The sequence below is a fragment of the Sabethes cyaneus genome, chromosome 1 (genome assembly GCF_943734655.1).
Source record: "Sabethes cyaneus chromosome 1, idSabCyanKW18_F2, whole genome shotgun sequence".
NCBI lineage: Eukaryota > Metazoa > Arthropoda > Insecta > Diptera > Culicidae > Sabethes > Sabethes cyaneus.
In genome coordinates this window covers 118,294,419-118,366,507 of record NC_071353.1, presented here as the reverse complement: position 1 = coordinate 118,366,507, position 72,089 = coordinate 118,294,419, and the positions used below count along the sequence as shown (strand labels likewise).

Here is a 72,089-nt window from a genome sequence, read left to right as displayed (position 1 = left end):
TCTATAAGAACTTTCACATTTAAACAAAACTTAACGTTTCTTCACTCATGCGACCTTTGGTCATATGATGACGACTTTCCAGGTGAAATCTAAGCCATGGCAAAAATAATATTCCGTAGTGATAATATCACGCTTCCAAATTTTTTCGCCGTGGCACGGAAACTAATCAAACTTAAGTCAAGTTTTTTTTTTAAATAGACGCTTTAGTTGTCTTCGCAATTGCGTGTGACTGTCAAAGAGTGAACGTTTTTGTGTTAATCTCAATTGTTTCTAAATCAAATAAATTCAATTATGACGTTAAATTTTTGAAAATTTAAATAATTGCAAGACATTTTACAAGCTTCAGCCTATTTTCTCAAATTTGTAATGCATATTGTAATATTGTGAAATTGCAGTGCGTTGGTTTTTAGGTTTGGTGCACCTTTTAATATTTAGTGTGCTTTTTGAGACACCTATTATGCTTACTTAACTCAACATTAAAAGTGGAGTTACGACGTTTCCTTCACGTTATTGCAGTAACCTATAGCAAAAATAATATTCCGTAGTGATAATATCACGATTCAAAAGTTTTGTTTGTATATTTTTACTGCCCATCGTATACTACGATGCCCATCGACACCATCTAGGAGAAGCTGCATTCAAAAAAACAATCTCACATCCAACGCATCAGGTTAGATAGTTAAAACCAATTCATATTTGCTATTACGTTCTGGCATAAAGAAACTATTAGGGACATAGGATGTTAACGATACAATAGTTATATACTAAGAATGTAGAGCAACATTTTTGGCAATATAAAAACGCTACCAGAATGAACGGTCAATCTGACCTGTCCGTCTAATCAAAGAAGTCTATTATTAGATACTTCTGTTGCTAAAGAATTCTTTAGGTGTCTGAGATTCGACTCTCGAATGAGAGTATTGAACATCGCAGTCTGATCGTGTCTAAATTTCACCTAGTGACAAATAAACATATAGCGACTGTTTCGCAAAAAAATTGAAATAGAATTTGAAAGAAATTACAGTTTGTTGGACTCTGGAATCATTTTCTTTTTGCAAAAAACGAATTTCTAAAACATATCCGAAATTAAAATGGCTGTTCTTTATGTTTCTATCGCTGGCCTAGCATTAAATGAAACTATATAAAAAGTGTTACGTAGAAGAGATTCAAAATCTAAGATTCAGTATTAGCAGCCAGATGAAGTTACGTTGATTCATTTTCTTCAAATCAATTAATACAGGAAAGATACAGTAAGCTCGCTGTTTACTGTCAAAAAACGAATTTCTAAAACATATCCGAAATTTCAGTGATTAGTGTCTTTTGTACGTTCGTCATACGAAGATATTTTTAAGATATTTTGTACGTTCGTCATACGAATTGTAAATAGAAATATATAGAGAAATTACAGTGATTCACTGTAAACTCTGAATATCGGTGGCACGCCGGGCGTAGGAGAATAGAGACGCAAAAGCGACGCTCACCGTTCTACTACGCAAGAAAGAGTATTATAATGTAGTATGTACAATGCAGAAAGAGGTGTACTATATGTACTCCACCCGAAATCAAGCGTCAATTGAAACAAATAAAATAATGAGTCAACTAACATCAATAAATACAACTACACAAAATGCCTAAAGTTGATATTAAACTCGGGACAAGCCTCATGAATCTTCATGGTGGCAGCCCAGACAATTTAAATGGCATCGAAAAACGCATACGAACGTTGCACTATCCAATGACACAGATAACGAGTATATAGAAGCAACCACCGCACAAAAGGAGGTGGCAGAACAAACTGTATTAAAATTCATTGAGACAAGGCTAACAGACACCGCCCGACAAGCCATAGCAGGGGCTCAGACCCAAATTTTAATGCAGCTGAGGATCCAGTGCGTCTCAAAATTAAACTCCGATAATATAATAGCCAAATCTGTGGTGACATCTGCGAGCATGTATAAAAACTGACGCTACAATTCGCAGCAACTTATATAAATGAAGAAATCCCTACGCAAGAAGCCAACCAGATGGCAAACAAATGCAACCAAACACAAGCGCGAGTGTTTGTTGTCAGAGGAGCCCACCCACAACGTGGTTATGGACAGGGCAAATTGGACGGCAACCGCGGAAGCTACAACAACCGCGGGTATGATAATCCGCCACCTAATAGTGATCGTGGAAATCATTGACAATAGCTATGTATCGACTTAAAATATCGATTTGTGACTTTCTAGAATATCTCAACTTTAAGCTTCTCATCCCAACTTTAAGCTAGATAGTATATTCGCTGTGACCCGCTAGGTCATTAGACTCAACGACTGTCGCTTGATAACAAATCCTTACTCGCAAGTGTCATTTAGAATTTCTCTCGTCAAACAATGTAATTGGGTTACTATTTTTGCTTTCGTAAATATTCTAAAACGACCTAGTTTTGAAGACATCAGCAAACTCATTCTTCTTGCATGAGCTATAAACTCAATGTGCAACTACCGTGGAATGCAGTTGGTCACGTATCTGTTTAATAAACATCTACCCTCATAGGATAGGATAGGGAACATAGGATCTTATTAGGTTCAGAAACCAAGTTCTATGCGTAACCCAAAGTCGTAGTAGGAAAAGTGTCCAACCACTATCACTACATCTCCCATTAGACATCGATTTGTTACTATACTTATGAGAGTTTTTATTATCCAAAGGGAATGCTTCTTTCATCCCCCCCCCTTCATACGAATAGGAAATAGAAAATATTGAGAAATTTCAGTAGTGGATTTCATAGATACTCTAATCTTGTGCTAACACAAGTTTTAGCCTTTTATACGAATAGGAAATAGAAAATATTGAGAAATTTCAGTGGTTGCTTAAAAAACTATTGGTTAGAACAGCACTTTAGTTTTTTATACGAATAGGAAATAGAAAATATTGAGAAATTTCAGCAGTTAGTACCAAACTTTCGTGAATGCAGTATCGAACTCACTGATATGTAAAAATAATAGAAATAGAACTTAAAAAGAACTTACGGTGGTTGTATACAATTTATCTATGTATAAGATGTGTATAAGGTGATTTTTGATCTGCTAAGAGATAATTTCACCATTTTTAGAAGCAGAAATAATTCTACAAAACGTTGAAAACTCTGCAATACTGTGCTTTCCATACGAATTGTAAATAGAAATATATAGAGAAATCACAGTGGTTTGACGCAAATAGGAATGCCTCTCACTAGTTAACTTTAAAAACCTGATTATTCATTTAAGAGACTGCACCTGCACTTAGTTTGAATACTAGTAATAAGAGATTTAAATCTCTTATATAAAGAGCTGATCAATCAACCGTACTTTGAATCTTCAAAGAAAATATCATTTAAGTATAATGTCTCGTTTCGAAATACGTTTGCTGTTATATGAAAAAATAGTTTAATGAAATATTTTCTCATTTTTGATTGGTCGTCACACCACAAGAAAGTCTACTTGTTGCAACTGCAACATTTGAACTCTTGATAGATGAGTAATTTTCATTGATTTTTTTTAACTATAAAGACTAAGATAGACAGAATCAAGTAACTTCCACACATTCCATAGTTGAAAAATATCATGAAAACATTTTAAAGGAGTGCAAAAAACCAAACCTCTCAATCTCATGCCATCACGCCCAACACGTGCTTTTTTAAAATTAATACCTCTTGAACGCGGCAGATTTGCTCGTTGCTCGAACACATCACATGATGCCGTGACCAGGATATACGAATAGGAAATAGAAAATATTGAGAAACTTCAGCGGTTGATGTACAAATTAACATTGCAATCGGCATGCGTACATAGCTCGCGGCGCTATTCGCCATTTTGTTTTCTTTTTCGCAATTGCGTGTGACTGTCAAAGAGTGAACGTATTTGTGTTATGCCTATATGCGACTACTACTAGGTTATACTATCGTTTTGATAATCTCACGATACGTATCTAGCTCAAACTAGGATAAACTATAGAATTTCTTCGAAATTTCAGTGATTGGTTCTCATTAACGTAGTTTCTAAATTTCGTAATTTTCTAAACAAAAGGCCAACTGGCAAATATTCTAAAACGACCTAGAGAGAAGCAAACTGATGCTCTCATTCGTGGATACGAATTGTAAATAGAAATATATAGAGAAATTACAGTGGTCGTAAAAATAATAGAAATAGAACTTAAAAAGAACTTACAATGGTAGTATCTCAAACTAACCGCATAGCTTTGATGAGTTAAGTGACCGCAAGCTTGTTGACGGCTGGTTAAGTCGGTTGACTGGTAACCCTGCTTTTACCATTTTTGACGCTGGGTTAAGACACTATGAAAACCGGGATCCTCCTGTATGCCTGATGAGATTGGTGACAAACGCATACCAGCTTGGCACGCTTTACGTGTCTGGTAGCAGAAGGCAGTTTTCCACGATATTATTTGCCAAAACTGATCAATACATCGACGCCTCGTTCTCGGATGCATTACGAGATGCAGAAAATTCCATTCCATGTGTATAGAATATAGATATTCAACTAATAACTTTAAATCTGTAAAAAGAGATTAATAAATGAATTAGAATATTGGTAGAATTGGAATTTTCATGTTTTTGATATTTGAAATAAAACATTCCGATAAAAACTCAATGGCTTGAGATGAAGCTGTACTTACCATTGATTTTTTCTCCATTTTTCGCTACCGCATTGCGGATTGGCCGGCCGCCATCTTATTTTTTCAAGATGGCTTCCGTGGGTGATAGTAACCGTTGAACTAGAACGCCATTTTTTCCACATTTGGAAATTATATTTCCACTTTTGCGGCGAAACTTTTGAGCAAACTCACGTTTTATTCGGCACTTGCAACTGAGCACAATATTGATTACTTTCAACCATTGTATGGTTGATTGAACTTCGATTGAAAATCACATTTTCACTTTCAACAATTTTCTCTGCTCTTCTGGAACACTCGACTTGAACTTACGTGTGATCTACTTCACTGCTTGGGACCGAATGATGCTGAGTACGACCGGCACATCAACTATATAGGACAGTAGGTAGTAACACTATGCTCACTACCACATTGAAATAGCAACGGACTGGTACACAGCGCTGCCATCATTTCCTTCTGGTTTTAGCTGGAATTTTCGAACTTTGGAAAATGCCAATAGGCAAACCGTACTAGCTCTTTATAGTTCAGCTACGCTTTCAAAGATTTTATCAAACAGTTAGATATATTTCTCTCTAATTTTTTAGCCCAGATATTGAAAAACGATACCGTACCGGCGTGTCACATTGAATTCAAAGTGCGCTGGCAACGTTGAAGTGCCAGCAAGCGCAGTTGCAGGGTAGGCTAAACGAAGCTACATTCGATGAAATACAGGTAGGAGCCACTTTAACTAAGTTAGAAAAAAGCTTTTTTTGTACTTTGTTCGTTAATTTATTACCTCCAGAACATAAAATTGCCTAGCGAACAAAATCGCCATATCTCTATCGTATGCAGGATTTGTATGTAGTCGTGAAGCTTGCTATTCAGCAAACTTAACGAAATTTACCAACATTGTTGTTTCTCCAGACGTTAGCGGTAAGTTAAGACGTCATCTGCCATCTGGATGTGATATTTTGTGAATGTACAGGAAGACACGTTAGGCGCTGGAAATGGATACCACTTAGATTGAACACAATGTTTGTTTGAATCTGAGAGAGAACAGCGAAGAGGAAAAAATCTAATGTCAAATGCAGCCAGTACGATCTGTCAAATGCAGCCAGACGTTATTGTTGGAAAAATATTGATAATTCACATAAGTTTCTTGCTGGTGTTTATTTGAAAAACACATATTTAGTAGAGCTGAATGGCCCTTGTTTTTTTGAATTGTAAATTAATGTTCAGGCTAAAACTGAGCTAACCGTGGGTCAATCAGCACATACTAATGTCTTTATAAAATGCACACTTTACATGTCAAATGAGGAGTTCAAGCACAAGTTTGATTTATTTGCACGAAAATGAAAGCAAACTTAATAATAAGAAGAAGAACAGCCAAAGCATGAGAGAAAGAAGATCGTTTTCGCGACTTTCTCTCAGGTTTGAATATGTTGTTCTAAAATTTTACAAATTTCAAATATAATTAATTATTCTGTTTAAACAGTAAACCAATGAGAACTTATGATTGAGCTTAATAAACCAAAACAAACCATTTACAGATTGAAACAGCCATCAGTTCTTTAAAGTAGACAAATTTAGATTCTGAGTAAATTTTCATTCCAAATCATAGTTGTAAATTGATGTTTTTGATTTTCTCTTATATCGGCGAAGGTTCAAAAGTATAAAAGTTTCTAAACTTCATTATGATTCCAAAACTGTTTTAACCAATTTATAAGCCAAAAAACTTTAAGTTTAAGTTTTGTAGAACATTGTTTTGCTCTATCTCTTACTGCTTGAAAAATAAATTTTCTATCTTACTTTTAGGGGGGTTAATCAAAGAATCGTTCATACCATAAGAAAGAGCTTCTTACGCTGTGAAATTTCTCTGAACATAGTTAACCAGTATAATTAACCATTTCGGCGCAATTAAAAAACGCGTGTTTTCATACCTTTGGGAGTGCTGTGAAAAGGTGACAAATGTCCACAGAGAGGTAGAAGGAAGTGCGATATGTCCTAAAAGTGATCAGAATGAAGTATATGTAGTTCGTTCTAAGTTATCTGCAAAAAAATAAAAAATTGAAAAAATACCCGATTTAGTCACTGCTCCGTTTTTGTCACTCCTAAATTCATCATGGGGGTGACAAAATCGGGTCATTACTGTAGTAACAATAGTAACCAGAGACCATTTTAAAGTTAGCATAAGACAACTAACTTAGGTAACAAGCTTCCAGTCTGTACGGTTTTAACTGAGGACGTAGTAAATAACAGAGATTTTATTTAAAAAAAGTTTTTCTTCGCACATATGTCCGTTTTGGACAGCTAAATGGAGGAGTCCCATGGGTTTCAATAGTTTTGCGTTTATTCACCAATAGATCATTGGATACCTGGATACGTTACTCCTCGATTTTGAAAAGTACGTCATCAGATCTATCTGCTGGCGAGTGGTTTTACTAAACGTGAATAAACTATCATATAGTTTTTGTTGAGCCACTTTACTGACGATTGAATGTACACAGAGCGACATGCCTATATTCTTTCATAATCTGAAATAAGTTGCTGCATTATTTACCCCCGTAGCGCCGCCTTCATGTTAGATACAGCGTCTATTCGTCAATTTCGAAGATGTATGCGTCTGTGTAAGTTTTGCCCGATACCTTCGTTAATTCTGCTGACTAAATTTCTTTTGCTATCACTAACACTATAATCACACCGTTGTGCCAAAAAATGCATTGATTTTTTTTGGTTTTGTGCTAATTATAAATATGCATATTCAAAAAAAATTTACCGATATGTAGAAATTTCGTTATTAAAATTATCAAAACTAAATTATCGCAATGGAATCGATAACAGTTCAGTAGGTGGTTATGTGTGTGCGTGTGTAAATTCTTATACAAAATCGATTTCTCAAGCCGGTAGACGTTTATGATGCGGTTTGTGGAGCTGAATTCAGCAGATCATCATTTCTTTTGTATAAGTAAGAACTTATGCCGGTATGAGGGTCAGCTGAAATTCGGTAACGCATTCCGATACTCGTACGGAAGTTGTATGTATTTAACACAAAACCATGAGTTATAACGGCAATGTTCTGGAATAATACATTTTTCTACCTAGGCAAAGCGAGCATAAAAAATGTAAATAAAAATTTGCTAACCCAAGCAATAAAAAATGGACGATTGTGTACTGAGCTTATTATGTTTATTGGTATTTTGCAAAAAAAAAACAAAAAATATAAAACTTGTCAGTGTTAAACATTGGCAAAACCAGCGCTAGTTTCCAGGGGGGCTGTAGCCCGTAGGACTATGTTTTTATTTACTGTACTGGATAGCACTTTGTGGAAAAGATAACGAAACTATAATGTTTGTATGAAAGATTTCAAGTATAAATAACTTTTTTTTTATTTCTGCATGGAATTTCACCCTTAATACGTCGTTGAACCTAGACAAAGTGGATGTCCTGATAGTAACGCGTATCAAACAACTGCACAACCATCCCCCTCTCCATCAATCGGATACTAAAATCTGATCAAATTGAAGTATCATACGAAAACGTAGGTAAAAGAATGTTGTATTATTTCAAATTTCAACGCAGTTATTCTTAAAAGGAAATATGTACTCTTTTATTTTTGAATCCGGCATTTATTCGTGCCAGTTAGATGCTTGTGATTCTTTACCCATTTTCATTCATATCGCGTCTGATAACTATTGTCCAGAGGTGGGCACCGCTAACCGAAATTTTAGCTTCGCTAACAGTTAAACCGCTAATTCAAAACGTTAGTTTCGATAACCGCTAACCGCTAAATTAACCAAAAATTTTAACCGCTAACCTCTAAATTTGTTAGCAGCGCAAATTTAGCTATACTTTTTTAAACACCAATTTTGGAAAAAAGAAAATGTTCGTTGCGAAGGTATAAGAAAAAATATACACTGAAAAAACATGAAATAATTTCGTAAAAAAATTGCAGGCATTCACAAAAAAAAAACGTTTTAAAAAACATTACCATATTTAAACGGGTGAAATCGAATTATTTCCATGAGACAGGACATACTTGTTTTATTTTTCTTTGGAGTTTTCCATCACTGTGGAAAATTTTGTAAGAGATTTTTCCAAATAATATTTTTTCTGTATTGCCAACAAAATTTACATACATTTTCATTTGAAAATATTTGCTTGCTCTGCTACACACTTTGGTCCGGACATATAAATTGTTAAAGGGGTACACGATTGCCCCGAATAAGGCGATATGTTTTTGCATATTGTTAGAGCCCGTTATAGACTTGTTAACTACCAAATAAACTGACTAAAATGAAACTCTTCTCACCGCCTTATTAGGGGGACTCCTGTTTATGAACATTTTAGGAATTCGACTCTTTTGGTCATTACTCAGAAATAAAAAATAACACTATCGTGAAATTTTCATCCCTATCAAGCACACATTGGCCAGTTTGTCAAATAAAAACCTGATTTAATCCACCTATTGGTGAAAGGAACCTTTGTTATACGGTCTTACTTGCTATTTGAGATAGAAATCGACACGTCTTCGGAACATAATTCATCTATTAGTTAACGTTGCATTGTGCGTTGGTTTACATAAAAATTTTGGAAATTGAATAAGCTTACAAAATTTGAACAAAATAGTAGCACTTACAAATTTTGATAGTTCTTTTTCTTATGAAATTGCTGAGTAAGTTGTTACTAATGTGGGTAAGTGCAAGTAAAAGTAAGTTGTAAGAAGAAATATTATTCTTTAACATATACATTGCGTAGTAAAGGTCTAGTTTATAGGTTTTTGAACTATGCATAACTATGCATCAATAAGGTTTTCTTGAAAAAATTTCATCAATTTTTATTAACCTTCGGTTACTCACGCTGTTGTATACTGAATAACATGTGTAGGTTTTTGAATGCCATATTTACCAATCGGAGTTTAACTAACGTATATTCTTCAAAAAAATGTTCAGCAAAATGTCTGAATTATTCAATGCAATAATACTTTAAATTGTTAGGAAAATAGATCAGCATAAACCGAGAGCACAGAAACGAAGCAAGCAGCATGTGAGGTGTACCCAAGGTTGCCACCTGGTTTTCCCAAAAATCTGGCGAACACGAATAAAAGTGTCTGGCAAAAATCTGGTTTTAAATTAGTCCGATGGGGAGGCGTTTTCCTGAAAAAATCTTGCTCGTTTTGCTCACCGTAGATGCAAAATTTTGTCCAAAATTAGAAGTGATGACCTTTTTGCAAGACGGATAATCGAAAATCTGGCACAGTGCCAAATATCTGGAAGGTTTTAAGCTTTGTCTGTTGGTCTGGCGCGCAATCAAAAATATGGCAAAATCCAGATTTATCTGGCATACTGGCAACCGTGGGTGTACCGCTATTGGCCCCAAACTGGAATTTTTTCACGTTACTTCATATGGAAAAATGATGTCTGTATGTAGCAAAACTATCAGCAAATGTAAAATGTTTAAAATGTATCCGTCAGTTGGTAGTCGAGTAATTCGGGGTTAAAATCAGGGTATTTTTATAATCAAACTTCTACAGTTCCTAAACAAGCAAACATAGAGGTATACTATTTTCAGCAAAGTTGTGTATTTTTACTATTTGTATAACTTTGTAACACATGAAAAAGTCATACAACAATTACAAAAAGAGCTAAAATAGAAAAACTGATTTTACAAATACAGAAACAATAAATAAGATTTCTCTGTCTTCGCTTCTATCTCAGGTTACAGTCTTCAGCAAAATTTCTTGTAATAATAGGCTCTAAAACTTTGCAGAACTTATGAATGTGTTATATTAAAACTAAAAAAAATTTTTTTTTTTCACTTTTAGGGGGATTAATCCAAATTTAAATTGCACCAGATGATAGAGCATTCAATTTCAAGAAACTCTTCCAAAGGTTCGATAAACTTAAAAACAAGTTTTCCTAGTCAAAACTCTAGTGCGCACCTTTTCTTTGGTTTTGGGTTATTGTGCGCGCGAGTAACTGTGTTGCAAAAGTTGGCGCGAGCGTTTGAGGATTGATATCTTTTGACCGGTAAAACCAATTCTTCTGAAATTTTGCATATATATTCGTAGTGTCAAAACCTCTCGTTTGATATTAAAATAATTGAAATTCGGTAAATTATCTTGGTTAAAATCATTGTAAATTATTGTTAATTTTGGTGTGGTGTATACGATTGCTCATAACTTTCAAATTAAACGTCCAATCCCAAAACCATTCAATAGTGATCTATCCGGCTATATTACCTGCCAAATAAAACTAATAGCGCATAAATCGGCTTGGCCATCTCTGAGAAACAGGCGATCATTTGAACCTTGTCAAAAATGGTTTTTTAAGGCTAACTTTTAAACTGCTTGTCCGTTTTCAATAAAACTTGGTAGAAAGTTTAGTAACAGCAAGAGCTTTCGTTTGGTACTAAGATCGTTAAAATTGGTTGCGTAGTTAAGGAGAAACGCGTGTCACGTAGTTTTCACATTTTTGCTTATAACTTTTAAACGAAATGTCGGACCGCAAAGCAATTCAATAGTGATATACTAGACAATAATACCTTTCAAACAAAAGTAAAAGCGATCAAATCGGTTCAGCCATCTTCGAGAAACAGGCGATAGAAAATGAGCTGCACATACACACATACACACATACACACATACACACATACACACACACACAGACATTGCTCAGTTCGTCGAGCTCTATCGATTGGTATATGTGATTCGGCCCTACGGGCCTCGGATCAATTTCGTGTTTTTCGACCAATTTCTAAACCTTTGTTATATAGTATAACAAAGGTAAAAAAACAGAAATTTTCCATAAGGTAGAGCACAGTTTTTCTAAGTTTGCTTTGGAATTTTTCACTTCCACGGAACATTTTGTGAAAAACTGTTTTCCAGATAATAATTTTGCTGGATTGTTGAGAAAACTTTGTTACATTTTCATATTTCTTTAATGATGCTTGATTCAAGATTTATGAATTTTTAAAATCTATACCTATAAAGAAGGATTTCTGTCTGTCTGTCTGTCTGTCTGTCCTGTGTTCCTTATAGAATCAAAAACTACTGAACCAATCGGCGTGAAAATTTGCATGTAGAGCTTTTTGGGGCCAGGAAAGGTTTTAGTGATGGTTAGAGACCCCTCCCCCCACTAAGAGGGGGGGCTCCCATACAAGTGAAACACAAATTTCTGCATTACTCGAGAACTAATCAAGCAAATAGAACCAAATTTGGCATGTGAAAGTTTTCGAGGGCAAGAAAATTTTCTATGTTGAATTAGGACCCCTCCTCACTTTAAGAGGGGGGGCTCCTGTACAAATGAAATACCAATTTCCTCATAACTCGAGAACTAATCAAGCAAATGGAACCAACTTTGGCATGTGTGTGTTTTTGGAGACAAAATTTTTTTCTATGATGAATTGGGACCCCTCCCCACTTTAAGTGGGGGGAGGGGGCTCCTATACAAACGAAATACAAATTTCCTTATAACTCGAGAGCTAATCCAGCAAATGGAACCAAATTTGGCATGTAGGTGTTTTTGGAGGCAAGAATTTTTTCTATGATGAATAAGAACCTCTCCCCACTTTAGGAGGGGGGGACTCCTATACAAATGAAATACAAATTTCCTCATAACTCGAGAACTAATCAAGCAAATAGAACCAAATTTGGCATGTGGGTGTTTTCGGTGACAAGAATTTATTCTATGGTAAATTGAGACCCCTCCCTCTTTATAAGGGGAATTGTAACTCCTCTCCCCTTTAAGAGGGGGGGCTTCCATACAAATTTCCTCATAACTCGAGAACTAATCAAGCAAATGGAACCAAATTTGGCATGTGAAGGTTTTCGAGGGCAAGAAAATTTTCTACGGTGAATTAGGACCCCTCCCCACTCTAAGAGGGGGGGCTCCTGTACAAATGAAATACAAATTTCCTCCTAACTCGAGAACTAATCAAGCAAATGGAACAAAATTTGGCATGTGGGTGTTTTTTTTTGGTGAAAAGAATTTATTCTATGGTGAATTGAGACCCCTCCCCTCTTTATAAGAGGAATTATAACTCCTCTCCCCTTTAAGAGGGGGGGCTTCCATACAAATTCCCTCATAACTCGAGAACTAATCAAGCAAATGCAACCAAATTTGGCATGTGAAGGTTTTCGAGAGCAAGAAAATTTTCTATGGTGAATTAGGACCCCTCCCCACTTTAAGAGGAGGGGCTCCTGTACAAATGAAATACAAATTTCCTCATAACTCGAGAACTAATCAAGCGAATTGAACCAAATTTGGCATATGTGTGTTTTTGGAGACAATTTTTTTTTCAATGATGAATTGGGACCCCTCCCCACTTTAGGAGGGGGGGTCCTATACAAACGAAATACAAATTTCCTCATAACTCGAGAACTAATCCAGCAAATGGAACCAAATTTGGCGTGTAGGTGTTTTTGGAGGCAAGAATTTTTTCTGTGATGAATTAGGACCTCTTCCCACATTGGGAGGGGGGGGGCTCCAATACAAATGAAATACAAATTTCCCCATAACTCGAGAACTAATCAAGCAAATAGAACCAAATTCGGCATGTGGAGGTTTTTGGAGGCAAAAAAATTTTCTACGGTGAATTAGGATCCTTCCTCACTTCAAGAGGGGGGGCTTCTACACAAATGAAATACAAATTTCCTCATAATTCGAGAACTAATCAAGCAAATGGAACCATATTTGGCATGTGGGTGTTTTTGGAGGCAACCATTTTTCCCATTATGAATTAGGACTTCTTACCTTTTTAGGAGGGGGGGGGCTCCCATTCAAACGAAATACAAATTTGCTCATAACTTTAGAACTAATCAAGCAAATGGAACCAAATTTGGCATGTGAGAGTTTTAGATGGCAGAATTTTTTTTCTGTGGTGTATTACGACCCCTTTCCCTTTTAAGAGGGTGGGCTCCCATACAAATGAAATACAAATTTCCTTATAATTTGAGTACTAATCAAGCAAATGGAACCAAATTTAGCATGTAGGAGATTTTTGAGTCTTGAATTTATTTTATGATAGTTAGAGACCTCTCACCCCTGTGGTAGGGGGATATGGACTCTCATACAAATAAAACAGAAATTTTTGCGAAACTCAAAAACTAATCCAACTCGAGAAATTCGAGACTCTTCCATAAAACATTAATCAATAACAAGACCACAAAAACTATCTATAGTAACACTAGATCATTCAGAACGAGACGGTCGCGAGTGTTGCCGGTGACCCGCCGTCGGAAGCGTCGCCCACTGGGGGGCTTGCAAAACTCGAGATTGTGACAAAGATCATCCGAGATTCATGATTTATGTACAACACAGGTTAATTTGTGGCAATACGAAGTTTGTCGGGTCAGCTAGTAATGTATATGATGTAAGTGAAATTTTCTCTTGATGTTTGCTGAGAATATAGATCACCACCGAGTTTTTTAAATATTGATTTATTTCATGAGTCTATTAACTGTGCCCGCGTACAAAAGTTTATGATTTTTTGGGATCTTTCAATCCACATCTATGCGATAATATTGATAGATAACAGTTGAATATAGTTGAAAGATAGTTGGATTAAAAGAAAATTTTCATATTTCTCAACAGTTTTCCTCTTAGTAGAAAAAAGTTAGCGGTTTATTTAGCTGCACATAAATTTAGCGGAAGCTAACCGTTAACTAAAATGTTAGCTGAACTGATTAGCTGTTAGCGGATTAACGGAATTGTGCCCACCTCTGCTATTGTCACGTTCCATTTAAGCAAACTTGTAAGTTGCAATGAACATTCCCTTACTAGTATTGATGTTGCAGTTGAAAACTGTAATAATCGACGTGCGACATTCGGTTTTATTCTTGTTCTGTGTGCCGCAACTACGTCGCACGTGGTGCGCTATGTTCGCACATTGATGCGCTATACAGCGAACCACATGCGACATAGTTGCGATACACAGAACAAGAATAAAACCGACAGTCGCACGTCGATTATGCCGGTTTTCAACTGCAACAGCAATAGTCTATACCCTCGGTGTTCAAAAGATCGTAATTTAAAAATAAAATAATTAATGGCTTAACGGCGAATTGTATTGAAAAAATCGATGAATTTTTGAGCCACGCCGTTTTGAAATTTTAATGCCCATATGCCCATTAACCACCATTTTGAATTTTTGCGCTGCCTTTTTTTGGACTAATCGGAAATGTTCCGGATTAAGTTACCGCTGGGGGAAATGGCCAGTATCAAACTTGAACAAAAACTTATCACGCGACACCTCAAATTGCTTTACAATTTAAAAATTAGATCAATGGAAGTCAGATGAACCTAGCACCAGGTTGGTTGCATCAATGGAAGCCAAATCTGATATCTAGGGTCACGTTGGTATCTAGACATGGTCGGGGACGCCGTTTTAATGGCTAAATGGTTGAATTATGCGCTCCAGAACTACCAGGAAGTTCCATAGCCTCTTATTCAGCAACACATATCTCTACCTCCTCGTGGTAGGGGAACTGTGGGTAAAATGAACAGGGGGTAAAATGAACAGGCAGCCAAATTCCCAGTAAACCGATTAAAATCTATTCTAGATCAATAGGTATCTATTGAATCTATCTCCTAGAAGTATTTCTAGCTGTTTGAGACAATATGTGGTGATCATAAGCTTTCCAATGTGAAAAAAATGGACAAAGTATAAAATATTTGCAGAAATCTGACGCCGATTAGTAAATATTAGTATTAGTAAATAAGCTACTTTGGTGAAACAAATTAAATTTCGACTATTGGTATCATTCAGTGTTGTTTGCTTATCACTACACACAGAAAAATTTCATGGTAAATTCTACCATTTTAGGGGTAAGCTTGACCAGAAAAGTATGGTGGTTTTCAACCGACTGGGAAAACTGGTCTAGACAACATTTTCATGGTTATTTCGACTATAAGCTTGAACAATGGACGCATGGTACGGTTGACCATGCATAGTAGGCATAACTATAATCTGTATACCATAAAATTGTCATCATTACAATGCTTTAGTTATCTTAACCACTTTTTGTATAGTTTTACTGACAAGAAAATAGTCATCTTGGACAAAAAAATAAACGGAACTAGCTGGTTGCAGTGACAATTTTATGGTAAAAATGACCATGTATGGTTGGGACAACTATAATTTAAAACTATACAATTGTCATCATGACAATGGTTTTGTTATCATGACCAGGTTTTGTATGATATTGCTGACAAGAAAATAGTCATCTTAAACACGCAATGAACGGGACGAGTTGGTTTTCGTGACAATTTCGTGGTAAAAATGACGTTATTAACTATTGTTGAAATAACCATGAACGTAGTCATCTCAACTATAAATTTTATAGTTTTTATAATCATTCACGTTATACTTACTCCGAATGAATCAAACGAATCTTTTGCAATAAATGAATGTGGTGCACCTGCAGGTATACTTGCAGAGAAACTTTCAAGTATACTTGCAGATGCACCACATTCAATTATTGCAAAAGATTCATATGATTCTTTCGAAGTAAGCATAATGTGAACGGTAATCTATACCTATAAAGAAGGATTTCTGTCTGTCTGTCTGTCTGTCTGTCTGTCTGTCTGTCTGTTTTGTGTTCCTTATAGAATCAAAAACTACTGAACCAATCGGCGTGAAAATTTGCATGTAGAGGTTTTTAGGGCCAGGAAAGGTTTTAGCGATGGTTAGAGACCCCTCCCCCCACTAAGAGGGGGGGCTCCCATACAAATGAAACACAAATTTCTGCATAATTCGAGAACTAATTAAGCAAATAGAACCAAATTTGGCATGTGGGTGTTTTCGGTGACAAGAATTTATTCTAGGGTAATTTGAGACCCCTCCCCTCTTTATAAGGGGAATTATAACTCCTCTCCCCTTTAAGAGGGGGGGTTTCCATACCAATTTCCTCATAACTCGAGAACTAATCAAGCAAATGGAACCAAATTTGGCATGTGAAGGTTTTCGAGGGCAAGAAAATTTTCTATGTTGAATTAGGACCCCTCCTCACTTTAAGAGGGGGGCTCCTGTACAAATGAAATACCAATTTCCTCATAACTCGAGAACTAATCAAGCAAATGGAACCAAATTTGGCATGTGTGTGTTTTCGAAGACAAAATTTTTTTCTATGATGAATTGGGACCCCTCCCCACTTTAAGAGGGGGGGGGGGCTCCTATACAAACGAAATACAAATTTCCTCATAACTCGAGAGCTAATCCAGCAAATGGAACCAAATTTGGCATGTAGGTGTTTTTGGAGGCAAGAATGTTTTCTATGATGAATAAGAACCTCTCCCCACTTTAGGAGGGGGGGCTCCTATACAAATGAAATACAAATTTCCTCATAACTCGAGAACTAATCAAGCAAATAGAACCAAATTTGGCATGTGGGTGTTTTCGGTGACAAGAATTTATTCTATGGTAAATTGAGACCCCTCCCTCTTTATAAGAGGAATTGTAACTCCTCTCTCCTTTAAGAGGGGGGGCTGCCATACAAATTTCCCCATAACTCGAGAACTAATCAAGCAAATGGAACCAACTTTGGCATGTGAAGGTTTTCGAGGGCAAGAAAATTTTCTACGGTGAATTAGGACCCCTCCCCACTCTAAGAGGGGGGGCTCCTGTACAAATGAAATACAAATTTCCTCCTAACTCGAGAACTAATCAAGCAAACAGAACAACATTTGGCATGTCGGTGTTTTTTTGGTGACAAGAATTTATTCTATGGTGAATTGAGACCCCTCCCCTCTTTATAAGAGGAATTATAACTCCTCTCCCCTTTAAGAGGGGGGACTTCCATACAAATTTCCTCATAACTCGAGAACTAATCAAGCAAATGCAACCAAATTTGGCATGTGAAGGTTTTCGAGAGCAAGAAAATTTTCTATGGTGAATTAGGACCCCTCCCCACTTTAAGAGGAGGGGCTCCTGTACAAATGAAATACAAATTTCCTCATAACTCGAGAACTAATCAAGCGAATTGAACCAAATTTGGCATGTGTGTGTTTTTGGAGACAATTTTTTTTTCAATGATGAATTGGGACCCCTCCCCACTTTAGGAGGGGGGGTCCTGTACAAACGAGATACAAATTTCCTCATAACTCGAGAACTAATCCAGCAAATGGAACCAAATTTGGCAAGTAGGTGTTTTTGGAGGCAAGAATTTTTTCTGTGATGAATTAGGACCTCTTCCCACATTAGGAGGGGGGGCTCCAATACAAATGAAATACAAATTTCCCCATAACTCGAGAACTAATCAAGCAAATGGAACCAACTTTGGCATGTGAAGGTTTTCGAGGGCAAGACAATTTTCTACGGTGAATTAGGACCCCTCCCCACTCTAAGAGGGGGGGCTCCTGTACAAATGAAATACAAATTTCCTCCTAACTCGAGAACTAATCAAGCAAATAGAACAACATTTGGCATGTGGGTGTTTTTGGAGGCAACCATTTTTCCCATGATGAATTAGGACTTCTTACGTTTTTAGGAGGGGGGGGGCTCCCATTCAAACGAAATACAAATTTGCTCATAACTTTAGAACTAATCAAGTAAATGGAACCAAATTTGGCATGTGAGAGTTTTAGATGGCAGAATTTTTTTTCTGTGGTGTATTACGACCCCTTTCCCTTTTAAGAGGGTGGGCTTCCATACAAATGAAATACAAATTTCCTTATAATTTGAGTACTAATCAAGCAAATGGAACCAAATTTAGCATGTAGGAGATTTTTGAGTCTTGAATTTATTTTATGATAGTTAGAGACCTCTCACCCCTGTGGTAGGGGGATATGGACTCTCATACAAATAAAACAGAAATTTTGGCGAAACTCAAAAACTAATCCAACTCGAGAAATTCGAGACTCTTCCATAAAACATTAATCAATAACAAGACCACAAAAACTATCTATAGTAACACTAGATCATTCAGGACGAGCCGGTCGCGAGTGTTGCCGGTGACCCGCCGTCGGAAGCGCCGCCCACTGGGGGACTTGCAAAACTCGAGAAGTGATAAAGATCATCCGAGATTCATGATTTATGTACAACACAGGTTAATTTGTGGCAATACGAAGTTTGTCGGGTCAGCTAGTATGTAAATAAATTAGACGGATTTCTCATTATTTCACAATCCAAATAACAAACAATCGGTTATGTCTATACATATATATCGTAGATTACTATAATTTTAACAGGAATTTTACGTACGTTTTTGGTGTGGCTCTGAAGTGTAGGTTTGCTGACTGTGGTTACCTGCATTCCAAGTATAGATTCATCCGCGGCTAAAACCACAATTTGCGATGTTCAGCCTGCAGCAGAGCCGGTCAGATCTGGCATATTTAGCTGGAATATACTGAAGTGAAACCACTGGCTACCTATTAGTTTGAACTACCTGAACATTAATCGAATGTGGCATAGACTTCACGTTATCCTATTTGGGATGAGAAGCGGTTTTAGACGTGTGCTAAACTAACACATACCAATATTTACCTCAAAGTTGTCGAGCCCGTGTAGCTACTACTCTAAAAATCCTTATCATGATGGCACATCCAATGACGATCATCGGTTATTGGGACTTCGAATAAATTGGAAACATCTCCCGGGGGCATTATGCAGCAGAATCCTGTACGGATGGGAAAATCGATAATCCTGGAAATAGTTTTCTGGACATATGCCGTATTCTTGACTGCAGACAACACGTCTAACTTAAGCCTATCCATGATGCCAATTAACTACAGGATAAGATTCTCCACCGTGCACCATGCATTGAAAATATTGTTATTTCAACTGTTATAAACGGCAAGCAAAGGTGATCTCCGTCAAGTGATTTAACAATTGGTTTCTGATCAATTTCATTAGAACAGGTTGGTACAACCGACATAATTAGCATTTTATATATGTTCGGTTCTAAGGGAAAGTCTGTCATACGGCAATCTAATCATGCCGGCTGTCTTTCGTTGTCTAATGCAGATAAAGAGTGCAATAGGTCTGAAGCAGGCAACAGTAATTCAACTAGCGGAGCATCCATAAAATCAAACTGCAGGAAATCGTTAATTTCCAGCTGAAATATCATTGTGGTCAAATCGGTACGCTAAATTTTTGGAACCAGCATCGGAAGCGTTTTACGTTCCATTCTAGTTTTTGAGATGAAGACTTTTTGCTCAACAAATCCTGGATTAACCACATAATAAATACCATCGACTGTGAGCGATGTTTTCGTTATGTCCGTTCGTAGTGTGTCAGCAACTTGAATAACAGACGACTGAAATGAACAAAATTGAATAAACATTGAAATACGACAAAAATTAAATACTCACTTCGTTCGTTCGTTGGATATGCCGTAGTTTCGGGGTAGTTTAAAGGCCGGCCGAAATCTTCCGATCAAGTAGGACGTCATAACTGCTGGTAGAAGTAGATTTTACGATTGAAATATTTCAAAGTCTCGGAGTTGCTAATTGTGACTCTGATCGGTTTTAGAAGTCTATTGTGCTCCAGTGTCTGCTGACGGAAATAGTTTGACGATGGTCTAGCTCAGTGGTGGCCACGGTACAAGCATATTGCGGGCTAAATCAGATCTCCCCAATAGATCCGCGGCCCTAAATGACTTCTGACATTAATAAATTCAACCTATAGTGTCCGTCCGCCATCTATCAAACCAGTTCGCGGGCCGCAAAGGCCAAATTCAAGAGCCGCAGTTTGGCCATCACTGGTCTAGCTGGTGTTACATAGGATGTCATTTTGAATTATTCGACTGAAGGTACCGAAAGTGTAATCCTCAATTCCCGACACGAATCAGCCATCGTTGGCAGTTCCAGAACCTGCTTTTTGTTTGTACGTGTGGCAGGATGTTCGAACTGGTTTGTCTGATCATCTGGATGCTACGCTTGTTCCGCACCTGCCACTCTACCGGTCAGGAAAAATATGTACTAACTTTTGATTCCTGTCGGTCTACTATATTGCCGCTTTCCTCTGTCGAAACGTATTTACTTCTGTTTTTTTTGCTGAAATATCCAGTAAAACACTGTACCTGGAAAACAACATATTAGCCTCAACCGTTTGAAACAGTCCTAATCGAGTTCATTGCTGGTCCTAAAAAGAGTTATTATGGTGTATTTGAAGATAATAAAAGATGATTTTTCTATTTCTTTACCTAAAGCACAAATGGTGCTTCCTGTAGTCCGTACAGTATGGAGTTATGATGACGGCGATTAAAACTTTGGATTGATTCTTTTTTTTTCACTGGCCTAATAAAATAAAAAGTTTCACTGGCCTGTGGATTCCGATATAAAACATCTGTTGGTGAGCAAACCGTGATCATTGTATTGTATTTACGACGAATCAAGAAGATCTATGACGTGGATCTTGGACCCGGCAACAATACCGTTCGCACAATAGAGGCTAAATGTTGTGATTGCTGGATGGTGTTGGCTCATTCCTAGTTTTTGTAAAGAGCTGCAATCCGGTTATGTTCGATATTTCGGAAGCAAGTAACAGATGCAAATTTTCTTAAAAATATGTTGCGGAAAATATAAAGAAAAAGAAAATATTGTACCCAACAAATATTTTTGTTATATAACAACTTATCAGGCGTTTGCTACTCGGTATTAGCTATACAATGGTTTTAATAAGGTATACTATTAAACAAAAATGTTTGTTGGGTATACAGAAAAATGAATTTTGTCTGTTCTGCATGTGCCTTATAGACTAGGAAACTACTAAACCGATCGGAGTGAAAATTTGTATGCGGTTTTTAGGGCCAGGGAAGGTTCTTATTGTACTAGCTAGTGCTGCTAATGAAAATACGTCTGTGCCGCCCAGTTGTAAAGTTTGTACTTCCCAGTATGTATATTAAATAGTATATCCAAGAATCTATGTTTACTAGATCAACGGATAATAGAGTTTATAAATATTTTACTATACTACACAGGGTGGCTCCCATACAAATAAAACCCAAATTTTACATATCTCGAGAACCAATCAAGCAAATTGAACCAAATTTTGGATGAGGTGGGCTTTTCCCTTCTCTGGAAGGGGTTGTACTCACACAAATAAAGCGGATATTTTTGCAAAACTCAAAAACTAATTGAACTCGAGAAAAATTCTTCCATAAACATTAGTCAATATCAAGATCACTAAAAACTGCTTATATACACTAGATGATTCAGGGCGAGACGGCCGCAGGTCGCGAGTACTGCCGGCGGAAGCGCTGACCACTACGGGGGGGGCAGCCCCAGAGAAAACACCTCTGTCTAGGTTTATTTGTTTTCCTAGGTCTACTGCCCTCTATTACTTTCCTTCAGTTGGGTCCGAACGAGCGACGGCGGGTAAGTGAGGATCGCACCCGCGAAATAGTACTTTTCGCTAAAAGGGTTTTCGCGAAATGGTATTCCGCTAACACTATATTCCGCATTATGGTCAACTGAGAATTAGTTTTCCGCGAAAATTCGGCGAAATGTTATATAATCACGGTGAATATTTAAATACTATTAGCTTTATTTTATCTGCCGTAATAATAATGGTGGGAGCAGCCACGTAGCCAGGAGGGCCTGGCGGCCTTGGCCCATCCCCCGAAATATTTTGGCTCACATTTTTATCGCGGCACTGCAAGAGATCTGTCGCAAAGGCGAGAAGGTGTGGAGGATCCGTGGCGGTAAAGCCAAATTTTTCCAGAGCGGTGGAGCGATCGACGAGCTGGGAACGGGCTTCGTAGTATTGGGACAAATGCAGGATCACGTAATGGACTGGAAAGCGATCAACGAGAGGATGTGTGTGTTGAGGATAAAAGGCCGTTTCTTCAACTAAACCATCATAAACGAGCATTGTCCATACGAAGGTAGACCCGACGACGAGAAGGAAGCGTTCTATGTGCAGCTGCAGGCAACGTACGACAGCTGCACACGACAGGACATCAAGATCGTCATCGGCGATATGAACGCCCAGGTCGGCAGGGAAGCAATGTATAGACCGGTGATCGGGTCCCATAGCCTGCACACCGATACGAACGACAACGGCCAGCGATGCATGATCACCAGCGATGGTGATCAGAAGCACTTTCTTTTCCCACAAAGATATCCAAAAAGCCACCTGGAGATCACCTGACCAATGAACTTCGAACCAAATCGACCATATTCACATCGAGGGCCGGTTTTTCTCGAATATCACCAACGTACACTCCCTACGGGGTACGGATACCGACTCGGACAATTACCTAATAGCAGTACACGTGCGCTTAAAGCTAGATGCTTCGACCCTCGAAAACGGGTGGAGTATGATACGCTCGGTCGTCAACGGGGTCGCAACCTCGGCGCTAGGAGTGGAAACCTCGAGCGGAACCAAAAAAGTGGTCTCTAGGAAACTCCGGTAATATACGTGGGAAAGGCGAGACCACACGAAGCCAGCTCCCCCTCGATCCAAAGTGTGTTCGGCTACTGGTAGTAAGAAAACTACGGCCTCCATGAGGCCAAACCTCCGGTAATTCCGTCTCTCCTAAATGCCAGTGAGCGGAAAAATCACAAAAATACAGTGCAGATAAACCTTCCACTTGCGAAAGCTGTTTCGGGCGTAATTTTCAGGAGGTTTATCGAACACGGTGTGGACCTGGCCCTGGGGTGACATTGCGATTCTCGTTTCGAGTGATTTTGGTTCGTTTCGACCACGTTAAACGAATGGGCGAAACGAACTAAAATCACTCGAAACGAAAATCGCAATACCACCCCTGATTCAAGAGCCCTGGGTCTACAAAGGAAGAATACAAGGTATTCAAACAAGAACATGTAAGTTCTTCTATGATGACAAATATGATCCTCCGAGAGCTGCTGTCTTGGCCAACGCAAACATTAATTGTTTGCCCATTACAGAGTTCATCAAACGAGACATAGTGGCGATCAGAGTTGAGGTATCAATCGCCAAGGGAAATCCGATATTATCGCAGCATCGCCCCATTTTCCTGGAGACGTTCCTAAGGTTGCAACTCAAGAGGTTGCGGCGTTCGTCAAATTCTGCATAGAAGTCAACAAAGACTGTATTATCGGCTGCGATGCCAACGCTATCGCATTTTGTGGGGAAGCACCGACCAGGGGTGTGAAATTGTCAAAATTTTGCGGACTAAACATCCATGAATAGCGACAATTTGGAACCAGCCAGCGTATCGAAAATAACAGCTAATAATAGTTAAATTATAACTAAAAGGCTACGTTTAACTGCTTTCTAATTAATTTCAGTTGTTTTAAAACGAATCAACCTTTAAGTAGGTCCCAGCACCAAAGGTATTAAAACCAATGAGTGGGACATGGACAATGTATGTGATTTGACAGCCACACCACCTCGCTGGCACCGACATCAACAATCGAGATGAGTGCCTTTTAGAATTTCTCTCGTTAAACAATATCGACATTGCTAATAAAAACAATGAACCTACATTCATGAATGCTATGAGGCAGGAAGTCTTGGACCTGATCTTGTGACAAGCTAAGAGGCAAAAGGTTTCGAATTTGTGGGTTTTGCTGATGATTTGGTCATCATGGTTCTTTGAAAATTCGACGACCTGATATCGGATAGAATGCGGAATTCAATCGGATAGAATACGAATTCAATTTTAAGCAGCTTATCATTTATTTAGATAAATCACTAATAATATAAATCCAAAAATAACCAAAATAAATAAAACGAAACAAAATAAAAGTTATATCAGACAAAAAGTGAAATGTCGGAAAACTACCCTTTTGCCGCATTAACTGTTTTGTGGATAAAATATATGCCGGGCCAGCTAAAAACTTATTTAATAACAACAATAAATAAACTCAAAAATATAGATATATGGACAAACATAGAGTGCCACACAAGTCTTTTTCAGTCTAACCTATCTTGCCCCTATTGAACTGGTAGAACAAAATACATGTTTATTTAAAACTTTGTAGTATATAACAAACTAGCTGACCCGACAAACTTCCCCCATTGCTTAGCCTGATAAAATAAAGCGGATAGCATTTAGATATTCGCCATCATTGCAAACCATTTAGCCGAATACCATTTTGCGGAACACCAATTCTCGGTTGACTATAACGCGGAATATAGAGTTTCGCAAAATACTATTTCGCGAAAAACCTTACGCGGGATGTACCATTTCACGGAAAATCTTTTCGTAGAAAGTACCATTTCGCAGGGGTGACCCAACTGAAGGAAAGTAATAGAGGTCAGTAGATCTAGGAAAATAAATAAACCTAGATAGAGGTAATCTCTACGGGGGGCTGCCACTCACAGTGGCCGGCGCTTCCGACTGCAGGTCGCCGGCAACACTCGCGGCGTGTGGCCGTCGCACGCTGAATTATCTAATGTTACTATTGATAGTTTTTGGTGGTTAATCAATAACAAGATTAATGTTTTATGAAAGAATCTAAAATTGCTCGAATTCGATTAGTTTTTGAGTTACGCAAAAATTTCTGTTTTATTTGTATGAGAGTCCTTATCCCCCTACCACAGGGGTGAGGGGTCTCAAACCATCATTAAAAGAATGCTGGCTCCAAAACCCCCCCACATGCCAAATTTGGTTCCATTTGCTTGATTACTTCTCGAGTTATAAGGAAATTTGTATTTCATTTGCATGGGAGCCCCCCCCCCCCTCCTAAAAACCGAGAGGGGTCCAATTTCATCATAGAAAAAATTCATACCTCCAAAAACACCCACATGCCAAATATGGTTCCATTTGATTAACTAGTTCTCGAGTTATAAGGAAATTTGTATTTCATTTGTATAGGAGCCCCCTCTCCTGAAGCGGGGAAAGGTTTCAATTCATCATAAAAAACATTCTTGTCTCCAAAAACACCCATATGTCATATTTTGTTCCACTTGCTTGATTAGTTCACGAGTTACGAGGAAATTTGTGTTTCATTGGTATGGGAGCGGCACTAAAAGCCTTTAAAGTTTTTAAGTGCTCCTCAAAAATTGTCTGGGATTGCAATTGCTTCTTACGGCAACTAAGCCAAGTGAACTCGGTAAAATTGTACTAGGTTCCTGGTCATTGCGCTATAGAGTGGAATGAACTTGCAGACGAACCAGCCAGATGTGGATCTAACCCTCCATTCACGGTTCCAAATCCATTTCGCTGCATCCCTGACTGTGTGCTGAAAAGTGAGCTGACACAACGGGAGAGCCGAACAGGCATGGCCAATTGGATGGCCGTACAATCCCTCAAACAATCAAAAAAATTATAACGCTGTGTATTAGGGTTACTCAAAAGTTGACATCAAGAAATCTCAGCACGCTTACCGGTCTTGTGACAGGACATTGTGCGAGTAAATACCATCTTCGGAATCTCGGTTTCGTACAAGATAACATTTGTTGCTTGTGTAATGCCGAGCGTGATACCTCGGAACACTTGCTCTGCAATTGTGGAGCACTAATAGGACGTAGAGTGCAGTATCCCAAAAATGGTCTACCAGAGCCAAGGGAGATCTGCTTTGCGTCGCCGATCAAGGTAACAACGTTCAAAAACCAAGTCATCCCTGATTGGTACCTGTCTCGCTCCAGCTACGAGCCTATTACTTACTTAACAAGTGATAGGTAAGCTTGAAGCGTACAGTAAAAGAAATAAACGGGGCATAGCACAATAGTTCAAAATAATGGACGCAGTGGTAAGAGTACTCAACAGAAGAGGGAGTTTCATAAAGCAATTCTTGATAGTTATTCAAGATCAGTGTTATCGCTCAGAAGTACGAAAAATCGAGCAGATATAGTATAATGGGGACATGGCAATCGTTCGCATTATTCCAATTTTTCTCGGTGACGGTAATTGCGGCTTTTAAAAGTAGAGAGTGTTGGTTATTGGGTTATTAGGTTAGGTTACATGCTATACATGAAACTAAAACTGGCGGTTGCTGAAGGACTCAACAAACCACCTACTCATGGAAGAGAAATTAATGTATCTAAAGTAATTGCTTAGATTGAGTAATTTTTATAAAAGAGAATTTGAAATCAAAGCATATTAATAGCTAATACAATAAAAACATTAAATGCATACCTGTCTGCAAGATTCTTGTGTTTCGCAACTTTTGATGCAATTTGCAATCTATGTTCAGTAATGATTCTCTGCTCAATCGCTTGCGATAGTGCTTTTCCACTCGCGCCTCCACATATTGCGATCTCTCTAAGGCCTAACTCAAGAGCATGTTTGTCGCTTAAGGATTACTCGATCTGTATAAAACATTTCAATTAAATTATGACTATTAAATTTTCAACCGTTACTCACCAGGTCATTGACTAATTCACAAGGGTATATTTTACGCTCAAGGATTGCAATTGGCAATCGTAAAGCCATAGCTTAGCCAGTACATTTCCTAAAAAAGTTATTTATCACAATTTGCTCCTAGTAGTTTGCGTCTCATGTGTAGTAATCCAAATATACCTGACGAATATTAAAGAAAAGATAATACCAATAATTCATACAATCAAAAAATATCGAATACTACCTATAGATGATGGTCTGCATGCAGATAGGATATATAAATTGCCTTTATTACAGTTCCAAATATACGTTTCCAACAGTCTATCCCGCAGCTCCCTCGCCGCAGCTAAGTTAAATGGAAATATTTGGACATCATTTCACGTTTTATCCAAAAACACTTCACGGACACGTCTAAACCACCGATTGAACTGTTTAGAGCGGAAGTCCAGCACCATCCGCAATTAAAAAAATAAAACAGACAAGCTATAAATAACACCGATTACACCATAACAGTTTAGCAGTTTGTTTTTGTTAGTACACTACACAGTAAAATAATTCAACCTGTTTTCACGTACACAGAAAATAATTTAATGCAATTTGTCACTTAAAGATTAGATTTTTTTTATTATTTGTTTTGCACTAACAAACTGTTCATAATATCAAAAAAAAATTTAATAAAAACAAAAAAACTCACAACTAAGCACATCACTCGTGACTCAAATTTTTCGTAATGGCGGTGCGGTTTCAAATGACAGAAAGAAAAAGGGCAAAATAAACATAAAATTGTCATCAAGAAACGCGTTTCCATAGTCGGTTGAAAAGCACTAAACTTATACTGTTACGATAACCCATAAAAATGTTAAAACTACCATGATATTCTTACAGTTAGTAAGTTACCAATTTTATGGTCCTGTTGACAATTCAATATTGTTATATCAAGCTGCAAAAATATTGTCATTAGAAGTATAAGAGAAAAGTCAATTTAACCACGGAAATAGTCAGCGATTTGCTTGTTGTCATAGTAGTTTTAACCACGAAACTTCTCAAGTTGACAATAATCATGGTAAGCGCTACAATATTGCAATATAGTTAAGATGACCATGCATACATGTTTCGCATTACCATGGTTTTTTTCTCAGTGTATCCTACGGATCAGTCGAAAATTCCAAATATTTTTATCACCTGTTTGTTTATAATAAACACTTGAAAACAATTGGTGTTTTGGGGGTAAAATGAACACTTCACTATGGGGGCAAAATTAACAGTGTGTATCATGATGTTTTTTTGCTGCTGATGCTGCTGATTTATGCTGATACGATAGCTGCTGATGCTGATACGATAGATATGATAGCTACGAAATAATTACAATTCAAGCAACAAAAATGATCGAGTCTCTCGAAAAATGACGGAAAATAACCGAGTGCTGGAAAATCTTGCGAGCTAAGAGTCAAGCATTGTATGAACGTGGCGAAGATACATTTAAATTTTTGTGGAGTCCCATTTTAATTCCAACAGCCCTGTTGAATACCTACGGCTTATGTAAAACGATAATAATGTAAAATCATCTTTAATTTATCCAAACTGCATGTTAACTTTAGTTTTCTATGACATGATCATTTTGCCCTCACTGCATGTTCATTTTACCGACATGAAAAAAATCAGGCTCGAATGTGACGCTTTCGAAAAAAGAAATTTTTCATGACAAATAGTCCTTTTTTAAACATCTTTATATATTGCTACGTGGAATATGAATCCAGCTTTCAATTCATATAGTGCGATCAGCATTTGGTTGGTTCCTGGGGGAGTAAACGGCGAAATAGCTAAGGGTGTGCATTCTCCCCCCAGTTCCCCTACCATCCGGGATACGTTCCTTAGTGGAAATCGGACTCGTGGTGGTTCTACAATTGATGGAGGGAGTCACTATTTAAATGCTTTGGAGCAGACAACTCGTAAACAAGAGAGATTATCTTTTGAACAGTAAATTTAAATTGTTAAATAAATGTAACTTTTTATCTTCCAAACAAATCAACCAACTACACCAGCAAGAATTTTGCCGAAAACATGAAGCAATGCTGAATCAGGCAATACGTTCTTTTCAAAGCTTTTTCCAGGCAGCTTTTTGCGTCCACATTTAACGTAACAAAAGTATACATTTCGTTTAGAAATCATTGGGGCGTAAATTTTGACCGGCACGTAAAAACGATCGTAACGATATTTTTGACACTGGCGGGTGTTATGAAAAACTATTAATAATTGTCACATTGTTAGGGGTTAGAAGTTTTTGGACCGTGGTATTTCGTCAATATATTAAATTTGTGCACATTATTAAATGGGTTCTTTTAACAATAAAAATTACTCTGAAGTTTTTATTGCCATAGTTATGCAGGAGAAAGAGAAATTTAACAGCCAGCTGAACAGTGTGGTTGAGAAAATCGCGAAAGGGGACTTCAACGCGAAGATTGGGTCAAAAAACGCGTACCTTGAACGCGTCATGGGACGCCATGGCTTAGGAGAGATGAGCGAAAATGGGGACCTGTTTACAGAATTACCAGTTATTACCACAACAACATGCTTATCGGTGGACCGTTCTTTCCCCATTAACCAACACACATAAAGTTTCCCGCGACGGCCAAACAGAAAACCAAATCATCCACATCTGCATCAACCGAAAATGGCATTGGAGTCTTCTTAATGTACGCAACAAACGCAGCGTTGATATTGCATCCGACCACCATCTCGTTATTGCTGAGATACGTTTGCGCGTCGCACGTGTCCAACGACGGGAGGAGAAAGTTGGGTGCCGTTACATCGTCCGCCGATTGGAGGGCCTTTGTCGATCAACTTGAATCCCGAGCCTCGGAGTTGCCACCTGGTGGAACCGTCGAAGAGCAATGGACCGGCATCCAGAACGCCTTCAACGCGACCAGTGACGAAACCCTCGACAAAGCGCGCAGCGTTCGGATAGAGTGGATTTCGTATGAAACTTGGAGAAAGATCGACGAGCGGAGATAGGCGAAACCGGCATTGAGCGAGCGCTAACCAGATCGGCTAAGACAGCTGCCCGTCGACGATACGCCGAACTGGAGAGGGTTGTTAAACAAGCTTGTAGGCGGTACAAGAGTGCCTGAACTTATTCCCTACTGTTTTACCTGACTCACTGCGAATATGCGTATTATTGAAATAAAACGTAACCCTACGCTTTATTCGTTTATAACGCATATGCAGTTAATATCGATAACAAACGATTTTTTATAAGTTGTGCTTTTGTTATTGCATTTAATTTGTAAAAAGTTGCATAAATAATAATTCAGTTTCACAATACAATTATTGCGTACTACTGGCACATGAAATATAACGTTTAACCGTTATGTGTGCGACAAAAAAAACACCTTTAGCAGGGCGACAAGGGTACCCGGGTACCCAAAATTGATATTGTTATAACATCAACAATTTTAAACCGATTTCGACGAAATAGGTGTCATTTGATTCGTTTATTTATCTAGTTTTGAATCATTTGGTCATTTGGCCACTAAAAGACATACGGGGCCCGAAAATCCGGAATTCCGACAGAGTGTCCGCTGTGAGGAAGAGAAATGATTGCATTGCAGGAAAATCAGTCATGTGGATATAAAAACTCTAAAAATTCGTACAATGTACTATTTCATATAATGAGATGAATCAGGTTGGCCATTCCGGAGTAGGTTCCTGTGGGGTCATGGGTGGCCAGTCCAGGATTGGAGGTAAAACCTAGCAATATGGGTATCAAAGTTCTTGGAATTAGTTTGGTAGGTGATATTTTTTACATTTCGATGTATTTTGATTGGTTATTTCGAAAATGGTTTTTACGGGGTCACAGATGATACCGCAGGATTCAAGATAATGCTTAGCATTATCAGAACCGTTCAAAACGTAGAACCATCCGTTATACATTTGGAACCAGTTCCGAAATTATCAATCAGTACTAAACTGACCATTTCAGTTCAAAACATCTAAAAGATCCGCTAAACCAATTCTAATATTGGATTAGGCACCCAACTCGCCATCTGTATCCCTACAGAAACCAAATTCTGGAGTGGCCAATGCGATCTAAAGTCACCAATTTATATAATTAGATGAAAAAAGGGTCCACAGTGTCAAGTTAAAAGCTAATAGGTTTACTGAAAGCTGATATTCTTTCAAAACATGCGGCTTCCCACGTTTTACCGGATGTTACTCCGGAATTACCGATTCCCGGGAACTACTTGTCATTTGATGGCCAAACGCTTTATCTGATCAAAACTAGATAAATGTACGAATCAAATGCCACCGGTTTCATCCAAATCGGTTCAACATAACTAAAGTTATGAAGATAGCAAATCATGGGTACCCGGGTACCCTTGTCGCCCTCCTACGTAATAAAAAAATTCAAGTGACTCTCATTGCTAAACCCCTTTATGGATATGCACCAAAAAAAACCTCAATTATTTAAGATCAACGAGTTTTACGATGTCGCAAAATTTCAATGACGTATGTTTTAAATTGAATGAGTTATAACTATTTTAAAACTGAAAAGGTACCCGGGTACCCTGTCGCACACATAACGGTTAAGTACGTTATTTTTAGTGATCAAAATAAACGATATTTTCGATACAAGGGCGATATTTTTCGAAACCTTTCGAACCAACACGATACCGCGAATAAAACGCATTTCGCAGTGAGTCAGGTAACACAGTAGCCGAACAAGGGGAAACCGCCGCCGCCAATGGTGATATCCGTATGTTGTACGATATTCCTCGCCGCCTCAGTGGTGCGAGTATGAATACTAAGATGTCGCTTAAAGACAGAGCTGGTCAGTTACTGACTGATCGTACACAACAGCTTATGCGATGGACTGAACATTTTGAACAACTCTTCCGAGTTGCAAATATCAGAGACCAACTACGTATGCCAGTAGCGTATGACGTCTACAGTTCGTCGAATTAATCGCGTTAAATCGGAGGCGCCATCGCTGAATGAAATTGCCATTAAGTAGCCATCAAGAGTATGAAATCCAATGAAGCGCCAAGAATAGACTGTATTTCAGCCGAGATGCTCAAAGCTGACCCATCTTTGACAGGTCAGATGATGCATCAGTTTTTTTTAGCAATATATGGGAAACTGCAACTTTTCCGGAGGACTAGACGCAGTTTTTGTCAAAGTTTCTGAAAAAGGAAACCTAACGGGATGTGGTAACTGGCGTGGCATCACGTTGCTCTGTATTACTCTCAAAGTACTCTGTAAGGTAATCCCACTGACGAACTGACACGATACATAGAAGAAAATCCTTTAAAAACCATCGTCCTGCACATTTTGCTTGCACAGTAGCACCCTCTGTTATGCATGTTGCGGAGTAGCTTGCTTTTGCAGGGTTTTATGCTGTAGGGTTTTGTACATTTGAATGGTTTTATACTGAAAACTCAAAGCAACACTCGCGCGCCGCGGTGTGGCCATGTTGCGAAACATGCTTTTTTGAAAAATGAGTGGGTTTTGATTGGACGATGGAATTATCGCGAGTGTCTCGTCTGTTTGTCTGTGGTAATCCTCAACCGGATCGAAGCGAAGATTGACGCTACTCTCCGACGGCAGCAAACTTGATTCCGTGCAGGCCGATCATGTGTAGACCATATCACAATGCTCCGTATTATATTGGAGCAGATAAACGAATTCCAGGACTCTTCTGATGGTGTTCGTTGACTTCGAAAAGACGTTCGACCGACTCAACCACGAAAACATCTGGAGCGCACTTAGGCGTAGAGGAGTTCCAGATAAGCTAGTCCATCTCATCGAGGCTCAGTACGAGGCGTTCTCGTGCAAGATTTTACACAACGGCGTCTTGTCCGACCCGAGGGGTAAGACACTTAATAATATTCTCATTTATTAATCACGCGAGATCGCACGTGTCTATTTTTTTGGTGTACATCGTGAGCATTTGTATGCTCTGGGGTGAATCGTGAATCGCGTCGCATCTGATGCGATGCAAAACTTTATCGATAAATATCAATAATTGCGCCATCTCTGTATACGTCAGCTGATTTACGATTTTGTTTATTTTCTTGATTTCATGCCGTATCCTATTCAGCATTTTTGGTGTAAAACAGAAGTGCAAGTGTAAATTACTGTTATGCAGTGATAGTAAATCTAGATAAACGAGTGAAAAGTTTGAAGTAAAACACTAATCATGATACTGAACACCTTTGAAGTGAGTTGAATCGGTGAAACGTGTCACGGTTTTTTTTAAATTGTTCTATTTCAGAATGAAAAGAAGCTACCCCTAAATGAGTTGTTGCTTGAACGGGATGAAGATGGAGTAAAAAGAACGGTTCCTGCCTTGGTAAATACTATTTTAACTCCGGATTTAACATGACTCTAACTATTAAACATTTTAGAACGAAAAATGGAAAGATTCACATTGTTTTACCCGATATACTTCGCTTCCGATTCGAAATGGGTGTTTACTGCAGGAAGGATCCGCCGGGCTAGACCAGTGGCTCAGCGAAACCGGTTGGTTCATTAGGGACATGGAAGGGCTGCTGGAACTGGAACATTATCGGTGAGTAACTGTAACTCTGACACCAATTTTCGGATTAGTATAGTGAAACATTGCCGGTCGATTTCTGGTTCTTGGTTACGTTCCATCGGATCGGTTAGTTGGAAATTGTACCGGGAAAACAATAGTGCCAGTGCGAGTTTAGCTTTCATTTTGCCCATTCCCCAATACACTTGCGAGGTCCTTCGCCGAAAGGGTAGTAGGGCAGATCTCGAATGCTGCCGTCGTCGAACCGATCGGGATTAAACTCGTTTGGTGGTAAGCGAATATAGGTATCAACAGGGGTGTTCCTTGGCGGATGACGTGATTTGTTCCATAAACCGGGTAGTCTTTTGTGCAAATACGGTTGAGATATACGACGGAGGGATACTTGCGTAAGGTTTCGTCCAAACAGTTGTCCAAATATTTTAAACTGGTAAACGTTCTCGTACGTGATGGTGCCATTTGATTGCTGTAGAATTTCGTCTATTTCGAGTTGTACTTTTTGCTGTATATATGTTTTTTTTTAGATACTTCGTAGAGACAGAAGGCCATTGCTGATGCACTTGTTTCGAAACCGCCCAGGAGAAACGAGTAAGCTGCTGATACCACTTGATTCATCGACATATTTTTTTTGCTTGGTTGAAGCGTTCACATCCCATGATTCGCTGTTATCTATGACACCGGAGTTTCTCAATTGCAGAAGGAGTTGCATAATGTCCTTTCTTGATGTGTTCTCCTTTTCTCGACGATTTACTGTTTGTCGCACGAGGTCCCGCAGAAAATCTTCTAGTTCTCTAGGAAAAAGTCGAATTTTAGCGAAGTTCATTATCTTAGGAACTAGAAAGCTAGCTGTCTATCGTATAAAACTACCCCGATCCGACGGCAGTATTAGTTTACCTTTGAGATAGAATTCTTCCTGCGGATTATTGATTGCATCAGTGCTTATTCCGAAAGCTACCGAGGCGACAGCACCGGCTGCATACCTTGAGAACAAATCTCTTGCATCAAAATCGCATCCACTGTTAGCGAATGGTTCTATGTAATGTTGTAAGGCTAGGCCTGTGGACAGTTGAGTTTGAAACATCTGCTTAAGGCGAGCTGGACTAAAACTTGGCGTAAGTTTCGTGCGTAGCTGGAACCACTTTTGTCCTTCTAGTGCGAACAAAAGCGCACTGAGCGGGTCACGTTGCTCGTCCGACTAAACTCCACGGTCGTAAAAATGTTCAAAATCACTGGTCATGATGTCCCGCGCTAGCCGATGGTCGTTAATGACCAGAACCGGTCGAAGCAGTATATAAATTCCCAGCAGCGGCTCTAGTTTGGTGCGATCGTAAAGACTGCAGTAGAAATCACTCGCGGAAAGCTCCTGTCGGATGATAGGACCGATGTTACCAAACGGAAAACTTGGCTTTAGTTGTGGTATGTTCCGACGGGTCCAGTAAGTGAAGAGGTAATGCAGCGAGCCAACGATGATGGCTGCCAGTACTAGGATCGCGGCCAATAAAATCACGGCAGGCATTATGAATAGCAAAGTGTTACTATTTCATACGCTCCGATAAGACATGCATTTTATTGACAAGAACGCACTATGGGAAGGAACCTCGAACTGTGAAACATTGCCCTACTGCCCTTTTCGCTCGCACTTGACACTAGTGCACAAAGTGCAGTCGCTTTACAGCAGATGCATAATACATCATTAAAACATTATCGGCTCCAATCCACACTCTTTGTTTGCTTCTCATTCCAGATTTTGGTCCACGATGGTGTACAACAAAAGCGCCATCGAAGCCGTCATTTCATTCACTCAGTTAGCAGTTCCATGCTACCTCTCCGGAGTGATCCGTAGTTCGGAAAAAGTAGTGCCCGTTTATTCGGCTGCCCTACGTGCAACGCTACAGGTTATCTGCCGTATGATTACGCAGCGCGAGTCGGATCGCTGCTGGATCGCGAGAGAATACCTCGGCGATCTGTTGTACAAGCATTACTTGATATCGGTTCCGCTACTGTTCGATCTGCTGCCGGTGTATGGGCGGGAAAATAAGACGGTACTGACGCAGATGTTGCAAACGATTTTCAAATTGCAACCAAAATATTGGTTTGATTTGAAAACCGGTCTACAATTTCTCCAGAAAGTAAGTATGGTTTACTTCTGTACAGGTGTGCTTATTGTTTGACTAAAGTCACGACACTTGACCTTACCTTGTCGACGGACTTTAACGGATAAGATGACTTGGATGAGATGACATAAGCAGATGGATTGTATATGGGCCATTCTTCGTCAAGTGTCCGAGTGTAATCGACCTTCTCGGATTTGAACCAAATTTAGTCAGATTGTTCGTTTCAGGTCAGCAAGAATAAATCCTAAGTTTGGTGCGAATTGGACGTTGGGAGTACCTGATTTTTAACAAAAAGACACGTTTTCGTCAAATCTTCTTATTTTCTTTTGCTACAAGCAAAAGACTCAGGAAATACTAGGTTTTTAGAAAGACTATTTTATCATGCTTCCAACGGAAATTGTCCGAGGAATCCGAAAAAACTATTAGTTTTTAGCGGAAGTGCGGCCAAATATCTTAAAATCGATTTAAAAACTAAATTCGCGTTTTTCTCTCGATGAATATGTAATATTACTATTGATGAAAAATCGCAGTATAATCAATATATATAGAATGCCAGTGTCGCTGCAGTGCTTCTTCTTCTTCTTCTTCTGGTTTTGTTGGACGGGTGACAGCGACCATAAGTCCATCTGCTTCTTTAACGTCGATTTGACAGTCCACCCTGTGGCTGCGATTGCAGGGTTTGAGCTCAGCAGGCAGTGAAAGCCGATTAAGTTCAGCCACCGCCTGCGGTTACATTGCTGTGGTTTGTTTTGTTCATAAATTCGTTAAGTTCGGCAACAATATTTTTTACATCTTTAATTGAGTTTTCTTTAAAAAATCCACAACATCTCGAAGTAGTTTAACGTCTTTTGCGTCAAATAGCTGTTTTATTGTGTGATATTTAACAAAGCTGTATTTTGTCCTCATTTGTGAAAAACGTTTGCAGTGTAATAGAATATGTTCTGTTGTTTCAGCTGTTTGGCATACAACACAATCTGGGTTGTCTTGCAGTCTCATTTTGTGGAGCCAGTATTTACTGTAGTCGTGTCCAGTTAGCACTCTGTTAAGAGTTCTAGTTTCCAAGTTGTTTAACGGGAGGTTGTGATACCACGGTTTCTCTCGGAATTCCGGCTGTATTTTGAAAAAGGATTTTCCCTTTACTTCGGCGTATTCCTTATACCAGTTGTTAGCCTTTATTTGTTTCGTTTTTTGTAGCCATAAATACGCATCATTTAATAGAATTGGGTGTTCCAGAAGGTCTCCATACTGTGCACCTTTCTTGGCTAACGAGTCGGCCAGATCGTTACCTTTAATGTCTATATGACTAGGCATCCACTGAATTTGGATCTTCCACTCGCGACATGTTCGTAGGATTTCATCTGTTAATTCTACTCTTTTTAGGTCTCTTTGATTATGGTACAACAACAAGCAAGATGATAGCGAGTCTGTAAATATTACTGCATTATTTAGTTGGTTTTTTTCGATCTCGTTCGTTGCGATTTTAATTGCTATTCAGTGTTGGCATATGCTGAACCCAAGTTGGATCGAAGTCATTTTTCTTTGATTCACGTTCAACTCAAACTTGCCTCATCGCAGCGTTTAAAGTTTTTTGCGAACCGCATACTCTGATCAAAAGGTTCACACTTTGGTACGAAACATTGGTAACATCATGCGATGTACTTCGACGATGCACGCGATGTACCTGCGATGAATTGAGGCGACGTGTTCAGCATGGATTGCTGATTTCTGGGTGCACACAGCACAGCAAAGGTGAAAGAAACTGTGTCGATAATGTTCTTCTGACCGTTATGCTATTAGCAAATCTGATGTCAATGCGCTTTAATGAATATTTAAATTACGATTGGTGATTAAAATGTAATTTTAATTATTTAACACAATACGACCATTAAATCATACAAAAATATTTATTTTCGCGTTAAATTTTGTTTATTCACTTGTTTCTTTTTACTGCTTTGAAGCTTTTAAAAATTTTCCCGCTTGACTTTTGTTTAAAATTATGGTATTCGGTTTATTTAGCCAAAACTAAAACGTTTTTTATACATAATAAACAGAATTTAATGTTTAAATGCTCGTTGAACTTATATATGATTTAATATATCAGAATATATTCTATTATATATTCTGGACTTGGCATAACCTTGAGGAACGCTTAACTACAGGGTTGATCTGTATCTTTAATTCTTTACACAAATGAAAGATGTATACTAGTGATGCCAAAAGTATGAAGTATTTTCAAATCAATTCAATGTAGCATAACTTTCAAAGATTTGACTTATGAATCATGATTTAAATTTTTCTATTGATTCAGGACTTTTGATTAGCGTTATTACAAGGATTTGGATTCCCCATCAAATGATTCTATTACAGAATTCTAGCTCCAGTTGATATTTCTATCAAAGTTTGTTATAAATATGTTAGAAAAACTTGCGGTACATAAAATGTTTTACAAAGATTCTATCTCTTTCTGTTATTTATAACACGTTTTGTTACATTTTAGTTATAAAGCAGGGGCAGAATACTGGTTTTTGATCTTGACATCTTGATATAAACTAGATCAAATAAAACCATAATTTGATATATTTGTGATATGCCTAGAGCGGATTTTGTTACAATTTTTGTTATTTTAAACGAGCCTAAGTTTATAGCAAAATGCAAAGCAGATTTTGTTATAAAAAAATGTTATTTAGAACTCATCCTGTTATAAATTTTTTATTTTCATTTGATTGGGTTGGCGTGTCCGAGTTGCAAGTTTTAACCACTTAGGGCAGCTGCCCAAGGGGTTGGTGTTTTCTCCCCTTATTCTTTCAGCTAGTTTTATTTGCCGACGGTCTGATAGAGCAATTGTCGACAATCTGAGACAACCTAAACCAGAAAAGAATCTCAATTACAATAATAGGGTATTTTGCCTATCATTGAACGATTCCACCCGAGTAGGAGCGAAGAGCAAAATAATATCAAAATGTGTTATTGGAAATCTAATAACTCATATCAAAATTTGTTCTTGTTTTGGCTGATATAGTTGGTAAAATACCAAAAAATAATATCAAAATTTTGCTCCTTTAAGGCCAAAAGAATAACTACTTGTGTTATTTGAATAACAAATCAATAACATGACTGTATCCAGAGTTTAGAATAACATATTTTAGTATTATTAAGGTATTGAATAACAAATGTAGTAGCACATGACTTATTAAAAAATTGTTTTATAAAATATTTATAATTTAAAATCCCTTTAACCCTCTAGTTCCCAACCCTGCCAATTGGCGGGCTTCAGCAAAATCGTTATAACTCTACTATGCTTATTTGTTTCATGTCGATATCCACCCATACCTTCTCATTATAGTCTAATCTAACTATTCGAGTGGTTTGTTTGTTTTATTACGTTAATTTGAAACAAATATTTCGTGCGAAACTTGAAAAATGCCAGAAAACTGAGAAAAAAATTATTTTGCTCTGCAGAGTGAAATTCAAATTGTTGTAAATTGCTTATTTCTTGGAATAAATGAACAAAAAAATTATTAGTGAGTAGCTGATAAGTTGTACTTCATGATAAAAAAGGAAATTTGCGATAAAAAGTTTAGGGTCGATTTTTATCAAGGAACTGACCCCGCCAATTGGCGGGGTTGGGCATTAACGTCAACTTTTTTTTGGTAATTTGACAACGTGTTGTTCCCGTTGTAATTATTGATTTTTTTCGAGTTTAAGCTACAAATTATAATTATAGGCCTTGTTAGCTTCTTTTATATGCCTTAAAAAATACACAAGCATGCAGTGGCATTAATTTGGAAGGGGAATTTACAGGACTTATCACCTAATTTTCAGTGCGCCTTTTTAACGAGCTGCATATAACGCCTTATAGCTATATCACATTACTGCTTAACGACAAAATCTTGATAAGCAAGACAATATTATTCAAAATGGGATCTATCATAGACCATTTTAAAACCGCAAATTTTAATCTATACCGCTTAATAAGTTTGTGTTAATGAACAAATTGAGGGAATTACCAGTCGATAAAAGATTATAGTGAACAAATGTGTACAACAAAAATGAAAAACCCAATTTATCAAACAAATCACATAAATGAGGATTTAAGTTTCATGTTCTATCAGACTCTAAAGGTTTTTCAATGGTTACAGTTTCAAAGTATATTATGGTGTAGGCAATCCTGACTTGAGAGCTAATGTTGTTGTTCGCCTTTCTAAAATTTTACCGGACTTTAAAAATCATATTTTTCGATTATTATTATTATACGACATTACCATTGATTTTATATCTCCGCTCGACAGGAACGAGAGTAATATGCGACTGGGAACTATTCGGAGCAATAGAATCCCCAAAAGCAAGCTGCTTCCTGATAAGAACATCAATAGGCAAGATCGTGGTCATTCTTCTGAATTCATTGCCAAATTTGAAAATACAACTGCTTCTATGTCTGTTTGGAAAGATTCGTCTCCCACGGGCAATGACTATAGACAACGATGAACTGGAAGTGGTTGATGAGTTCATATATTTGGGATCTCTGGTCAACGCCGACAAAATTACATGTGAGGAGATCCAATGATGCATTCAAGCTGGAAGTCAAGTCTAGTTTTCCTCCGCAAGACGCTTCGATTAACCCCTCTAAGGTCTACTTCATTTTTAGCACTGCAAAATTCACTAAAATGGACGTAACGACGTAATCTTTCAATATTTTTTCACCAAATTTGGGAATTTTTTCGGATATATTTTCTATTTTCATAATATTTATAGATAATAGCCATATGTCATATGATCCCGGAGTTATTCCGGAGTTCCTTGGGGGACCCTGACATGGCTTTTTTAGATAAAGTTGCCAAATATTCAAAACTTGTTTGAAATCTGTTGATTTTTGTAAGCATATCATTGACAGTGGACATATCAGTTACTTTGCTGCAGTTATGAGCCATGGTGCGCGCCATCCGAATCCGGGGGGACATTATAAATCCAGAATCGGTTCCCATAAAGGGACATTTCAGCATCAGTAAATTATGTCGTGTCGCATATCAAAAAACATCAGCACTCGACAAAATAGCGATTGGCGGTCATCCCATGTCTCTCAGAGGCCGTATGACCGGTTCCGGGTCCGGGGAGGATTTCTTTTCTGATTCAAGCACGGAACGGATTTCGAAGTAACTTGTCCGGAACCTGGAATCGGCCATATGGTCAAAAATTTCAGTTGAAGCTCATTATAACTAGTTCTTTAAATACTACTGTTATAGATGTTCTAAAATCGTTGTCCCGAATTAAATCGAAAAATTTGATTTTGCAACTTTTTTGCGCCCAGGTGCCCAACCCCGCCAATTGGCGGGTTACGAATTTTTATAAATAATCAAACTATTCCTGAACTTAGTGATTAGGGAATATTTTTTCCATTATTCTAGCCACGAAATGAGCATTTTAAAAAATTTTCAAGCAAATCAAACATTTGGGCACTAGAGGGTTATCAATAAAAAGTTTTTTATGAAATATATCGAATGTCATTTTAAGATCACAATAAGGTATGATAACAAAATCAGTTATTAAACTCATCTTACAATGTTTCAAATATCTACTCAATAACAAAATGTGTTATCAATGTATCTCAATGTCTATTCAATAACAAAATATAGTATTATACCTTAGTTTGATATAGTTTTGATATTATTTTGCTCTTCGCTCTCAATGATTGAACAGCGTCCAATAAAACGCTAATTCTAGAATACATATACGCTCAAACCCTATCAAAGTGCACGAATTACTCACTTTGATCAGTTGTGGATAATTACTTGTAACAATGGCGTTACATAAAGCAAGATTTAATAACAAAAATTCAAGTTGAACATTGTCATATACAATATGGGCTATAACCCTGAATTTGGTTAGCATTTCAGATAAGAAACATGTCTCACTAAGGCTTATACAAATTTGGAAAAAAGTTTATTGCTCAAGGGGGGGGGGGGGGGGGGGGGGTGCGGGGGCAAGAAAAAAATAATAACATCAAACCTTCAAAACCGAAACAAAGGAGTAGAAACCAGTGTTCATTTTTCCATATTAATGCATATTTAGTCCAAAATGTTGTACAGGTCTTAAATTTTAGTTCAAACCGAACTAATCATTGAAATGTTTGGAGAGATAAACCGTTACGACTGCCTAGCAATGAAAATGTTATTCCAATTTAATTCCAATTTCGCACATTACCATAATCCATACTAAAACTCCAATTTTGAAGCAGATGAAGATGCACAGTACAAAAGCAATATAACTTAACATGACTTGATTTGATGTTAACCCTCTAGTGCCCAAATTTTTGATTTGCTTGAAAAAATTTTAAAATGCTCATTTCGTGGCCAGAATAATGGAAAAAATATTCTCTAGTTACTAAGTTCAGGAATAGTTTGATTATTTATAAAAATTCGTAACCCGCCAATTGGCGGGGTTGGGCACCTGGGCGCAAAAAAGTTGCAAAATCAAATTTTTCGATTTAATTCGGGACATCGATTTTAGAACATCTATAACAGTGCTAGTATTTATGAAACTAGTTATAATGAACTTCAACTGAAATTTTTGACCATATGGCCGATTCCAGGTCCCGGACAAGTTCCTTCGAAAATCCGTTCCGTGCTAGAATCAGAAAAGAAAGCCTCCCCGGGCCCGGAACCGGTCATACGGCCTCTGAGAGACATGAGATTATCGCCAATCGCTATTTTGTCGAGTGCTGATGTTTTTTGATATGCGACACGACATAATTTACTGATGCTGAAATGTCCCTTTATGGGAACCGGTTCCGGATTTATAATGTCCCTCCGGATTCGGATGGCGCGCACCTCATAACTGCGGCAAAGTAACTGATATGTCCACAGTCGATGATATGTTTACAAAAATCAACAGATTTCAAACAAGTTTTAAATATTTGGCAACTTTATCTCACGGTCGCCCAAGGAACTCCGGAATAACTCCGGGACCATAAGACATATGGCTATTATCTATAGATATTATGAAAATAGAAAATATTTCCGGAAAAACTCGCAAATTTGGTGAAAAAATATTGAAAGATAAAAAAGTTACGGCCATTTTAGTGAATTTTGCAGTGCTAAAAATGAAGTAGACCCTAGAGGGGTTAATCGAAGCGTCTTGCCGAGGAAAACTGGACTTGACTTCCAGCTTGAATGCATCATTGAATCTCCTTACCCGTAATATTGTCCGCGGTGACCAGAGATCCCAAATATATGAACTCATCAACCACTTCTAGTTCATCGTTGTCTATAGTCATTGCCCGTGGGAAGCGAATCTTTCCAAACAGACATAGAAGCAGTTGTATTTTGAAATTTGGCAATGAATTAAGCAGAATCACCACGATCTTGCTTATTGATCAGTCCTTATCAGTGGGCAGTTTGCTTTTGGGGATTCTATTACTCCGAATAGTACCCAGTCGTATATTCCTCTCGTTCCTCTCGAGTTGAGATATAAAATCAATGGTAATGTCGTGTAATAATAATCGAAAAATATGATTTTTAAAATCTGGCAAAATTTTAGAAAGGCGAACAACAACATTAGTAGCTGCTCCCAAGTCAGGATTGCCTACACCATAATATGCTTTGAAACTGTAACCTTTGAAAAACCTTTAGAGTCTGATAGAACATGAAACTTAAATCCTCATTGATGTGATTTGTTTGATAAATTGGGTTTTTTCATTTTTGTAGTACACATTTGTTCACTATAATCGTTTATCGACTGGTAATTCATTCAATTTGTTCATAAACACAAACTTATTAAGCGGTATAGACTAAAATTTGCGGTTTTAAAATGGTCTATGATAGATCCCATTTTGAATAATATTGTCTTGCTTATCAAGATTTTGTCGTTAAGCAGTAAAATTCGCCGGGTTTCAATGAATCTGGTTCTTGGTTATAGGGTTATGATTTTCAAATACCACAAAATGCAAAAATGTTTTGTGATATAGCTATAAAGCGTTATATTGCAGCTCGTCAAAAAGGCGCACTGAAAATTAGGTGATAAGTCCTCTAAATTCCCCTTTCATATTGATGCCACTGCATGCTTGTGTATTTTTCAAGGCATATAAAAGAAGTTAACAAGGCCTATAACAATAATTTGTAGCTTAAACTCGAAAAAAATCAATAAATACAACGAAAACAACACATTGTCAAATTACCAAAAAAAAGTTGACGTTACTGCCCAACCCCGCCAATTGGCGGGGTCAGTTCCTTGATAAAACTCGACCAGTTCCTAAACTTTTTATCGCAAATTTCCTTTTTTACTATGAAGTACAACTTATCAGCTACTCACCAATAATTTTTTTGTTTATTTATTCCAAGAAATAAGCAATTTACAACAATTTGAATTTCACTCTGCAGAGCAAAATAATTTTTTTCTCAGTTTTCTGGCATTTTTCAAGTTTTGCACGAAATATCTGTTTCAAATTAACGTAATAAAACAAACAAACCACTCGAATAGTTAGATTAGACTATAATGAGAAGATATGGGTGGATCTCAACATAAAACGAATAAGCATAGTAGATTTACAATGATTTTGCTGAAGCCCGCCAATTGGCAGGGTTGGGAACTAGAGGGTTAATGTCGGGGCCACCATTGATCCCAATGATAATCACAACATGACATTGGTCCGAAAAGTTTCGAACAATTCAGTAACATCCTTTCTGCATGCATTCAATGCATGATAAAATATTGTATTTGTAAGGTAAAATTGTAAGCTTTATGTCCCCAACATCCAAAATTAGGGTAAGTTCTTGGACACTACGGAATAAAACGAGCAATTGGAGCCCCGAAAGTACTGAATGCTGATATTCCGGAGTGCCTAATTTGTTGTATTTCTATTTTAATCTATCTATTACCGATGACAGCATAAAATAACCCTCCTGCAATTCGGAATACATCCGTCAAAAGCGGTACCAAATTTCACTAATATATTGTTTAGTTTATTGATGCCTCAATCTAATTCGGTTCTTTTAAAAAAAGTTGAAATAAAATGGAATAAGATTTAAAGTAAATGGAGCCAAAAGTCTGATTTCAAGCACATCCAATTTTCGGCTTTGGGAATCAAAAAGCTTAGTTGGTGAAGGAAAGTTGATCGAGGCTAAGCGGATAATTACTTTAACTTTGCACATATTGGGTAATTTAGAGATGTAAACTCGGTGAACTGTAAAAAATCTGCTTATCACTAAAGAATGCAACGTAAATTTTTTTGCCCCTTCAATTTTCGAAAATTTTGGAAGGGGGGGGGCGACATAAACTTTTTTTCAAATTTGTATAAGCCTAATTAACGTTTAAAATAATTATATTGCTATATCATGCTGTTCATAGTTAATGATATTCATCTATGCACTATTTGTCAACATTTTCAAGCAAAATAAAAAAAAATATATATAGTATTAAAATTTAACTGTTCAATCATTAGACAATAAAGCAACGATGGTCCTAAGCTTGTACAAGAACTGACATAGCATGAAAAACCGCTTTACTTCTCATTATGCATGTGTATTTGACAGTTTTTATGTTTATGGCACTGTTTACAAATGGTTTTCATTTGTACGCAAAAATCTTCCGTTGAAAATTTATGTAATTCGCACATTTAACTAACAAATACTGTAACAAAGGTTTAAGAATTGGTCGAAAAACACGAAAGCTACAGTAGTCATACCTAATCTGTAGAAACAAATATTCCTAGTAAATCATTTCTCATGTGTACAGTAGGCAGGCAGGTTTTGCATTGCCTGCTATTTCGATTTTCTCTGTGCGCATACAATCCGACCGTCAAACATCGCCTAATTCATCGCAAACATGTACTCAAGTACGAACCGAAGCACAGGATCCGCGCACAAAACTTACAAATGAGTTCGGGCACAGCCTGTTAGGTTTTGGCACAACCTCAGAATGATAGTTCAAGCAATATTGTAAACTTGCTTGGATGCGTGTGCAGAGTCACACTTCCAACATTGGATGTTTGGTGTTCAAGCCTTTGTGAGATACGTGTATTCGTTGATTCCACATAGATACCTATTCCGCATGTTTCGTCTAGCATCGAAGCATCTGTATAGATTTTGTGTCTATTTTTATATCTTCCGTTAAGCAGTCCTAATACCATTTGTTTCATGATTTTAGGATTGGTGTTTTGTTTTTTGAACGTGGACCCTATGGTCATGCTAATTTCGATTTCTTCTAATGATGATTGCGTGTTAGCCGTCCGGATTGGACTTATGTTTGTGAATACATATAGATGTTGCAGGTATAGCTTTTCTAGATATGTTAATTTATTTTCATCTCCCTCAAAGTCCAAGGTTGCTTGTAGTTGTTCGTATAATGGGTTGCGGTATGCTACACTTTTTGCAATCTCTCTACATGCCACATATTCGCTCCTTATATTCCACGGTTCCTGACTAGATATTGCTAATAGAGAATTTATTGGGGTCGTTTTAGTACACCCTGTTACTCTCCGTAGGCACGCATTTAACATTGTTTGTATTGTTTTCTTATTTGTTGTGGACGCATTATTAAAAACCGATGAACCGTATTCTATACAGCTTCTTATCAGGGCATTGTAAACTAAGATCATAGTTTGCGGGTGGCCGCCGCATCGTATGTTACTAATAATTTTAAGCATATTAAGCCGCTCTTCTAACTTCTGCTTCAGGGCACGTATGTGTCCTCCAAACACAAGGAACCTATCGATTTGTAGTCCAAGGTACCTGTGACTATTAACCATCTCTATCGCTGTGTCATTAATTTTGATATTCAAAGTATTATTTCCTCCGTGGAATAACACTATTTTGGTTTTGTCCGGATTGATGTCTAGATTAAGGTCTTTAGTTTTACGTGTAAAAGCTGTTAAGTTATATTGCATTTTCTGGTTCAACATTTCCATGGATTTTGCCCTAACGATTAGGGCAAAGTCATCTGCGAACTGCACCAGGATAACATCTGCATCGTCGATTGTATGCAGATTAATCGTGTATATGTTGAACAATGATGGCGACATTACATCACCCTGCGGAAGGCCGTTACTGACTGTCCTTGACAAGGTGTTTTCCCCAACTTTCATTACTACTTTTCGGTTTTTTAGAAATGATGTTACCCATATGATTATCTCAGATGGAAACCGTGTTTCTAGCATAATCTCTTCTAATAGTTCCGTCTTAACAGTGTTGTATGCATTGGCCAAATCCAAAAATGTCACGGCCGTGATAAAACCTTCTCTCTTATTACGTTTGATTGTGTTCACTACATAGTTCACGCAGGTCGACGTTGAAACGTTTTGTCTAAAACCAAAACAAAGCTTAGGTAGAATGTTTCTTATGCTAAGATGGTCTTGAATTTTTTCTAGCACTGCAGAGTTTATGATTTTGGTGATCGTGGGTATCAGGGCTATGGGCCTTTTCCCCTGCACCGTGCTCTGATCTCTTCCCGGCTTAGGAATGGCTATTAACTTAATCTCTTTGAGCTCATACGACAGTTTACCCGCAATAAACATGACGTTAATTTGTTCTATTATCATGTCTCTTACCTCTGGTTTTATTTGTTTGAGCATTCCGTACGTTATCATGTCACCGGAAGGTGCCGATTTAGAGTTTTTCTTTGATAGTATCTCGGTCCATTTTTCTGCGTTCATTAAGTTGTATCTGCATACGGGCCCAAAAAACCGTAGTGCATTGATATCAACATCAGTTTTTCCCACATGTGTGTCTAAGAATTCTTTTCCAAGTTGTTCGTCTTCTTGTATTGGGTTGTTGACTTTTCTTTTATTTTTTCCGGATAATCTTGCTATTTTATTCCACAGTATTTTCGAACTTGTTTGTGGATCTATCGATTCCGCAAATTCTTCGATTTTCTTTTTTATACCTTCATTTTTGAGCTTCGTAAATATCGCCGCGTGTTTTTTTAACTCTATAGCGTTTTCTATAGTGCTTCGATCGCGAAATCTTTTCATCGCCTCTCTTTTGTCCTTCCAAGCTTTCTCCACTTTTTCGCTCCACCAAGCTTTTGGAGAATGTTTGTTTATTTTGGTGTTCTTCGTTACAGTAGCCTTTACTTTGTTCCTGAGGTCATTGAAGTTTTGAACGTCCTCTTTACTCCAATTCGACACTTCTTCGATTACTTTACGATGGTCCACGAAGAGTGGTTTGCCGTTCTTATTTGGTGTGGTCCAAATCGTTTCTATTACCAAATGTTCACTTCTTCCGATAGAATTTGGAACGACATTCCATTCCAATTGAGAGTACAGCCCTGTCGAACATATTGTTAAATCAATGGCAGTCGCCTGCTTTGTAGTGTCGATCGGAATGAATGTTTTCGATCCGTCGTTCATCAAAAGCAGATTTGAGTCATTTATAGCATCCATAAGAATCGCTCCTTTTCGGTCGCAGCTGTTGTTCCCCCATGAATAGTGGTGACAATTGAAATCGCCGGCAATAACCACTCTGTTTTGCCGATCTAATTGTGCCAAGATAGAGGTGATTTCTGTTTCGAATATACTTGTTGTCGTAGATGGTGCCACGTAGACTCCAACAATGACAATATCTAATCGAAGTATTTTAACCGCAACTATTTGAATTTGCTCTGCTTGTATTACAATGTTTATTGGTAGGTAATTGAATTTTTGTTGAACATAAACGCCGACTCCGCCATAGCCATCTGATCTTGCTGCTAGAATCTGATGATATCCACTTATTCTGTACGCCCGACTTGTTTCCTCTCCTGGCTTTGTCCAAGTTTCCATGAATATTCCGATGTCGTATTTCTTTTCATTTAACACCCGTAATATTTCTTCTTTATTTTTTCTGAAACTTTGTACATTAGCTTGTATTATCTGCATTTTTATTTCTTTTGCTCTACAATATATGTTTTTTTTTTTCTTTTTATATTTTGTTAACAATTATTTTTGCCTGTTTTTTCTTTTATTTCTAAACTGACAGGATGTACTTTTCCCGCATCTATCATCTTTGATACAAAATCTGCGAAGTATTCTGTATCGGGTTCATTTCTCCTGCTCGTTGACGGGGCAGGTTGTGTGCTGGGTTGCTGGTCATTTTCGTGTCTTTGTTTCGCTGCTTGTCTCAACTGGTTCTTCCACTTTTCTGTTTCGGTTGCTCTATACTTATTGAATAGTGCCACTCCGTTTTTATTACATTGACGATCCGCTTTTTTCTTTTTTTCTTGCAATATTACCACTTGTTCCGCAATGATGTTTGACTGCTCGTTATCGCCAGTTCGTTTACGTGGCCTAGACGGTGGTGTTGCTCGTGTTTTGTAATTTCCTGCAGTCATGGAAGCGAAAGTTTCTGCTGGTGTTGGTTCCTGTGCGTATTCCACTAGCGCTTCATAATAGTTGCGAGTTTGGATGGGAAATTGTTCCACTGCTTCAACTGCTGTAAGGTTTGTACGTGCCATGATGGCCTGTATATTATTTTGTCTGGCTCGTTCTGGGCATCTGAAGTCTGTTGTCAAGTGCGCCTCTCGGCAGTACAGACACATTTTGGGTTGCTTGCAGTCGTTGAACTCTTCGTCGTTATCGTGTGCTTTTGAGCAATTATTGCACCTTCGTCTACTTTTGCAGTTCGCTGTTTGGTGGTTGTACCGAAGACAATTCTGACACATTACTAACTTTCTGTAAAACGCTCTAACGCCCACTGAGCAACAGAATATTCTGACCTGCTTAGGTAGTTTGGCAGCTCTGAAAGTAATGCTCACTCGCAATGTCGGTTCTTTTTTTCCATTGACGTGACGATTCATACGGTACACGGACATTACTGCTGATTCGCACTCGATTTCTTCGGCGATTTCCTCGTCTGTGATGTCTAGAGGTACTCCAGCGATCACGCCGGTGACAGACACCAGATGTCGTGGAATGTATGCTCTGTAGTTTTTCTCCGTTATACCAACATCGGATGTCAATCTATTTGCAATTTGATAATTGTTGAGATATACCATGAGCTTATTTCGGCCAACTTGTTTCATTTCAATAATGTGTGTTTTATATAATGGCATCCTTCTTAGTGTGCTAGCCAGCGTCAGCTTATTAATCTTCAGATTGCCGTTCTGGGTGTCAATTAACTCGACCATGACTCTGAAGGGTCCCTGGTCACCATATTCGTACTGGTAGTTGATCTTTTGTTTTTCGGTTTTGGTATTCGTTTTTCCTTGCGTTCCTGTACCGATTGGAATACCGGTCACAGTATCGTTCATATCGTCTCCCTGGACGTCCATATCTGCTTCGTATTGTTTTAGACTCATTTTCTCCTTTTGTTCTGCAGTCGCCATTTTATTTTCCTTTATGAAATGCGATGTTCGCCATTTTGTTCCCAGGAGTATGACTTTACACTTTGCACTAAAAAGCGTCCTATCGCACTATTATCCGCACTCTACACTCGGTTTTTGTTTTCCAATTGGTTTTAACAATTTTATTCAGAGAAAAATTATTCAACTTGTAGTAGTATTACTATCAATAAACTATCACTTCGCGAAAAATCCTTGACCAAAAAGACACGTGTTATCACTCCGACGTCTCGAGATCGAATGCGCTGCAGTGCGCGTGATAAACATCGCACTTGTTCAGATAATGTATTTACAGTATATATGCATATGTGTGTGTTCCTGAGATTCATCAAAAAGGAATCTCATTGTCAAACTGCCAAGTAATGTGATTGGAAACTTCGCTTGCTGCAAATTTCTGAAAAAATCGGTGCAAAAGGGCGCAGTTGTGGGATTCAATTCATCCGGACGGAAAGAAAAAGAACGTTAAAAAACATTTCACTGGCATGAAAACACAGCGATGAGCGCACTGATGACAGCACCAACGAGCGCACAGATAAAGAACAGATAAATAATGAGCAACTTTGACAATGAAGTTCCCGATTCACAGACTTGATACAGATTGTTAGCATCATGTTTACCACAATGAGTCCCGTATAGTGAAACAGCGACACTGGCATTCTATATATATTGATTCTACTAAAATCGCTGATTTGTTCCTTCAAATCGCTATAACTCTGGATCGGCAAAGAACACCTCGTAGTTTTGAGCGATTCTCATGTAAAAAAAATCTGAGGAATACGACAGAATTAAAATTTTTGAAATCAAATTGTACTCAAATTTAATTTTATAATCGAATTTAAAAATATGTGGCCACACTTCCGCTAAAAACTAATAGTTTTTTCGGATTCCTTGGACAATTTCCTTTGGAAACATAAAAAAATAGTCTTTCTAAACCTAGTATTTCCAGAGTTATAAGCAAAAGAAAATAAGAAGATTTGACGAAAACGTGTCTTTTCGTTAAAAATTAAGGTACTAAGGTAGGGTAATGTCGTTATCGTCGGGCCACTGTTATGGTCGGGCCACCACGATTTTTTCAGTTTTAGTAACTCGTGATACGTATATACAAGCAATGTAAAATTTCTTACTGTGACAGCTAACTTTTCACAATATTGTGAGTTTCAATCGTGTATTCAAAACACGCGTACTGAATTCACTGATTGAATCAATAGAAAAAAGTTTTGCAGGTGCAGTTAACTTTTCTTCAAGAAATCATTCATGAAATGCAATTATCGGGATAAATATTGAAAATTTATTAAGTGTGTTGTGCTCTATTCGAAGGATATTGAAAAATCCCGTCCAGTTAGGACGTAAGGGGGTAAGGGGGTAAATGCCACAAAAGTGCTTATTGTAAAGGTCGGGCCCCTTGTGTAGTCATGGTTGGGCCACCATAATTTTAAGCACAGTAGCACAATTTTCGCTAGAGAACGTCAGTCGCGGGAAATGTGATGAAATAAAGCAAAATTAGTATAATAAAAACCTAGATTGTTGTTGATTTTTCATTGCAGTAGTACACTTCGGGAAACGCGATTGTAGTAATATTGATTTTACAAGATCACCAAAAATGTCGCAAAGATGTTATTAAAAATAGGATATTTATACTTATAAGGGCCGTTGCTCACGAAATTCATTCTTTTAATGTCTCTACATAGAATTTCAATACGTATTTCTTAGATTAAGAGCGGTGGCCCAACCTGTACAACGTGGCCCAAGTATGACAACATTTTTTGTCTTCACGTAAATGTCTATAACTACATTATTTTTCAAGCAATCAGTTAGAGATTTTCCAGAAATATAGCTTATTCTTAGGTCTTTCCAACGATACATTTAGATTTGAAAAATTCTTTTTGAAACGGAAGTTATGGGCAAATGTCAAAAAGGTGGCCCAACCACGACGACATTCCCCTACTCCCATTAATCGAGGGAACGTCCAATTCGCACCAAACTTAGGATTTATTCTTGCTGACCTGAAACGAACAATCTGACTAAATTTGGTTCAAATCCGAGAAGGTCGATTACAAGTTTGTACTTTTTCTCGGTCACTTGACGTGATCTATACCTATAATGGCTGGTAAACGGCTGAATAATGCGTACCGTCGGTGCCTTGTGCACGTGTAGGCATAAAATAGACCCTACAGTGGTTCATAGCCTCTTATTCAGCAACTCCTATTCCTACCGCCTCGTGGTACCAGCCGGGATACGAGCAACTTTGGTGGAGATCGGGTAACCAACCCCGGTGGAAGCCAAGGTCGTATGCTGACAGGAAAGGAGGGCTCTTTCGAGCTTCGTTGGCCCTCCGGCGAAACAGGGGGTTGGTGTAGCAGGCTTTGCAAGCCGTCACCACGAAAAATATTAAAGCATGGAACGAAGAACAAATATATTCTTACTGGAACAATCGGAATAGACCCACGCGACGAAAAAGGACTATGGATTGGAAACTCGGGACGTGGAACTGCCGGTCTCTCAACTTCCAAGGGAGCACTCGAGTGCTCTCCGACGTATTGAAGAGCCGCAAGTTCGACGTCGTAGCGCTGCAGGAGGTGTGCTGGAAGAGCTCAACGGTACGTACGTTCAGAGATGGACATACCATCTACCAGAGCTGCGGCAACACACACGAGCTGGGTACAGCTTTCATAGTGATGGGCGAGATGCGGAAACGGGTGATTGGGTGGTGGCCAATCAATCCTCGAATGTGCAGGTTGAGAATCAAGGGCCGATTCTTCAACATAAGCATCATCAACGTGCACAGCCCTCACCTCAGAAGTACCGATGACGACAAGGATGAATTCTACGCGCAGTTGGAGAGTGAATACGACCGCTGCCCAAAACATGATATCAAGATCGTCATCGGGGATTTCAATGCTCAGGTCGGCCAGGAGGAGGAATACAAACCGGTGATTGGAAGGTTCAGTGCACACCAGCGAACCAATGAAATGGGCCTAAGACTTATCGACTTTGCCGCCTCCAAGAATATGGCCGTACGTAGTACCTTTTTCCAGCACAGAATCCACCATAAGTACACCTGGAGGTCACCAAATCAGACAGAATCACAGATCGACCACGTTTTGATCGACAGTCGGCACTTCTCAGACATTATCGACGTCAGATCCTATCGAAGCGCTAACGTTGACTCGGACCACTACCTAGTGATGGTTAAGATGCGCCCAAGACTCTCCGTTGTGAACAACATTCGGTACCGACGCCAGCCTCGGTTAGATCTCGCGCGGCTGAAGCAGCCAGACGTCGCCGCAAACTACGCGCATTCACTCGAAGCTGCACTGCCGGAAGAGGACGAGCTGGACGAAGCCCCTCTCGAGGACTGTTGGAACACTATCAAAACAGCCATCAGCAGTGTAGCGGAGAGCTCCATCGGGCATGTGGCCCGGAATCAGCGGAACGATTGGTTTGACGATGAATGTAGGAGGGTGATGGATGAGGAGAACGCTGCGCGGGCGGCCAAGATGCGCAGTGCCACACGTCAGAACGTGGAAAGACACAAACAGAAGAAGATGCAGCGAAACCAAATCTTTCGGGAGAAAAAGCGCAACCTGGAAGAGCAGGAATATGCGGAGTTGGAGCGGCTGCATCGTTCTCAGGAAACGCGGAAGTTCTACCAGAAACTGAACGGATCCCGCAAAGGCTTTGTGCCGCGAGCCGAAATGTGTCGGGATAAGACTGGCAGTATTCTGACGGACGATCGTGAGGTGACGGATAGGTGGAAGCAGCACTTCGACGAACACCTGAATGGCGCCCAGGCGGAAAACCATAGCGGCGGGGAAAGCGATTTCGACGGTGCAGCAAACGGGGAAGAGGTGCCAGCCCCAACGATAGGCGAAGTTAAGGAGGCCATCATGCAGCTAAAGAACAACAAGTCAGCTGGAAAAGATGGCATCGGAGCGGAGCTTATTAAAATGGGACCAGAAAAGCTGGCCGTTTGTCTACACCGACTAATTGTTAGAATTTGGGATACGGAACAGCTACCGGAGGAGTGGAAAGATGGGGTTATCTGCCCGATCTACAAAAAGGGCGACAAGTTGGACTGTGAGAACTATCGAGCGATCACCGTTCTCAATGCCGCTTATAAAGTGCTGTCCCAAATCATTTTCCGCCGTCTATCACCAATTGCGAATAGATTTGTGGGAACTTATCAAGCCGGCTTCGTCGAAGGTCGGTCTACAACGGATCAAATATTTACACTGCGGCAAATCCTCCAAAAGGGCCGTGAATACAGAGTTCCCACGCATCATTTATTCGTTGACTTCAAAGCCGCATATGATACCATCGACCGGAAAGAGCTATGGAAAATCATGGACGAGAACAGCTTCCCCAGGAAGCTCATCAAACTGATTAAATCTACGATGGATGGTACACAGTGCTGTGTTCGGATTTCGGGTGGATTGTCAAGTTCATTCGAATCACACAGAGGGCTTCGTCAAGGTGATGGTCTTTCATGCCTGCTGTTCAACATAGCGCTACAAGGTGTTATGAACCGAGCGGATATCAACACGCGGGGCACGATATTCAACAAATCTAGTCAATTCGTCTGCTTTGCCGATGACATGGATATTATCGGCAGGACATCTGTGGCGGTGGCTGAACAGTACACCAGACCAAAGCGTGAAGCAGAAAAGATTGGGTTAAAGGTAAATACGTCTAAAACAAAGTACATGCTGGCCAGCGGAACCGAGGCCGAACGACACCGCTTGGGCAGTAGTATATTGATCGACGGCGATGAGTTTGAGGTAGTCGATGAATTTGTCTACCTTGGCTCACTGGTAACAGCGGACAATGATACCAGCCGTGAGATTCGGAGGCGTATTATCAGCGGAAGTCGTGCTTACTATGGGCTCCACAAGCAATTGCGGTCGAGCAGACTAAGTCCCCGTACAAAGTGCACCCTGTACAAGACGCTTATTAGACCGGTTGTTCTCTACGGGCATGAAACATGGACAATGCTCGAGGAGGACCTGCGAGTGCTCGGAGTTTTCGAACGAAGAGTGCTAAGAACGATCTTCGGCGGCGTACAGGAGAACGGAGTATGGAGGCGGAGGATGAACCATGAACTCGCACAGCTCTATGGCGAACCCAGTATCCAGAAGGTGGCTAAAGCTGGACGGATGCGATGGGCAGGGCATGTTGCAAGAATGCCGGACAACTGCCCTGCAAAGATGGTGTTCGCCTCAAATCCGGTAGGAACAAGACGACCAGGAGCGCAGTGAGCAAGATGGTTAGACCAGGTGGAGCGAGATCTGGCGGAGAGTACTCGGTGTCCGAGGAATTGGAGAGCGGTAGCCCTCAACCGAGTTACATGGAGAAATTTTGTTCAACAGGCTTTGTCTTAGGACGGCAAGCCACCTAACACAACACATACCTATAATATACCTATACCTATAAATGGATTTCTGTCTGTCCCTATGTTCCTTATAGAATCGAAAACTACTGAACCGATTGGCGTGAAAATTTGCATGTAGGGGTTTTTTGGGCCAGGGAAGGTTCTCTCGATGGCAAAAGACCCCTCCCCCCACTAAGAGGTGGGGCTCTCATGCAAATCTATACCTATAAAAATGGATTTCTGTCTGTCTGCCCGATTGTTTCTTATAGAATCGAAAACTACTGAACCGATCGGCGTGAAAATTTGCATGTAGGGGTTTTTGGGGCCAGGAAAGGTTCTTATGATGGTTAGAGACCCCTCCCCCCGGTAAGACGGGTGGGGTGGGGGGGGGGGTGTTCCCATACAAATGAAACACAAATTTCTGCATAACTTGAGAACTAATCAAGCAAATGGAACAAAATTTGACGTGTGGGTGTTTTTGGAGACAAGAATTTTTTCTATGGTGAATTGAGACCCCTCCCCACTTTAGGAGGAAGGGCTCCCATACAAATGAAATGCAAATTTCCTCATAACTCCAGAACTAGCATGTGGGTGTTTTTGTAGGCAATCTTTTTTTCTATGGTGAATTGAGACCCCTCCCCGCTTTAGGAGGGGAATGAAGTCTTCCCTCCCTTTTAAGAGGAGGGGCTTCTATACAAATGAAATACAAATTTCCTCATAACTCGAGAACTAATCAAGCAATTGAAACAAAATATGACATGTGGATGTTTTTGGAGACAAGAATGTTTTCTATGGTGAATTGAAACCTCTCCCGCTTCAGGAGGGGGGCTCCTATACAAATGAAATACAAATTTCCTCATAACTCGAGAACTAATCAAGCAAATGGAACCAAATTTGGCATGTGGGGAGTTTTGGAGGCAGGAATTTTTTTAATGATGCTTTGAGACCTCTCACCCCTGCGGTAGAGGGATAAGGACTCATACAAATAAAGCAGAAATTTTTACGTAACTCAAAAACTAATCGAACTCGAGAAATTTTAGACTCTTTCATAAAACATTAATCAATAACAAGACCACTAAAAACTATCAATAGTAACATTAGACCTGCCGTCGGAAAGGCCGGCCACTGCGGGGGGCACCGCTCCGTAGGGATCACCTCTATCTAGGTTTATTTATTTTCCTAGATCTACTGACCTCTATTACTTTCCTTCAGTTGGGTCATCCCTGCGAAATGGTGCTTTCTACGAGAAGATTTTTCGTGAAATGGTACATCCCGCGTAAGGTTTTTCGCGAAATGGTATTCTGCGAAACTCTATATTCCGCGTAATGGTCAACCGAGAATTGGTGTTCCACAAAATGGTATTCGGCGAAATGGTTTGTAGTGATGGCGAATATTTAAATGCTATCCGCTTAATTTTATCAGGCTGAGCGATGGGGGGAGTTGTTTTCTACTTTACTGTGAGAAAAGTTTGTATATTAAAACACCCATGAACTCCTCAGAAACTGGCAAAACTCGAGATTGTGACAAAGGTCACCCGAGGTTCACGATTTATGTACAACACAGTTTAATTTGTGGCAATACGAAGTTTGTCGGGTCAGCTAGTATATATATATATAGGCCTGCTCTCAGATCGACCATGTTCTGTTTCTGATGTCGCAGACGTGCGATCCTTCAGGGAACCAAACGTCGACTCGTACCACTATCTTGTAGTAAGCAAGATCCGCACCCGGTTTTCCAACGTATTCGAATTGAAACCAACGAGGAAGATACGACTGAACACGGGTATCTGGCAGTTCTTCAACATTATCGGAGCCGGCTGATCAGCCTGATGAAAATATTTATTTGTCCAGTATTTTACCCGAGGCTTCAGATGCGAGCGTAACTAATTTGGTGGTGAAAAAACTCGGAACAAATGATGTAACAGTTATTTAGATTCCTCGTGGCAAAGATCCTAGATCGCTCAATGCTGTCTTATATAAGATTGGATGACCGTTGACATTGAAAGACAAAGCCATTGACTCTGGCACATGACCAGTTGGCATTGTTCATCGCGAGTTTGAAGACAAGACTATTAATAACAGGGTTTTTTTTAGAAACTAACAACCCAAGTAGCACTTGTAACTAATCATAAAAATAAAAAAATACAAAAAGGTTGCACAGCAGTTACATTTAGGATACTTGTAACGAGTTAGGTTACATAAAATTAAAAATAGTTACTTTTTAGTTTTGTGGTGACAAAAATCTCAAAAAGTTACCAGATAGTTACCAAATGACCAAATTGAAACCTTTTTTTCGAACTGTCAACACCTTGGCCGTCGAAAAACAGTCACCTTTCAGTTACGAGTTACCAAATAGTTATCAAGTAACACAAATGAAACCTTTTTCCAAACTGTCATCAACTTGCTGGTCGCAAAACAGTTAATTTTCCGTTACGAGCAGTTACGAAGTCAAAAAAAGTCGGCTTTTTCGCAACGACTTGTTGACTGTTGTAAACACTACGGATTAAGCAAAGACTAGATCTCAAGAATTTTACTAATGGTAAAGATAAACAATTGGTACACGGGTCGTAAATGCTCTTGTAAATGCGTTTATTTACTTAATTGATGGTACTTGGAATCTTCTCCGCACAGACATTGGCATTAAGTAAACAAATTTTGATTATTCTCAAACGTCAAAACGATCAAGTTACATCGAAACGAAACCGGCAATGAAAATAGGTTACAGTGTAACTTAGAAATGCCGACATAAGAAATAAGTGACCACAACAGATTTGATACCGTAACCGATAGCGTAACCAGGTCGAAGGCTAAGGTTACGTGCATCTAGAATGTAACTGAAATGTAACCTTCTATGATTAACACTGCTGGTAAACTGTTTTATTCAAACTGAAACTATTCTTTGATATTAAATTAACACTTCTTTTCACAACAATCACTAAAAACACCTTTTCCCGATATCTATGAACAATGTCTGCTTAAAATCATTTCATGTAATATACCGAAAACGATACAAAACTTCAAGGACGATGGTGTAGTAGTTAAAACCAAAGGCAAAATGGCTATGAATTTTACTAAGTGATAGCGAAAACAATTTGTTTTTTAATGATTTCTAGGTGAATGCTCCACTAATTCATTATTGCTAAGAATAAATTTAAAAAATCAGAAAATTAAAATTAAAGTTTTTATATTTGTACATATTTGTTTTACAAAAAAGCAGTTTTTCAAAGAAGTAAGTAACGAAAAGCTAGATTAAATAAAAGCGCGTGAATTTTTCAAAGCTAGAATCATGCATTTCACCATAAATTTGAAGCCGCATTAAAATTTGTGTTGAAATAACAAGCGAAATTTATACACTCTTCTATATTCAACAGTTAAATTTACTGCTTGACGTTAACAGCCATAGATTGAAATAATAAACCTGCTGCATTGTTTTCGCTATGCAGTAAAAGTTTCAAGATAACTAATTTGCCACCAATTGAAAGTCAATTCACAGTTTATGTGTAACTTCAATAGTAACCATTTTGTAACTATACATGTTACATATTGGTTATTGAGTAACTGTTAATGTAACCATATTTAGTTACATAAGTTGCGCTATTTCGGTTACACAACTGTTATATTTTAGGTTACTGTAACCGAAGTTTTACATTTAAATTTGTCGCATATCAGCCGCTGCGACTCAATTGTGACAACGTCTGCTACTTGGGAACAACGTCAATCAAAATGGTGATAACGGATTTGGTCTCACCGGCGAATCCTTACACCAGTTCCCCAAACAATTCGCGTGTCGCGAGCACCAGGCGTCGTATGACAATTTCGCGGCAACAACAAAAGCAATATATTTCAACACACCTCAAATCAATCTTCAGATCTCTTTCTGTTTACTACCAAAACGTCCGAGGATTGCGAACGAAAACAAACGATCTCTTGCAGTTTCATCATCGGATTATGACGTCATAGCTTTCACTGAAACATGGCTCTGTAGCGACGTGTCCTCATTCGAATTATCTTCAGAGTATAACCTCTACAGACGTGATCGATATAGATCGACTAGTAGCTCCAGTTTTCCTAGAATTGCCGAAACACTCCGTTTATATTTGATGCGTCTATATTAAGCCTGGCTCCGATCCTTGTAATTCTATTTTCAATGACCATTGCGCATGTGTTCAAAGGCTTACTAATATCACAATAACCACTGACTCCGTGGTCCTGCTCGGCGATTTCAATTTGCCGAATCTTACATGGAATTTCGTAAGATATAAATCTTTTAAAATTTGCTACCTCCGATTACCCAATAGTTACAAATACAATTTTGATACTTAATTAATTGCATAATAATACAACATACATTATCTAGGATATTCCCTTGGATTTAAACAAAAAAAAACAATTTTAGTCTACTCGGTTATGACAGTTGATGCAGCCTCTCTTGAAATTTGCTTCCGATGATGAACGCTTAACAGCGGGAGTCCACGAGTTTGGATAAGCTTTCGATGAAGAGTACTAGGCGACTGTGTTTTCATTAGATTCCTCAGGAAAACGCACGACCGATAGGCGTAAAAACATTGTATAGCGCATCCAATCAGGTTCTGCTGGAGGTGACTCACATGGTCGTAGCGTCTCAGTCCGTACGCAAATCTCACGCAGCAGTTTAGTGCGACACGCAGTTGATTCAGGGAGCTTGCGCTAGGATGAACGGGAAGAACATCGCCACACAGAAAATGCAGCACGTTCAGCGCAACTGTCTGAAGAGCTGCAGTTTGGTGGCTGTCGGAGCGGAGGGAGTACAGCAGTGAAGCGTTCGTAGACTGGCATAAATCTTTCCGCACTGCACTGCTTTGTTATCAGGCCATCCCACTGCAAATCATTTTGGAAGATAAACCCTAGGTTGCTGATTATCCAATACAAGTCCAGGTGCTGGCAAAACAGTACCTCCGACTCTGCGACGTCGATTTGTGATGAATAGAGCTTTACTCTTGGCAGGATTCATAAGAAGCTCATTTCATAGTGACCAATCCGCAACTCGTTCAAGATTAATATTCACCATTCTAACTATTTCGCCCGAACAAGGACCTGGCATACCGACATAAAGCTGCACATCTTCGGCATACATTTGAATTGAACATTACTTTATCGTCGTCGGCAGATCATTTATATGGCAGCTGAAAAGTAACAGACCCAGCACAAAACCTTGAGGAACGCCGGACGGCACGTCCATACTACGTGAGCAGCGGTTCCCTCAAAAAACTGTTTGTTGTCTTCTAAGTAGGTACCATCTCATCAGACTCACGGCAGTGGAGGAAAAATTGAACTTTACTGTGTGGAATTGTATCAAAAGCATTTAAGAAGTCGAGCAGCAGCACTATACCGGAACCTTTTTTATCGACAGTCGATGCTAAGTCGCCGTACACTCGAAGAGCTGCGGTTTTGATGCTATGTCCTCGACGGAAACCGGCCTGATAGTCCGTCAACAGGCGATTATCTACTATGTAGGATTCCATTTGTTGTTTAAGAAGCCTCGCAAAAGACATCGACAACACACAAAGTATCCTGATAGGTCGCAGATTACCGAGGCTTTTCTTCAATGGCAAGACTTTTGTATGCTTCCAGGAGTCGAAAAATGTGAAAACCTCGATAAACATATTAAATAAAAATGTACTGTGGTGCACTGATGGAAACTCAAATGACGCAATTATAATTCATTCGACGGATTACTGATGAGATTGCTCTATTTTTGCCCATATATGTTCGATTTCATTTTATTTTTACGCTTAGGGGAATGTCGTCGTGGTTGGGCCATCTTTTGGTCCACAAATCTCATTTCAAAAGAAACTTTGGTAATTTAACAAAGGTCTTATTAATAGTTCGTATTTAGACCTTTGTATTTAGACTTTTTTTAAATTTCCAAAGTTTGTTTTGAAATGAGATTTGTGGACTAAAAGATGGCACAAACACGACGACATTCCCCTATATATTCATATTATATTTATATCGTATATTACTGGGTACATGAACACCTATGAAGATTGCGTGAGCTTTTACGCATCCTCGTAGGTGTTCAACTGCTGTATCCATTTCTAACATCGTAAGGACATAGCTTGGTGTATGGTGTACTTACGGGTACACCATGTCAGCCACCCATGGCGCGTACGGTTGTCTATGCTATGCTTTGCTATGCTATGCTATGTACTGTGGTGGACGACTAACGGTTAGACGATCTTCACACATTTAATGTGCGAACCGTCTATTACGACGGCGTTCGACTTGGTGTTCCAGATGGCGTTGACGACTTCCCAGTCGTGCACTGGTTGAAAACAGAAGCTGAATGACGTACCAATTTCCGAGTCTACGGGTATAGCATCTCGGCGAAAACTATTTGTAAAGTTAGCTGAGAAAGCACGTTCAACATCATCTGGATCCAAATCACATAAGGCTTTGGGTGTTTACTCTTGCCGACTCCAAGCCTCTACAAATGCTGCCATAAGGATTTCAGCGGAGTTCTGCTGTTCAAAAAACGATTCAGACACTCCTGCTTAGCTTGCGTAATTTTCGTGTTAGTACGATTTCTCAGTGCCTTGTATTGTTGCCGCTTCACGTCTTTCAAATATGTTGGAGCTTGAGTCTTTGTACGCTATATCACGTTCGAGCAGGGACTGACGTACACTGTCAGTGAGCCGTGGATTATATTGGATAGTAACACGGAGAGGAATGCTCATATCATGCAGTCTTTTAATATGTGCATTGAAAAATTCTATAGAACTGTTCGGGTTTTCCATCGTGGAGAACTGGTTCCAAGTCAGTATTTCGTTTTCTAAGTCATGTGAGTCAAAATTGGCGTAGTTTCGATAAGTATGCAGGCTGGAGGATGGTGAGACGTCAAAATCAACGGATCTAAAAATTAAATCGTGCTACGATAACCCAGGAAAACTGACTTGTCCAAATCGCAAGACCTTCTCGTTTCTGTTGGTTAGGAAAAGATCGAGATGCGAGCATCCTCCACTATGGAAAAATGTTGGTTCTTCGGTGACGGATGACAGAGCAAAAGTACGGAGCGTTGACTCAAATCGTACGTTTGTTACTAAGCCGGCGCAAGTCGGTATTGAAATCTCCCACCAGGAAAATATTGTCGTAATATACAGCAAAATTGGCCAACTTTTCTGCCCGGAACGACGAGCAGTCATTTTCCGGAGGATTGTAGATGACCAATAATAAGATCTTGTGACCGTCTTGTCGAAACTCTAATCTGAGACATTCAGTTTTGTCTATCGCATTTGCTGTAAGCGCGGCTCCGAAAACTTTATAGCAGGGTAGATGCTCCCTATAGTAAACAGCGATACCTCGACCACGGTTATGTACTCTGTCATTTCTTAATACACGGTAACCAGCGATGCCGATACTGCGATCGCTTATCTTGACATTTGGCCAAGATTCAGTAAAACATTCTCTTAGAAGAAATAAATATGCACGAGCTTCGTCGAATCCTCCGAAATCAAACGTTTCTTTGGATTCCAGCTCATCGAACTCAATATGGTCAGAAAAATCCTTTACTGTAAATGATTTAACGAGGTAAATCATTTGTTCGATTTTAATGTTTGCAAAACTAGATTTAAAAATTTAATTGAAAATGTAAGTTAGTTGAAATACAATTAGTCTGTACTGCCTTGTGACGAAGACTATCGAATAATAAATTAAACATTCGGCGGTTATCAGCGGAAGAAGTTGCTGCAATGAGTACTGATGAGAGTGATCTGTACGAACAGTGAAGGCACATCTACGACGCGATCAGTGTCGGGTACAACACTTCCAGTGAGTGGTTTGACGCAGAGTGCCAACGAGTGACTGATGAGAAGAATCGAGCCCGAAGTCACATATTGGCCGCAACTGTGACACGTCAAGGCAGAGAAAGATACCTAGATGCTAGAGCTGCCGAAAAGATACTTCACCGTCGTAAGCAACGTCAGTACTGGTCTGGGATCGCGTTCTTGCGAAGGTGCAGAATTGCTCCGAGAGGCACGATGCGGGAAGCTTCTTTAATACGATCAACGGAATTAAGAACCGGACCGCGCCAATTCCTGTTATGTGCAACGACAAGGAAGGGAACCTGATTACCGAAAGATCGGACAAGATGTAGCGGTCGAAAGAAACAGGAGAACGATTGAGGATGATGGGCAAGTTGTGGATCCACCAACATTCGACGAGAAAAGCAGCGAAAGAGCTGAAAAACTGCAAAGCAGCTAGAAAGGACGACATCCCCGCCGAACTTTTGAAACTCGGGAGCGAGCGGTTGGATTGTGCAATCTATTAGGTTATACTAAAGATATGAACTGAAAAGGAATTACCTACGGACTGGTTGGAAGGTCTCAGATGTCCTATTTACAAAAAGGTCCATCGACTCGAATTCAGCAATTACCGAGGCATTACTCTCCTTAATTCTATTTCTCAGACTGAGGCCGTTGCAGGAGACCTTTATTGGCGAATATCAGTGCGGGTTTCGAGAGGGACGCTCCACGACGGACCAAACATTCAGCTTGCAACAAATCCTCGATGATTCTTTATTTGTTTATTGCTCATTAAGGTAAAGGCTACAAGTCCGTTGCCAAAAAAAACTTAATATAAACACAATGAATACACTGATTAAAAGGAATGCAGTTGTCCCCTTAAATAGACACCAAGCCTATTTTTCATGAGAGTTAGTGTTAGTAATATCCACTACATGCTGTAGATCATTGAAAACTCTCATAAAACGGCACGTTGGTTCATGAAGAGAATAATTCCTATTTCTATGAGGCGGGTTGAAAACATGTCTGTTACGGAGCACGACTTCACTATGGTTAAAGTGCAACCGTGTTTGACTATCGGTTCGTCCAGATAAAATGTTTGCGAAGAACACTATATCAGCTATTCTATGCCTGCAGTGAATCGTGTCCATGTTGACTAGAGAACAGAGATCTTGATACGGCGGCAGTTGGGTTTACATTCTATCTCAAATTCCGCAAGGCATAACGTACAAACTTTTTTTGAATGTTTGAATGATTGCCGGGAATTCAACTTGCAGACTCAGCATTTGTTTATAGACTGCAAAGCGTACGTACGATTCAGTTAAATGAGCTGTGGCAGATTATGCTTGAACATGGTTTTCCAACAAAACTGATACGTGGATTGAACCATCAAGGATGATACGTGCTACCCTTGATGGTTCAAAATCAAGCGTCGGGATAGCAGGTGAGACATTGGACTCGTTAGAAGGTTTGAAGTAAGTTGACGGACTATCGAATTTGATGTTCAACATTGCATTGGAAAGTGCTATTTGAAGGGCAGGCGTGCACAGAAACGTTCCCTACTAGCACGGTTGTTATAATGTAGTTGTAGTAACCGAATTATGACTAATTTCAGTCGTAATCCGGTTGCTTCAACCAAATGGACCTAAAGTGTGCTACTTGGGTTATCATCACGAAAGCTTCTATGCTCCTAGGGTTCGCGGACGACATCGATATCATCGGTGTTAATCGTAGAGCTATGGAAGAATGCTGGTCTCTAACAAGAAGCGGTAAGTTTCAAATAACTTAGAGTTTACGTTTTTCGTGCATTTAGACCGACTGAAGGTGCGCGAGTGGCTGGGAGACAAGAAGGCGGGGAGATTATGAAGCGGGAGGTTACCGGGGAGGAATATTTGAAAAAAAGGTATTGTTTCTCTTCCGTTGTAGGGATCGTCAGAGAGCAAACAGATGCATAAATGGTCACGTTGGCAAAATAGGGGGGTGGTATGAGAGGATGCATTAGGATCGACAGCAGTTGTACAAGTGGTTGAATGACAAGACGGGGTTTCTGAAAAGGGAGATAAGATGACCATTGGCAAGGGAGAGATTAAGAAAAGCAAAAAAGGCTTTATCTCGTTTTATAGAGATTACCGAAGACAGAATTCACAAGTGGTTGGGGGATACTAGGGGGAAAATCTGACAAAGGGGTGTAAAGACATTCAAATGAAGAAAAAGGGTTTTTGTTTCTTGCATTATGTTGTCGTTGATAATTATTAAATACAATAACAGATGTATTAGTGGTTGAGAGACAAAGCGGCCCCGTGTAAGACCGGGCACTCAGCTAGTACTTCATTTATACCTATGAGTTTTGTTTTTATTCTTCCAATATTTTGCAGACCTTCAACACCATCCAGCAGCAGCTGGAAACCGATCGCCTCGGCGGTCACTCTGCTGGCGCAGCCACGCTAAACGATCTGGCGATATACAGCTTGGACTGTTGCACGGTGATTTCCCTGCTAGTCGAGCTGTGTCCGGACTGTCGGCAAATGTGCACCGAGCTGGGAATGGAGCCCGCCATCACTGGGTTCTACGATAACAGTATTGTCCCGTTGTACAAAAACGTTCACTCTATGGATAACGATTCACCCTACCTAAATTACCTGAACGCCGCACGGATGGAACTGTTAGCGGCCTTTCGGGCAATCATGAATCTTGAGCTGGAAACCGTTCTTAACAATCCGGCCGATAGTCTAGTGCCGGCGGACAAATTTCTTTGCATATTAACCGAATGCCTCTCGGATCCAATCTTCGTTAAAGACTACCAACGACACTATTCCGTTGAGCGTGATTTGGATATTTTGAAACAGGCTTGTCGTAATCTAGACACATTCAAGATGAAATTTGTTCAGGACGCCTATTGTCAAGGTGAGACTGAAAATGGTTTCACGAATGGCTTTTCAGAACCAGTCCCAGAGGATGAAGAATGTTTCGGTGAAGCAGCGGGAGGTGTTGCCGCGCAAGAAACCGCGGAAATTGCAGGTCCTTGTTCAAGTGGCTTGAAGCTCACACCGGAACAGCAGGTCGATGTGAACGTTCAGAAAGTGCTAGATGTTTTACCGCATCTTGGTGATGGTTATGTTCGAAAGATTTTGAGCAGATACGACGACGTGGAGCAAGCGATTGCAGCCGTGCTGGAAGGAAATTTGCCTCCAGACTTGGCGAAAGCAGATCCAACCGAGCCATATATTCCAGCTGATAAGCTTGACACGCTATACTTGGAGACTGGAATCGAGCGGCTGAATGTGTTCGACGGAGACGAATTTGATGTGCTTGTGCACGATGAGATCAAAGGGGTGATGAAAAAGGGCAAAGGTATGCCTGGACAACCTAGAAATTTGAAAGAAATGTTGGATGATAAGAGTCACATTCAGGAGATGAAAAATCGCTATCAGGAATATACAAACGTATGTGACGAGTATGATGATGAATATGACGACAGTTTCGATGCCATGGCCGACAGTGAATCGAGAGCTAAAGTACGCTTGGCTCCGGCCATGCGAAATTCATTGGTCGACGAGTTTGAAGATGATGAAGAAGACGAACAGGAGTCCGAAGAACAACCACCCTCGTCGATGGGAAGGAAACCACTCGATTTCTGTGAAAACCCAGAGCTTGTTCGGCAACGATATGAAGAAAGAAGACAAAGTAAATTTCACGCTCGACACGGCGGTCAGGGAACAGCGACAGCAGCAGCATCGAGTGGAGGTCCCGGTAAGGACGTGATTGGCAAGCCTAAGGGGCAAGGCCAGGATAAGTCTGTACTTCAGAATCGAAAGCACAAGGGCGAGAACAAGTCAAGCCGTGCGAATCACAACCGGAAGCAGGGAGCCACATTTAAACGTAGCAGAGGAATGATGCCATCGTAAAAAAGGGTGAGTTCTGTCGAATTTTTGTACGCAATTGTATGCAATAAATATGCTGTTGATAATTATATCTCCTATAACTTGGAAAGAAGCTTGCCATGTACCTACTTACTTTATTATATTGAGGCCTAATTGTTAGGGAAAATCTTAGTGGGGGACATGACATCGTATAGCTTTATACACGTTTTGTCACTGATTGGATGCGTCATTGCTTCTAACACAGACAAGCATGGCGAACTAATTAGCTTCTTACTTCTAACAGCATGGAGAGCATAGTCGCCAATTCGCCACTCTATGCCTGATGCCCTCTATACCTCTTGAAGAGAACGGATTTCATTGCACAGTCGTTCAGCATCCTTGCGCTGTGACCGGCCCACCATAGTCTCCCAACTTTCGCCAGGCGTACGGTGGGAACCCCTTCTAGTAATGTCTTCAGCTCGTGGTTCATACGCCGCCGCAACTGCGCTTTCCGTTTGGACTCCTCCAAAAATAGTCCGCAACACCTTTCGCTGAACTCATCAACCACTTCCAGTTCGTCACCGTCAATAGTCACTGTCCGTCGGAGCCGAATGTTGTCTTTGGAGCCTCTTCCTACCATATATTTGATTTTCGACGCATTGGTTTGTAACCCAATCCTAGTCTTCGTTTTTAGTCTGGCGTAGATTGCCTCCACTGTTCCAAGCTTTCTAATAATGATGTCTTCTGCAAAGACTAGGAGGCTACTTTTGCTGCTTGTTTCTTTCGTTTCGATGCTCGCTCCCTGGATCACACATATAGACCGCAACCATCTGTGCGATTCAAACGAACTCGAGAGTGCCCCCGAAACACGCACGTAGCACATCTCGATCCAGGGTAGCTTTCAACAGGTGCGTCAGTTTGTTCGGAAAACCTTTCTTGTGCATTACCCGGTATCGCGGTCGAAGGCTGCCTTGAAATTCACAACAATATAATACTCCCGTTGTACTGCTGACATTTCTGGAGGATTTATCGGAGAGTGAAAACTCGATCTGTAGTACAATGGGCCCTCATAAAGCCCGCCTGATACTGCTCAACGAATTCTCTTGCAATTGGGGAAAGACGATGTAACAAAATCTGAAAGAGCACCTTTTAGGCGACGTTGATCAGCGTAATGACGCTCTTTTTATAGATGGAACAAACCACAACTTCCCTTCCATACATTCCTCCGGTTGCTTCTCTTTCTCCCAAATCCTTAAAATTATCTCTTGAAGTAGGTACCGTTGCTGTACGGGAGCCCGCACGCTGTTATCGTTTGTAGGCAGTACTAGATTAAATTCCGTTACGTCTCCTTCTGTTATATCGCCTTTGAGATGTCCATCGAAGAACTGCTTCCACTACCTCGCGCTCGTTTGTGAAAAGGTTTTCTTCCTCGTCTATACCCATATCAGGCTTCGGTGTGTCTTCTTTACGAGATTGGTTCACCTTCATTTAAAACATGCACCTCTCGTTAGCCCGGAATAGTTGTTCTAGCCCTCTATCCTTCTTCTGGCGCTATTTCCTTTTCAGGATCGTCGTCAACTCACTCCGCGCTCGTCGATACTTGGATCAATTCTGCCTCGTAGGCTCGTAGCAATGCTTAGTTTTTCCAAGATTTTTTTCCTCTCCATCGCTGGTTGCCAAACCAATGATTTCGTGCACTCGAGGTTCACCTAGTACCGCGGTTGCAGCCTCAAGACCTGACCGACCATATCCTGCTCCATCCATCTTCGAGGGCCACCGTTCATTTCGTTTAACTGAATCGTACACCGCCTCCAAGTCCAAATCCCCAAGTTGAATTCTCGGAATTTATCGATGCTCTGTCATAAGGTGAACATTTGATCCTTTGTGGAGCATCCCTTTCGAAAACCGCACTGGTATTCGCCAACAAAGGTTTCCTGCAAAGGCCTCAGTTTGAGAAACAGGGTGCGGGAGAGAATTTTGTATGCAGAATTAAGGAGAGTAATGCCTCGATAATCGCTGCATTCGAGTCGATGGCCCTTTTTGTAAATAGGGCATATGAGACCTTCAAACCAGTCCGTAGATAATTCCTCCTCAGTCCATACCTTTAGTATAACCTGATGAATTGCACAATGCAGCCATTCACTCCCGATTTTCAAAAATTCGGCGGGGATGTCGTCCTTTCCAGCTGCTCTGCCGTTTTTCAGCTCTCTCACTGCTTTTCTAATCTAGTCCACAGTTGGTGGATCCACAGCTTGTCTAGCATTCTCAATCGTTATCCTGTTTCTGTTGACCGCTCCATGTTGTTCACAATTCAACAATGCATCGAAATGTTGTTTCCAACGCCTAGCCACCTACGACCTTTCGGTAATCAAATTTCCCTTTTTGTCGCTGCACATAACAGGAGTTGGCACGGTCCGGTTCCTGGTTCAGTTGATCGTATCGCGCCTCCCGAAGCAATTCTCTGCCTCCGCAAGAACACGATCCCAGCTCTGGCGTTTCTTACGACGGTGAAGTTGCAACCAATATGTGACTTCTGGCCTGATTCTTCTCATCAGTCGCTGGCACTCTGCGTCAAACCACTCACTCGCTGCAGCAGTAGTAGCCAACACTTCTCGCGCTGTAGTACTGATCGCGTCGTGGATGTGCCTCGACTGTTCGTTCAGGTTCTTTCCGAGTTGGTCACCGATCCGCTCAACAGTCTTGCGCGAGTACTCTGCAGCACAGCAACTCTTTCCGATAATCACCGCCGAATGTTCAGTCGTATCTTTCTCGTTGGTTTCGATTTGAATACGTTGGACAACCGGGTGCGGATCTTGCCTACTGCGAGATAGTGGAAGCTGCTGCGGACATTATTTGACTGAGTATAAACTGAAAGCGGGGAGTGAAATATTTGTTGCGGTCGTGTCTTTTTTTTTAATTAACCGATGTTTTACACTCGCGACAAAGTCGCGAAATTTCATCTCCCCCGGGCGGTTGCCAAAGGGGGATTAGGCTCGGTGGATCTGCACATGTTTTTACATTGCATTATCATCTGTGATATATCTGTCGTCTTGACCCAGGAACTGACGGATAATTGCACAGGTGCTGAATATCACTGTTTTCTGCAACGCAGCTAGCCCACGTTCTAACCTCAGCACCTTCAGGTCTTCCAGCAATACTTTTGGAACCACTCCGGTTGCTGAAAGCACTTTTGGAACTATTCTTGTGACCTCTTCTAATCCCCACAACTCTTTCAACTCCACTGCCAGCGGACGATATTTAACAATTTTGTGACCGTGTGTTGACTCCAAATTACGGCTCAGTGGAATGGCGACGTCAATGATGGTTACTATTCATCTACCCTTGTCGAAAACCACCCCATCGACATCTCTATATCGAGCTGCAGTGAACGTCAACGACAGCATGTCCGGGGCTCAAAATTTGACAGCGGGCCCAAATCAGACTGCTGGCAGTTGAATGAAACGCAGTGCTGACATGCTATCTTATTTTCGCACACACGTGATGTTGGCGGCGAAAGCATGGTTGCCTGCCGATCTACAATTTCTCGTCGGCATAATCCCGTCTTGAATGGCTATCATGTTGGATTCGACCACTAGAGAGAGTTCACCACTGGACAGCCATAAGTTAAACGCGACCTTGTCGACATAAGGCCGGTTCAATTGGTAGGGGTGAGCACCATGTACTGCTTTCTGCTTCCGAAATGCAATCTTCTCTTCCATCGACATTAGATTGCATCTGAGGTTGTAGGCTGGTTGCGCCAGATGTAAAGCACTGTAGCAGTAGAATTAATATATATATAGAATGCCAGTGTCGCTGCAGTGCTCGTAGTAAACGTCACACATTTGAAAATTATGTATTTCGATTGTAGGCGCATATGCGTGAGTGCTCGATTCGAAACGGGAATCTGAGGTGATATTGCGATTCTCGTTTCGAGTGATTTCAGTTCGTTTCGTCCATTCGTTTAACGTGGTCGAAACGAACCAAAGTCACTCGAAACGAGAGTCGCAATGTCACCCCTGATTGTCAAACTAAAAAGGCAACCCAATATTGCACCTGGCAGCAATTTTACGAGTCCTACGCAAATCCGTTTTTAAGAAAGTACCATTTCACAGGGGTGACCCAACTGAAGGAAAGTAATAGAGGTCAGTAGATCTAGAAAAATAAATAAACCTAGATAGAGGTGATCTCTACGGTGGGCTGCCCCCTGTAGTGGCCGGTGCTTCCGACGGCAGGTCGTCGGCAACACTCGTGGCCTGTGGCCGTCTCGCACTGAATCATCTAATGTTACTATTGATAGTTTTTGGTGGTCTTGTTATTGATTAATGTTTTATGAAAGAGTCTAAAATTTCTCGAGTTCGATTAGTTTTTGAGTTACGCAAAAATTTTTGTTTTATTTGTATGAAAGTCCTTATACCCCTACCACAGGGGTGAGTGGTTTCAAACCATCATTAAAAAATTCCTGCCTCCAAAACCCCTCACATGCCAAATATGGTTCCATTTGATCAATTAGTTCTCGCGTTATGAGGAAATTTGTATTTCATTTGTATAGGAGCCCCCCCTCCTAAAGTAGGGAGGGGTCTCAATTCACCATTGAAAAAATTCTTGTCTCCAAAAACACCCACATGTCAAGTTTGGTTCCATTTGATTAATTAGTTCTCGAGTTATGCAGAAATATGTATTTCATTTGTATGGAAGCCCCCCCTCTTAAAAGGGAGAGGGGTCATTATTCCCCTCCTAAAGAGGGGAGGGATCTCAATTCACCAAAGAAAAAAATTGCCTACAAAAACACCCACATGCTAAATTTGGTTCCATTTATTTGATTAGTTCTCGAGTTATGAGGAAATTTGTATTTCATTTGTATGGGAGCCCCCCTGTTAGTGTTGGGAGGGATATCTAACCATCATAAGAACCTTCCCTGGCACCAAAAACTCCTACATGCAAATTTTCACTCCGATCGGTTCAGTAGTTTTCGATTCTATAAGGAACATAGGGACAGACGGACAGAAATCCATTTTTATAGGTATAGATATTGCTGTAGCCCGTATCAGCGGCATAAACAGCTCGGTATATTCCGTTGTTGTTGTGCATTCTACGAAATATTCACGCATCTGACGCACCTGAGCAACGCACAGTGCTTGAATGTCGACTATTCCTACACCCCCTTCTATCCGTAGTAAAATAAATCTCCACTACCGATTGAGGGAGGCGCATAACCACTTGTTTGAATTCTCGCAGCAGCCTCCACTCAAGATCTTCTAGGTCAGTCTGTCAACAGGG

General features: G+C 39.6%; 1 protein-coding gene across 1 annotated transcript; it reads left to right on the top strand.

Annotated features, from left to right (window-relative positions):
* Nucleotides 1–32,924: 32,924 nt before the first annotated feature.
* Nucleotides 32,925–66,909, top strand: LOC128733109 (activating signal cointegrator 1 complex subunit 2). The gene is made up of 5 exons (XM_053826725.1): nt 32,925–33,056; nt 33,111–33,188; nt 33,244–33,407; nt 35,134–35,518; nt 65,328–66,909. Exons 1-5 carry the CDS (start codon nt 33,036–33,038, stop codon nt 66,855–66,857), a joined length of 2,178 nt encoding a protein of 725 aa, XP_053682700.1. The 5' UTR covers nt 32,925–33,035; the 3' UTR covers nt 66,858–66,909.
* The last annotated feature ends 5,180 nt before the right edge of the window (nt 66,910–72,089 follow it).

Bases quoted from the DNA above. Each gene is read 5' to 3' on its own strand.
- LOC128733109 (XM_053826725.1), top strand. From the start codon at position 33,036: ATGATACTGAACACCTTTGAA. The intron at 33,057-33,110 runs GTGAGTTGAATC...GTTCTATTTCAG, and splicing joins TGATACTGAACACCTTTGAA to AATGAAAAGAAGCTACCCCT. The intron at 35,519-65,327 runs GTAAGTATGGTT...AATATTTTGCAG, and splicing joins GTCTACAATTTCTCCAGAAA to ACCTTCAACACCATCCAGCA.